The sequence below is a fragment of the Bos indicus x Bos taurus genome, chromosome 17 (assembly GCF_003369695.1).
Source record: "Bos indicus x Bos taurus breed Angus x Brahman F1 hybrid chromosome 17, Bos_hybrid_MaternalHap_v2.0, whole genome shotgun sequence".
Taxonomy (NCBI): domain Eukaryota; kingdom Metazoa; phylum Chordata; class Mammalia; order Artiodactyla; family Bovidae; genus Bos; species Bos indicus x Bos taurus.
The window spans coordinates 54,566,706-54,628,489 of NC_040092.1; the positions used below are offsets into that span (position 1 = coordinate 54,566,706).

Consider the following 61,784-nt stretch of genomic DNA (forward strand, 5'->3'; position numbering starts at 1 on the left):
TTTTAAAACGTTTTATTTTGTTTTTTATTATTTTGGCCACACTGTGCCACATGTGACAGTTTCCTGACCAGGGACTGAAACCATGCCCTTGGCAGTGAAAGTGTGGAGTCCGAACCACTGGACTGCCAGGGAATTCCCTGGTCTCACTTTAAATTTATGAACTCAAACTTCAAATGGGCTGCTATCGGTCTGGGTCTAACCAGGCAAAAAGAAACTAAGTGTTTAAAACAGTGGGAATCCGATACAGGGAATTGGTTCTGTAAGTGATGGTTGATCTAAGAAATCAAGGTCACCAGAGAGCTTAGCAGTAGCATGGAGCTCTACCAGCCTGAGGTTGGAGATAAAGATGGAGACTATGGCCAGGGCCCAGGACCAAAGTCACCGAGTGAGAGGTGAAAGCACCGTGAGCATGGCCAGAGAGGGCCAAGACGAGATGACACCACCCAAGTGGGTCAGTACTCTGCAGTGCAGGGCGGAGCAGGGAGAGGGCAAGGAGAGATTAAGGAGAAACAGGCTGGTAAAGTTCTTCCCTCTGTTACTCAGAATCAGAGAAGCAGAAACACACATACTCTCACACATACATATATATACACACATATATAGTTCTTAGTTCAGACTACTATTAATATAACAGAATATCTTATGAGTACATCATAAACAAAAGAAATTTGTTTCTCATAGCTCTTCATCTGGGAAATCCAAGATCAGTGGGCTGGCAGATTTGGTGTTCAGTGAGGGCTCGCTTCTTGGTTCATAGATGGCCCTTTTTTTAAATGTCCTCACATGGAGGAAAGAGGGAGGAAGCCCTCTGGGGCCTCTTTTAAAAGGGCACTGATGCTATTCAAGTGGGCTCCATCCTCATGACTTAATCACCCCCCACTCCCCACAAAGCTCTACCTCTTAATACCATCACACTTGGGCTTAGGATCTCAGGACATAAACTGGGGTGGGGGGTGGGACACAAACATTCAGTCATTGGCAGCACACAAACATTTTAAGGGATTTTTATAGGAGTTTGACTTGTGCAGCTGTGGGAGCTGGTTATGCCTTCCGTAGGTGGCTGTTGCTTTGGTCTCCAGGGCCTGAGGTCAGTAGGGCAGGCAGTTAGGGGGCACAGGTGGATGTGAAGGGAGGTAGCAGGTGCATATTAGAACCTCCAAGGATGGGCTGGAGCTGAGGGGAAGGACTAAAACACACGTTAGTCTCTTGTCTCTTCCCATCTCCCACATTGGTGAGGGCCAGGATCTACAGTAGAATCTGGTGCTCTTGGTCACCAGATTGAATGACACCTGGGCCGGAGTCCAAGGCACTGAGGGAGCAGGTTCAAGAGACCAGGTCTGTGGCTGCCTCACGCCAGTGCCCAAAGCCAGCACATGAGCGCCCACGGGCCTGGGTGACCACAGCACCGTGTGTTCAGTGCTGACCGTCTAGTATAAAAAGAAGACCACTGCTTCACTTCTGTCTTCCAAGTCCTACACAAAATGACTCTTGCGGCCTCCATGAGCACAGAACTTCTTAGGAAGGGGATGTATTTCTAGTTTAGCTAAGTTGACACATACAAATCCACCAGAGCCCACACTGAGATGGAGTCTGTATCCTTTTAATGATACTTAGATTTTGTTTAGCCTGGTAGGCTGCAGTCCATGGGGTCGCTAAGGGTCGGACACAACTGAGCGACTTCACTTTCACTTTTCCCTTTCATGCATTGGAGAAGGAAATGGCAACCCACTCCAGTGTTCTTGCCTGGAGAATCCCAGGGACGGGGGAGCCTGGTGGGCTGCCGTCTATGGGGTCGCACAGAGTCTGACACGACTGAAGCAACTTAGCAGTAGCAGCAGATTTTGTTTGAGGAAACTCTGGGAGACAACGAAGGACAGGGAAGGCTGGCGTGCTGCAGTCCACGGGGGTGCAAAGAGTCAGGCGTGACTTAGTGGCTGAACGACAAGATTTGCCTCCAAATTGAGAAAATAGTAAAATAATGCTTCCACTTACACAATGGAACTGTCCCTCATACAACTGAAAATATACTGTTCCTCCAAAAGAGGACCCAAATCCTTTCCCCCTCTTTGGGTGATGATTATTTGTCTTCTTAGGGCCCCAGTGTCTCTGTGAGATAGAAAGTTAAATGCTATGAGTACACATATGTTAGATGGTAGGTGAATGAAAGAGGGTAAAAGAGAAAAAAGTTAATATAGAAATAAATTCATATCAAAATAAGAAAGAAAGACTCATGATGATTATGGTTTTTGTTTTTCCACGTGATCACATGGTCTTAGCTGGTATTTGTGACTGTTTCCTTCCATTGCTGGTGGCTCAGATGGTAAAGAATCCGCTGCAATGCAGGAGACCCAGGTTCAACCCCTTGGTCAGGAAGATCCCCTGGAGAAGGGATTGACAACCCACTCCAGTATTCTTGCCTGGAGAATTCCCTGGACAGTGCAGTTTCACGGGCCACAGTCCTTGGGGTCGTGAAGAGTCGGACACGACTGAGCGACTAAGGCTTTCACACTTTCTTCCCCTACGTACCTCATACTTCCTTTGCCCTTAGCAAATTTGACTGGACAAGGTAGTGGATGCCCCAAACCTTCATTCCCGAAAGATCTGGGTGATCATCAGTCCTGATACTATAGCTTTCCACGGACTCCAATCCAGGGGTGAGGGGACTAAGAGATGCCCTGGGTGTCCTCCCCATTCAAGATACACTCCTCCAGATCCCGAGTTTCCCCTGATGGCCTATCACTTCAGCTAGTACATCACTGCCTTCTTTGTCTGTTGACTTCCCTGGCCTGAGGATCCCAAAGTGACCAGATGGCAGTCTAAACTTCCAGTTTCATCGCACCATTGCTGTATCCACTGATGGAACTAAAATGTCTAGCTTAACAGAGACTCACGTTGCAGGGATAGGAAGTGAAACTTCCCCAGAGAATGTCATCCCTCTCCAAGTCATCAGCTGGTTTCCTGGCTGTTGGTTAGTAGCTAAGTCGTGTACAACTCTGTGTGACCAAGGCACTGTAGCCCGCCAGGCTCCTCTGTCCATGGGATTCTCTAGGCCGGAATACTAGAGTTGGTTGGCATTTCCTCTTCCAGGGGAAATCTTCCTAAGCTCAGGAATCGAACTTGAGTCTCCTGCATTGCTAGGCAGGTTCTTTACTGCGGAGCCACCTGGGAAGCCCAGTCTCGTGATAGCAGGTTGATTATAAGATAGCTACACTAATGGAAGGGGGAAGAGTTGGTTCTCACTAAAATAGACACTTTTCTGGATACAGATTTGCCTTCTCTGCCCGAGATACATCTACACAAACCACAGCTGGACTACGAGGCTGGGCTCACAACTACCACATATACTCATGGCTCCTGCATCCTATAACTCCCTGGACCATGAGGCAACACACCAATACAGAAATCTGACATCTTGAAGAAGACAAGGTGCCCTTGAGAAGACTGCATTGGGGCTGGGTTGAGAAGAACTTAGGTTATCAAACCAGGGTTAGATTTCTCCCCAAGGGAACAGTGGAGCAGCCTGAAAAAAAAAGGTGCTGGAGATCCAGAGGCATCGAATGACCACTCGATCATTTCCCCAGCAGAGGGCAACCCAGTCCCCAGCCACCAGCCATGATCTCCAACAGGAGCTGCCTTCTCTACTCTCCCAGCTAGGTATTTCTCTTGTCTCTCCTCTACAATTTTACCTCCATAAAGGGACAACTGAAAAGACGCTTACTCCTTGGAAGGAAAGTTATGACCAACCTAGATAGCATATTCAAAAGCAGAGACATTACTTTGCCAACAAAGGTCTGTCTAGTCAAGGCTATGGTTTTTCCAGTGGTCATGTATGGATGTGAGAGTTGGACTGTGAAGAAAGCTGAGCGCCAAAGAATTGATGCTTTTGAACTGTGGTGTTGGAGAAGACTCTTGAGAGTCCCTTGGACTGCAAAGAGATCCAACTAGTCTATTCTGAAGGAGATCAGCCCTGGGTGTTCTTTGGAAGGAATGATGCTAAAGCTGAAACTCTAGTACTTTGGCCACCTCATGCGAAGACTTGACTCATTGGAAAAGACTCTGATGCTAGGAGGGATTGGGGGCAGGAGGAGAAGGGGACGACAGAGGATGAGATGGCTGGATGGCATCACTGACTCGATGGAAGTGAGTCTGAGTGAACTCTGGGAGTTGGTGATGGACAGGGAGGCCTGGCGAGCTGTGATTCATGGGGTCGAAAAGAGTCGGACACAACTGAGCGACTGAACTAAACCAATAGGGACGACTTCTTTGGAATTTCTTACTTCTCTATGAATTTCTTCTAAATGGGTCTCCATGGAGCCTGGCCTGGGTGCATTCCCAGATTGAACAGACCCTCTGGCCTAATCTTGCAACCTGGGACAGCCCTGCCAACCCTCCAGCCACTCAGGGTGAGGCAGGCACATCCAGGCTGCCACCCAAGAGCTGGCTTCCAGGGAGGCAGGCCCCAGAGAACGAGGGAGCTCTGTGATCTCCAGGAGCGTGCTGCAGTCGGGGCCTTCGAAGGAGAGAGATGAGGGGAAGCTGATTTTCACAGGGAATAAACAGTTACTGATGTTCTAATCAGTTCATCAGTTAGAGATCCCAAACCAGATCCATCAGGGCTACCACATGAGCCCCAGAATGGACTGGATTCTTTCAGCTATGTTTATCCTTAACATCACACAACTGAACTTCATGAGCACGTTGTGACCACGGCTTCTCCTGTGACCTCTTGGGGCCAAAATTAGGCACAAAATGCTGCCCTCTGCCCCTATCCATTAGTGACTGGATCCTGTTATGGACTGACTTGTGTCCCCACCCCTCCGAATTCGTATATTGAAGCCCTAAGCCCCAGAAGCCCAGAAGGTGACTGTATTTGGAAAGAGGAACTTTAAAGAGGCAATTAAAATAAAATGAGGTTGACTGTGGAAAACAGCATGGAAGTGCCTCAGGAAACAAACAAAAAAAATCCATATGGTCCAGCAACCCCACTCCTGAGTGGGAAGTAGATGAAAACTCTAATTTGAAAAGATACATGCACCTCAGCATTCAGAGCAGCACTATTTACAATAGCCAAGACGTGGAAGCAGCGTGCCCCGCCCCCCCACTCCCCAATAGAGTACTATTCAGCCGTACAAAAGAACGAAATAATACCATTTGCAGCAACATGAACGGACCTGGAGATTATCATACTGAGTGAAGTAAGTCAGACAGAGAAAGACAAATATTACATGACATCACTCACATGAAAAATCCAAAAAATCATATAAATGAATCAACATACAAAACAGATATAGACTCACAGACAGAAAACAAACTTGTGGTTACAAAAGAAGAAAGTGGGGGGGTGTAAATTAGGAGTATGAGGTTGACTGATATAAACTATTATACATCAAATAGATAAATAACAGGATTTACTGTATAGCACAGGGTATTATATTCAGTATCTTGTAATAATCTGTAATGGAAAGGAATTGGAAAAAAGTGTAACCCAATCACTTTGTTGAAACACTTGCCACGAATACAATATTGTAGTCAACTAGGCAATGGCACCCCACTCCAGTCCTCTTGCCTGGAAAACCCCATGGATGGAGGAGCCTGGTGGGCTGCAGTCCATGGGGTCGCTAAAAGTCAGACATGACTGAGCAACTTCACTTTCACTTTTCACTTTCATGCATTGGAGAAGGAAATGGCAACCCACTCCAGTGTTCTTGCCTGGAGAATCCCAGGGATGGGGGAGCTTGGTGGGCTGCCGTCTATGCGGTCGCACAGAGTCGGACACAACTGAAGCGACTTAGCAGCAGCAGCATACTTAAAAAAAGAATAGTAACACACCTACAAATAAAATAAAAATAAAGGAGGCTGTTTGTGTGGCCCTCATCCAGTCTGACTGGTGTCCTTATAAGAAGCGAGGGTAGGACACGCAGAGAGACCAGGGATGTGCACACAGGGAAATGGTCGCGTGAGGACACAGTGAGCCTGGAGAGAAGCCTCAGAAGTAAACAAACTGTCTTCACCTTGATCTTGGACCGCCAGCCCTCAGAACTCTGATCCTTTGTTAGGGCCGCCAGCAGACGAAGACAGGTCCTTTAGATCGGGGGCACGTTTGGGTCCTGGCAGTGCTGTGATGTACTAGCAGGTTGGGCCAGTGGGCGGGAAGGGTCTGTGGGAAACGACCCACCAGTCGCTATGGGGACCGGCTGCAGACCTGGACTCTGCGCAGCACCCCGCCTGCCTGCTGTCCTCACTCTTCAGGACACACTATTCCCTGATGTGGGTGGGACTCCTGCCCTGGTGTCAGGGGTGGAGAGAAAATAGAATCAGAGATGTGGGTTAGCAGTAGGACGGGAAAGGAAGAAAAAAAGCAAATTCATTTATAGTCTGTAAAGAGCCAAGCAAGGATCCCAGTGGGAAACGGGGCCAGGCAGAAGGCTCCGCGTTCCTAAATAGAGCTCTGTTTTGACACTCTCCCTGCAGCTGCTCTCCCCCACGCTTGTCTGTCTCGCCAAGTGAACCGATAGAAGCATTAGGACTTGCGCCTCTCACGGCGCCACCTAGTGGCGCTCAGGGAGCGGTACAGTGGTTCTTGCTCACAGACTTCTCCCCAAAACTTGGAGAAACGCCTTCTATTGTTCAAGAGTAATAAATAGAAGGGTTGGATACAGACACTCTGGGGAAGAAAGCAATAGTGCAAACAGCACTGGACTGGAGTTAAAAGTGGACTCTAGCTTTGCATCTTATTCGTTGCATCAACTTGGGCAAATTAATGAACCTCTTTGTGCCTCAGTTTCTTCATATAACAAATATGAATGACTGATACCAACAAGATCTTGTAAAGGATTCATTGCAATAAAGACCCCCAGATCAGGAAAGCCTCAGCAAATGCTTCATCCCTTCTTTTCTTCAGTCTTCCCTGTATTTTCCCTCCTCTACATGATTTTGTGAATAATCAAATGTTTTTGTTGCTGTAGGCACTGCCTTTTAAATTTTAACGGTGGAGGTGGGGAAAGGGGGTTTGGAAGGACCTGAAACTATGAGTTGGGAGAGCAGGAGGGAGTGGGTCCAGCGAGTCCCAGGTGCGACTTGGAGACCCCCAGGTTCTGCCTTTGCAGAAGTCAGACCTGGTGTCCTTAGACCTAATCTTGACTTTTCATTTCAGAAGAGGACCCTGCCTACCAATGATCAGGGACAGGAGGTGGCAGGCTCCCATCACCTCAGGCCTAGAAATATTATAAGTACATGAACTAAAGCACCATTGACAAGAAATCAGTCAAACGCACCAATGATCTAAACACACGATGCAAAAGAGACTAGCATTATGCATACATGGAGCATTTGCAATTTAGGTTAAGAGTGATAGGGAGGAGAAAGAGGAGCGTTGCATGCTGAAAAAGGATTCCAACATATCTGAAGGTAGCTAAAATATTTTCCCCACACATTCAAAAAAATAAGTAAATCTGATGGTATCTCTGCTGCTGGCACTGGGCTAGTGGGCGTGTGTTTATATATGGGGGCTCCTGCAGATGGCAGGTTCTCTCCCAGGGGCTCCTTCTGATTTCTCTAACTCATTAGCCTTGGGACCCTTGGACAAAGATCCCAAGCAAATACCTGGAAAATATTCTTTGCACAGGAAAGAAGATTCAGGAACAGGCTTTCAAGCCCTCTGGGGGCTCTGGATCAATGACCTTGACCATCTTTCGTATCCTGAGTTCGTGTGTGTGTGTGTGTGTGTATGTGTGTGTGTATGTGTGTGTGTGAATCACTCAGTCATATCCCATTCTTTGTGACCCCATGGACAGTAGCCTGCCAAGCTCCTTTGTCCATGGGATTCTCCAGGCAAGAATACAGGAGTGGATAGCCATTCCTTTCTCCAGGGGATCTTCCTGACCCAGGGATTGAACTCGGGTTTCCTGCATTGCAAGCAGATTCTCTACTGTCTGAGCCACCAGGGAAGACTGTTTTGGGCTCCTACTTCTTGCCATATCTGACGGACACACGCACTTCAAACTGAGCCCTCTCCTTTTATCCAGCTCCTCTCTCAGTAAATTGCACTAATGATTTAAATTAAAAGCATTACTCTACCTGGTTGCTTAGGTCTAAACAGAAGTGTGAGAATCCTTACCTCCTGCCTGTCCCCACCTCCCCTCTGTATCAGACACATTAGTGCACCACGCCCAATGCCCTTTGACCTCGTGTCTCTCCTGAGCCCTCAGCCCTGTGATCTACTAGATGCTGCTGTGGCTGACTGACTCCCTGCAGGGTACCTGTAATCTGCCATCTGGGGCCCCTCAGTCATACTCCTGGTGTCCCTGGCTCCTGTCTGAAGTGCCACATTGCAGGGTACGGGGTGGTATCAGAATGCCAAGTGATGCAACCTTTCCAGGTTGAGTCATGACCTTGTAACAAGTGTGTCCAGTGGCTTTGGGTATGACAAATTACCCTGAAGTTCGGGAGCTTAAAACAATCCTTTACTTATGCTCGTGGATTATGTGGGTCAGTAGGGCGCAGAAGGACTGGCTTGTCCCTGCTTTTCTGTCTGAGGCCAGAGCTGGGAGACTCATGACTGCGAGCGACTCTATGCTCGTGCGCTAGAATCATCTGGAAGTACCTTCACTCTGAGGGTGGGCAGTTCGCACTGGCTGTTGGTTGGGTCTGTGATTGGAGCTGGTGAATGGAGCCCTTCCCGCTACCCCCAGGCTCTCTGTGTGGCTTGGACTTCATTCCAGCACAGTGGCCTTACAGTCGGTCCTAACTCCAAGGGCTCCAAGCACACACAGCTGCTCCAGTGCGCAAGGCAGAAGTTGTGTCTTTTTATGACCTAGCTTCAGTTCAGTTCAGTTCAGTCGCTCAGTTGTGTCCGACTCTTTGCAACCCCATGAATCGCAGCACGCCAGGCCTCCCTGTCCATCACCAACTCCCGGAGTTCACTGAGACTCACATCCATCGAGTCGGTGATGCCATCCAGCCATCTCATCCTCTGTCGTCCCCTTCTCCTACTGCCCCCAATCCCTCCCAGCATCAGAGTCTTTTCCAGTGAGTCAACTCTTCGCATGAGGTGGCCAAAGTACTGGAGTTTCAGCTTTAGCTTAGGAAGTCCTATAGCATCACTTCTGCTGTGTTCTCTTGGCTGTGAGTGAGTTATTAAGGCCCAGATTCATGATAAAGGATGTAGTTTCCACCCTTGAGGGGAGAAATTTGCAGATATGTTTCAATGGGAGAATTTGCAGGTATGTTTCAAAACGGCCACAGGAGAAACTGACCACTGAGAGATGGGAGATAGATGATGCATTCTCTTCTCTCCCTCCAGCGGACTGTTTTGAGATGTAGTTACTCCAGCAGCCCATCCAGTGTTATCCTGGGTGGCTGGCTGGGTGCCGGTTCAATGACTAGCTGTGTCTCATCACTGCTTATCTGAAGTGATAAGATAAGGGGTTCAGGTGGAAACACTGCTTCCCATCATTCTGCCTTACTTCCCTTTCCTTCACTCTTCCTGCCCTAGTACTGTGAGGCCTAAAAGAAGCATCATCATTTAAGACTTGCCTTGGGCTCTGTTGATTTAGAGAGCACGGGCTAAGATACTCGTCGCAGCCAATCTGTCACCCAGTCCCACTGATTTATTCTTTTAAGCATCTTTCTCATCCATTCACTTTTCTCCATCCACACCGACATTCCCCAAGGCTGGGCCACACGTCTTGCCCAGATCATAATAGATCTTCCCAACAGATCCCTTTTAGATCTCCACTAGTGATTCTCCCTCACCAGTCCACACTGAAATCAGAGTGATCTTTTTGAAAGAAATCTCATCACAAAACCTCCCAGCCTAAAACCCTTGGGTGGCTCCTGATCCTCATTATAAAACAGCTTCTCCACCTCAGCATTGTTGACATCTTGAGTGGGGGAATCTTCATTGTGAGGCCACTCTGTGCCACACAGTATATTTAGCAACATCCCTGGGCTCTACCTGGGGCTTCCTAGGTAGCACTAGCGGTAAAGAATCTGCCTGCCAATGCAGGAGATGTAAGAGATGAGGGTTCGATCCCTGGGTCAGGAAGATGCAGGAGAAGGTCATGGCAACCCACTCCAATATTCTTGCAGGGAGAATCCCGTGGACAGAGGAGCCTGGCAGGCTGCAGTTGCACAGAGTCAGACATGACTGAAGTGACTTAGCATGCATGCACTGGTCTCTACTCACCAAATGCCAGTAGCAGCCTATTCCCTAGTTATGACAAGTAAAAATGTCTCTGGAGATTGCCAAATGTCCCTGGAGGGCAGGGAGGCAAAGTCTTCCCGGCCGAGAACTTCCGGTCTCAAGCAAGCATCCTTGCATGGCCCTGCCTGGCCCGGCCCTGGCTCACCAGCTGCACCCGCTCTCCAGGTCTTTGTGTAACAGCCATGCTAGACTTTTCTCAGCATCCTTTGACCATGCCATGGCCTCTCCCTCTTCAGGCCTTTTTACTGCTGTTCCTCAGCATGGAACATTCCCTTTTCTCCTGCCTGTCCATTCTTTTCACACACACCTGCACACCACTCACCTAGCTAACATTTTATTATCAGTCCTCAGCTAAAACATCGCTTTTGTGAAGGCTGTTTTGGCCTCCCAGACTAGGTGAGTACCCTGATACCTGCTCACACGGCATCAGCGACTTCTCACAGTATTCAACACAGTGACGGTGAATTAATTAGCCTTGGGAAGCCCTGTTAATGCTTGTCCTGAAGCCTCTGTGAACCACTAGAGTGGGATGCTGTTATCTTGCCCAGCCCTGCATCCATCCCAGTACTCAGCTCAGAGCTTGGCGAGCGCGAGGTGCTCAGTGCATTTGGGAATGAATGAACGGACAAATACTATTTACCTGTATTCTTTGGAAGGACTGAGGCCGAAGCGAAAGCTCCAATACTTTGACCACCTGATGCAAAGAGCCGACTCATTGGGAAAGACCCTGTTGCTGGGAAAGATTGAGGGCAAGAGGAGAAGCGGGCAACAGAGGACAAACGGTTGGATGGCATCACCGTGTCATTGGACATGAATTTGAGCAAACTCTGGGAGATAGCGAAGGGCAGGGAAGCCTGGTGTGCTGCAGTCCATGGGGCTGCAAATAGTCAGACACGACTAAGTGACTGAACAACAATAACCCTTATTCTTGAGAATCTTCAGATTCCTTCCTTTTCTTGCTTCAGATTTTTCTCTGTCACTCTGAAGTGGGACCCTCACTGCACGTGTGGGCAAAGGCCTCATTCTCTGTTTTTTTTTTTTTTTTTTTTTTTAATATTGATTTATTTGGCTGCAGCAGGTCTCAGTTGCAGCATGTGGGATCTAGTTCCCTCACCAGGGATTGAACCCAGGCCCCCTGCATTGGGGCCCTGGGGTTCTAGCCACTGGACCACCAGGGAAGTTGCCCCATCCTCTGATGTTTTATCAACCAAACTGTATGCCTGATCCTGAGACTCTTTCCAGACTCTGCCCAGCTCTTTGACCTTCTCCTTTAGAAAGAATTTATGTAAAGTATTTTGTGAAGTACTTTTTAATTTTACTAAACTACTCTAGAAGCCAGAGGTACAATGAAGGATCCAATTGAAGTTTAAGATATGGAATTTGAGCCCTCAAAATATTTACCAATAGATGGAATCTCCTCTCTTGGCTGCTGTGTCCGCTAAATGGGACTTCTTGTATCTTTTCTCACCTCTCACTGCTGACTGCCTCCTGCAGGGCTGCCCAGTTTGAATGTCATGTCCTTTTTGAACCCAAATGGCAACCCACTCCAGTACTCTTGCCTGGAAAATCCCACGGACAGAGGAGCCTGGTAGGCTACAGTCCAGAGGGTCGCAAAGAGTCGGACACGACTGAGCAATTTCACATTCATTCATTCATCCATTCAATGGAATGTAAGCCTTTAGGGCAGAGTCTGTGTTTGGCCTGTGTCTAGATTTGAGTGGGTCAGGATGAAGGGTTAAATCCTGGTCATTTTACGTCTAAGCATTGAGGAGTTTTGCTATCACAAGTTTCTTGCTGGAAATGGTCAATATTGATTTCTGAAAACCTGACATTTTTTAGGACATTGTTTGGGAATGATTCTGGCAAACAATTTCTGTTAACTGACTCGTTCTTGTTCCACTGATGTGCATGCTCATAGTGTCTGGAAGGCTGGAGGAGAAAGCTGTAACTGGGCCTGGAGACTGTCCTGTCCCTGAAGCGCCAACGTCCTTCCCGAGTTGTTGCAGCCCTGATTTCTGGTAACCCTGGGATTTACTCCCTCTAGTGGCTTGATGAAATATAACATCTCCTGATGGACAAAGTTTAAGCTACAGCTCCCTGGTCTGAATGTATGCCTGTTCAGAATCTTCAGATTGCAAATTAGGGGTGAAAAGAGGTAATAAGCTGGTGGGTCCTCTGAGAAGAGGATGTGAAACGGGCTCATGGACCTGGAGGGCACCATGAACACGAGGGCAGATGAAGCTCTTTTGTCTGGAATTCTGGTCCCAGAAAAACTGAGACTGAAATCCTGAGGATGTTTTGCTGATGGAGTTCCAGAAACATACTTGAGAACCAAACATTGTCTAAGGGGAAGCAAGAGAGAGAAATGAGAAAAAAGAAAGGAAAAGAAAAGGAAAGAGAAAACCAGGCATCAGTCTTTGAAATTCCTTATCCTCTTGCTAAGGTAGTAGAACAAAACAGTCACAGAATTTCCTGCCTAGGTTCGTGTCACATAGAGTTTTCCTGTTTGGGGACAATCCTGAAGTGGCCCTCCACTAGCATGTGGAACCTTGTGGCAGCTGACTATTATGAGAGATGTCTCTCTCTCCCCCATTATACTGGTGTTAGGCTGTTAACCTCCGTGTTTCTTTCCAGTTTAAAAGTAGCAGCTCCTTGCTTGCTGACTGCATGGGAATGACTGGTGAATACAGCCAAACACAAGGCCTGGATCATCTACAAATTGGAAACATACCCTGGGTCCAATCCACCATCCCTAAGCAATGATAGACACAGGCTTTAGAGATATTAACTCAGGGACTGGCTTGCAAATTAGATGTGGCCAGGTACCCAGATGGGTTTGGTTGGGACCTGTGGCAACAGCAAAATAATCAGAGGACCCCTGAGTTTTCTGGCTGTGGGAGGGGGCAGAATAATGATCTAGTGGGATGGAGAAACAGCTCCTGGCCATTTACAAGGAATTACAACAGATGGAGGTGGAGTTGAGGCTTGCTCTCCCATCTCTACATTTGGCCACTTTGCAGATGAATCCTCTTTGCTGCCAGCCTCGGTGTGTTGGCCTTTTGGCTTGTCCTGCATCTGGTAAAATGAACCTGGTTCCGTAACAGTTTTGGAGGGCTAACTAGGAGGGACCGGGTTCAGGCAAAAAGGGAACAGTGGAGAAACAAGGGGTTACTTGTCAGTGGCTGCCTTTACAGCAGAAAAGCCAGGACAAACTGAGGACCCCCACGAGGGGCTCAGCAAAACCACTTAATATATATATATACACACACACATATATATGTATATTAAATTTATAGTTGATTTACAATATTGTGTTAGTTTCTAGTGTATGGCAAAGTGATTCATATCTCTGTATTTTTCAGATGCTTTTCCATTGTAGATTTTTCCAAGGTGTTGAATATAGTTCCCTGTGCTACACAGTAGATGCTTGTTGTTTATTTTATATATAGTAGTGTGTCTGTTGGAGAAAGCGATGGCACCCCACTCCAGTACTCTTGCCTGGAAAATACCATGGACAGAGGAGCCTGGTGGGCTACAGTCCATGGGGTCACGAAGAGTCGGACATGACTGAGCAGCTTCACTTTCACTTTTCACTTTCATGCATTGGAGAAGGAAATGGCAACCCACTCCAGTGTTCTTGCCTGGAGAATCCCAGGGACAGGGAAGCCTGGTGGGCTGCTGTCTATGGGGTCGCACAGAGTCAGACACAACTGACGTGACTTAGCAGCAGCAGCAGCAGCAGTCTGTCTGTTAATCCGAAGCTCTTAATTTATCTTGCTATGTCTCTTCTTCTGCAGGACCTGACTGAGTCCGTGACCTGATGAGTGGGTGCTTTGTGAGTCAGGTTGGCCCAGGCTGGGCTGTGGGGCAATGGCTGTGGTTTGGTGTGCCAGCCCTATTGTGAGTTCAGCGCACATTTCAAAGTCTGAGCTGCTTTTAACTGTTTGTTCTTAAGCTGCAACCTTTCTCCTCAAGAGGGTGAAGAGTTGCCCATTCCTTTGGCCTTAACAAGCCCCAGAGAGACAGAAAGGGAAGCCACGGATCCCCTCTGCCTTACGTAGCCCAACACCCTGCATCTTCTGTGCTGGGCTTCTGTCCTGCTTGCCCTGGACGCCTAGTGGAGCAACCGGGCAACACACGAGAGATAGACTGACATTTACAGCTCAGGGACAAGCTGAAGAGAAATGCCGAATGTTTTTAGTTCAGAAGAGGTGCATCTTCCTCTCTTCGTGTGTAGAAATCTCAGTAATTTCTTGGAGGCAGTAGCTGGCCACGCTGGTGTCGCAGTGTCTGAGAGATTTCTCAGTCACATTTGTGTCTATTTCAAAAGCGCCCTTGGTGGTTCTGAGGTGAGAACTGCCAAGTCTCTGAACATCAAAACCAGTTAGCTGGCAAATACTGGTGGACCTGTGATGGCTCAGTGATAAAGAGCTCGCCTGCCAATGCGGGAGACATGGGTTCAATCCCTGGGTCTGGAAGATCCCCTGGAGGCAGAAATGGGAACCCACTCCAGTATTCTTGCCTGCAGAATCCCATGGACAGAAGAGCGCAGTGGGCTACAGTCCATGAGGGAGGTGAAAAAGAGTTGGACACGAGTTAGTGACTAAACAACAAAGCCGATGGACGTGGTGAGGAATTTGCTGAGACACAGGCTCCGGCCAGACCACTGTCTGCTGGGAGTACCCCTTCTCTGCCATCTCAGCCTTGATTTTTCTCCTGTGTCTGTCTTTCCTCCTTCCTCCACCCAGGCACCCCAGAAGTTCCTCTGGTGGAAATCTCCCTCCATTTCTCCTGGGCTACACCCTGAGGACCCCCAGATCCTGTTCTCCTATTCTCACCTCTTCCCTCTTGCCAATCCAGATCCTTCCAGTTCCTCTTCCTTCCTGGGCTCCAAGGACACTCACTTTGGCTTCCCCCAGCTGGTTTATTCCCCCAGACCCACTCCAAGAGGCTGTGTGATCATTCCTCCCTAGAAGGCAGTGAGATGGGGCGATTAGACCAGTTCTCAAAGCTCTCTGGGTGTCAGTGTCCTTATCTGTGAACTGAGAATAATTTACAACTTCGTAGCTGTATTGTGTAAAGCATATGAGGCCATGCCTGCTTAACCAACATGAAATCCTTGCTCAATAATGGATCCTGGGAGAGGCCTAGAAATCTGCATGTTCATATCACCTCAGGTGATGGTAGTGGGTGGCAAGGACCATAGTGTTTGAGACCATGGTTCTCCATCTTGGCTGTGCATTGGAATCATCTGGGGAGCTTTTGAAAAGTTCAGGCACAGGACTTCCCTGGTGGTCCATTGGCTAAGGCTCCTGCTTCCAATGCAGGGGGATCTGGGTTCAATCCCTGGTCTGGGAGCTAGATCCCACATGCTGCAACTAACATGCCCCTGGGCATGTGGGGGCTAGATCCCACATGCCCAACTGAAAGATCCTGCATGCTGCAATGAAGATTGAAGATCCCGAGTGCCACAGCTAAGACCCGGTGCAGCCAAATAAATAAATTATATAGTAAAATATATATAGATATAAAGTTCAGGTGCCCAGGGCAAACCAGAGACCAGTGAAATCAGAATCGCTGTGTGAGGGGAGAGCTAAGGGCCAGTATTTTTAATGACCCCCAGGTGATTCCAGTGTGCAGCCAAAGTGAAATGCAAAGGCTTTGGGAGCAACAGGGCTGGGTTGTACTGAGCCTGGGCAAGTTACTCACCCCTGAGCCTCAGTTTCTCCATCTGAAAAAATGGCAACAAGACATGTGCTTTGTTGCTGATTAAGCAGAGTAAGTTAAGAGTAATTAAGACACAGTTCTACACGGGGCCAGGCACCTGCTCAAAACTTCCTTTCTGTTGAGTGGAACTGGGATCTGGGACGGAGGACATCAGAGCCCCCATCACACTGAGGCCCACACCAGCCGTCTGGGCCCAGGGCCCCCCTACCTCTTGCTGCTCTGATCCCAGCAAGTTGATGAGCCCAGCTCTGAGCCCACAGGGAGCCTGACTTCTCTCCATGGGGTGGGGCAGGGAGTTTATGCCAACAGCCCTTTTTTAACGTACTTCATTTCAAATACTATTTAGGTTTTTAAGAATTAATAACTACTAAACAAAAGAGGCAAATGAACAATGTTAGTTCCTTCTGTGGCTGTTGTTCAATTGCCAGTATGCAGCACGGATTAAAATTTGGGGTTATAGGTTAAAATTTTCACTTATGGGTTAAAATTTTCTTTAACTTGCGGCCACTTGAGAATAACGCCACTTGCTGTTTTTGCGAGCATGTGTGCCCTTGGGTCCAAACATTCAGTTTACAAATCCCCTTTGGGGACATGAGGGTAGAATGTGCCTCTGTGTTAATATGCATGGGTATATATGAGTCTTTGATTATATGTGTGTGTTAGTGTGTATTTATGAGTATGTGGATGTGTAGGAGCATGAGTGTGTGTGTGTGTGTGTGTGTGTGCGCGTGAGAAGGGCTGCCTGTGCTGGGGAATGTCTGTGGGAATTTCCAATTCCCCTCCCCAATCTCTAGATTCTGCGTTACTTTATCCTTTCCCAAGCTTTATGTAAACTTAGGACAACTCAGGTTCAGACCTCCTGTTACTGTCAAAGCTATTTTTGAAGCAATTCAAGTGCTGTTCCCATTCTTCTGGGAAATTATAACAGTATTCTGTGATCATCGCTGCTTTAAACCCAAGCCTTCCTGACAAATAGATCTTGTCTCTTGTGAGTCTACCAGGCCTGAGGGTGTGGACGGGGTGCCAGAGAGACCTCATGGGCACCCTACCACGTGCCAGGTTCTAAGCTATTTGCTTCCTGCACATTATTTCGTTAAGCGGTCTGAGGGACCTGTGTGGTTGGGCCTATTGTTTCCCTTTGAGAAAACAGGCTGGGGAACCGTTAGCAACTCACCACCATACAGGGACGTGAGCCTAGATCACTAGCTCAAAGTTTGTGTTCTTTTCACTGTACTACCCTGGAGACTTCCCTAATGGCTCAGAGGGTAAAGCGTCTGTTTGCAATGCAGGAGACCCTGGTTCGATCCCTGGGTCGGGAAGATCCCCTGGAGAAGGCAATGGCAGCCCACTCCAGTACTCTTGCCTGGAGAATCCCATGGGCGGAGGAGCTACAGTCCACGGGGTCACAAAGAGTCGGACATGACTGAGTGACTTCACATCCCAGGGCAAAGGTCTCCTCGACAGGGAAATGCCGCCGCCCTCTGTAGTTTAGTTTCCACATCCAGGGCCACAGAGCAGAGTCTCCAGCTTCTGAAGCGGGAGAAAATGTTTTGCAGGACAGCCTACAGTTCCCTAGATGTTTGCAAAGTATAGGTTGGGGCATAACTTCTCAAGTGTGGTTTATCTGAGCTTTGAAGAATTGCTGAGTTGTTACGGATGTTTTCAATCGGGCAGGACTTTCAGCAAGAGAATGTAATAAACACCAAGCATGTAGAAATCCTTACCTGGGCTGGTTTTCCGTCAGGAGTATTACGGTCCTTGATAATTGTGATCGTTCTGTTTCTGGGCATCCGTGGGATGCTGGTATGTTTTCTGTCTCTGCCTCGGGCTTGTTGGTAGCAGAGAAGGCCAGCTCTAATGCCGGCAGGAGCCTACCATGTGCTGTTTTTAAGTACTTTATGAGTGAGTGAGTGAGTGAGTGAGTGAAGTTGCTCAGTCGTGTCCGACTCCTAGTGACCCCACAGACTGTAGTCTACCAGGCTCCTCCGTCCATGGGATTTTCCAGGCAAGAGTACTGGAGTGGGGTGCCATTTCCTTCTCCAAGTACTTTATAAATGTTACCTATTAATAAATCAATCCTTAAAGCAGCCCTATCTCATTTAAATTTCCCTTCAGACCTCATTAGCTCATCTTATCGAAATGAGTTTCAACTCCTGACCAAGGGTGTGTCATCCCTAAGTGTCTGGGCTGGGAGCCCGGGTGTTGGCTTCTGTGGGGCTGAGACACACCAGCTTTCCCACGGGCACTGGGCTCCCTCTAACTGAGCTGAAGCACGGGACAAGGAAGGGGCCTCATCTTTGTTTCATGGGAAGATGAATCTTATTATTATTTTTTTTTTTTTACTGTTTTTACTTTTAATTGCTTCACAATGTTGTGTTGGTTTCTGGCACACAACATGAATCAGTCATAAGTGTACATATATCCCCTCCCTCTTATTCCTCTCTCCCACCCCCTCCACCCCATCCTATCCCTCTAGGTTGTTAAAGAGCACTGGGTTGAGCTCCCTGTGTTACACAGCAACTTCCCGCTAGCTGTCTATTTTATACATGGTAATGTACATGTTTTGGCTTCTCTGGTAGCGCTAGATGGTAAAGAATCTGCCTGCCATTCAGGAGACCCAGGTTCAATCCCTGGGTCAGGGAGATCCCCTAGAGGAGGAAATGGCAACCCACTCCAGTTTCCTTGCCTGGAGAATGCCATGGACAGAGGAGCCCGGTGGGCTACAGTCCATGGGGTGGCAGAGAGCAGGACACCACTGAGCGACTGGCATTAACATTATTAATGTGTAGGTTTCAGTGCTACTCCCTCGATTTGTCCCACCCTCTTCCTTCTCCACTGTGTCCAGCAGTCTGTTTCTCTGTGTCTGTGTCTCTCTTCCTACCTTGCAAGTAGGTTTATCAGTACCATCTTCCAAGATTCCATATATATGCATTAATATCCGATACTTATTTTTCTCTTTCTGACTTACTTCACTCTGTGTAAAAAGCTCTAGGTTCATCCACCTCACTACAACTAACTCAAATGTGTTCCTTTTTATGGCCGCCTAATAGGGAAGCTGAATCTTTAAAGGGCAAAACAAGAGACTTCCCTGGCGGTCCAGTGGCTAAGACTCCATACTCCCAATGCAAGGGGCCTGGGTTCGATCTTTGGTCAACAAACTAGATTGCATATACTGTGACTAAGAGGCCATATGTGGCAACTTAATGTCCTGCATGCCACAACTAAGACCCTGCTGCTGCTAAGTCGATTCAGACTCTGTGCGACCCCATAGACAGCAGCCCACCAGGCTCCCCCGTCCCTGGGATTCTCCAGGCAAGAACACTGGAGTGGGTTGCTATTGCCTTCTCCATTGCGTGAAAGTGAAAAGTGAAAGTGAAGTCGCTCAGTTTCGTCGGACTAGTATCGACCCCATGGGCTGCAGCCCACCAGGCTCCTCCACCCATGGGATTTTCTAGGCAAGAGTACTGGAGTGGCTTGCCATTGCCTTCTCCGACAACTAAGACCCAGTGCAGCCAAATAAATAATAAATTAATATTTACAACATATTTATAAGAAGAGAATAAAGTAATTGTGTTGACAGACAGGAGGAGCTGTGGTAACTAGGTTCTGCAGAAGAAGCCACCGGTTGTGGAAGGACAGCTCTAGCGGGTGGTGTGGGGTGTTGCTCCGGCGATGGAGAGGCCCTGGATTGGTGTGGAGACCGCGTGTGCTGTGTTTACTATATAAAAATATTGACCTACTTTTCCCCTCAAGGGCCCTTTTCCTTCTCAGATTGTATATCCTAGTGGTACAAACTTCCAGTTATAAATAAGTCCTGGGGGATGTAATGGACAGAATGATGACTATAGGTAATAATTCTGTACTGTATATTTGAAAGTTGCTAAGAAAGTAGACTATAAAAGTTCTCAGCACAAGAAAAAACCGTAATTATCTGAGGTTGAAGCAGGAGGGAAGGGGGCAGGGAATAATCTTTAGAAAAACAACAGAGCCGTTGGATACGCAGAAACTGATTAGAACCCACGAGGCCCAACATGGCAGATTTGACTTCCAGTACAGTAAGTCCCTTGCATGTGAACAAGTTCCATTCTGAGAGTGCATTCATAAGTGTAATTTGTTTGTAAGTCCCACAAAGTTGGTCTAGGTACCTAACACAATCAGTTATATGATCAGATCAGATCAGATCAGTCGCTCAGTCCTGTCCAACTCTTTGCGACCCCATGAATCGCAGCACGCCAGGCCTCCCTGTCCATCACCAACCCCAGGAGTTCACTGAGACTCACGTCCATCGAGTCAGTGATGCCATCCAGCCATCTCATCCACTGTCATCCCCTTCTCCTCCTGCCCCCAATCCCTCCCAGCATCAGGGTCTTTTCCAATGAATCAACTCTTCGCATGAGGTGGCCAAAGTACTGGAGTTTCAGCTTTAGCATCATTCCTTCCAAAGAAATCCCAGGGCTGATCTCCTTATTGTGATAGGTTTATAATCCTTTTCATACAAATAATACATTAAACACACAAAAAATAAAGAAAATATTTTAAATCTTACAGTACAAACTCAAAAAGTACAATAGTGCAGGACAACAGCTGGCATACAGGGGCTGGCATCGAGTGAACAGGCAAGAAGAGTTACTGACTGGAGGAGGGAGAGGAGTTGGGAGATGGTAGAGCTGAAGGGTCATCAGTAATAGGAGATGGAGGGCAAGTGGCAATTTCATTCACACCTGATGTTGATGGCACAGGCCCTGGTTCCTTGCTGGGTTCAACGGTATCTACTCTCTTGGGAAAATGCTCCAGTGACGTCTGGGTAGTAGCTCTTTTCTCTCATCACAGATGACACAGTAGCAGCAGATTGCTTGCTGAACAGCTGCTGAAACCTTCGTGGCCTGCTCTACAGTCAGGTCTTGTGCCTCAGAAATGAACAATACCTCCTCAAACAAAAAAATTCTCCTTGCCCTTCCCTGCACCATGAATCTCTTGGGTTCTTCTGCTCCTTCTTCTTCCTCTTGTCTCTCTTCTCTCTGCCTCCAGTTCCACTGGGTCTTTATTAGTAAGCTCCATGTTCTCCTGTTTGAAAGTTCACAACTTGAAGGTTTATATGTAGGGGACTCATTATAGTCGCTGAGCCTCAATTATATGCTTATTGCAGTGCATTAGCATATGCTAATGACACACCCCCAGTGCCATGACAGGTCTGAGGCCAACCATGAAAGGCCAAAAATGGGTTCTGACCCAGTTCCTTCAAAATAGTTGGAATAATCCTCTCACTCATTAGCCTATGAAATTACCCAGCCCATGAAAACTAATCACTGTGTGTTTCAGGGCCTCTTGTCTTCTGAGATGGCCCACACTTTCACTATGGAGTGTGTTTCTCCCAAGGCCGTTCTCACCTTCTGAAATGGACTGCATACTGACCATGAGATGTCTAAATAAATCCACTTCTTACCTATCATTTTATCTCTCACTGAATTCTTTCTGCAATAAGACACAAAGAACCTGAGCTTCATTGAGTCCTCGGACCAGGTGTGTGAGCCCAGTGAAAAGACGGGATTCAAGTCTCCATCTGAGTTGTGCGGTTTCAACATAATGGATGCTAACCTCTGAAACTCCAATACTTTGGCCACCTGATGTGAAGGATGGACTCATTTGAAAAGACCCTGATGCTGGGAAGAGTGAAGGCGGGAAGAGAAGGGGATGACAGAGGATGAGATGGTTGGATGGTATCACTGACTCTATGGACATGAGTTTGAGCAAGCTCCGGGAGTAGGTGGTGGACAGGGAAGCCTGGCGTGCTGCAGTCCATGGGGTCGCAAAGAGTTGGACACGACTGAGCAGCTGAACTGAACATAAAATTTATTATGGAGATAATTTTGCAATAGACACATGTATCAAATCTATGTCCTACATCAGAAACTAATAATGCTATATGTCAATTATAACTCAATTAAAAACTTTTAAGGTCAGCATGATCACGGGAGAGTTAGGTGACAGTGGGAGGCAGCCTGGTTCAGGGCTTAGGCCACCTTTGGAAACTGCGCCTGAGTTCAAATCCTGGATCTGTTGTTTACTAGGGAATAAAGTTACAACCAGTTTAAATTACTGTGTAAATTTCAATGGGATTAAATAAAATCTCATACCTCCTCTCTTTTTCCACAGGAGGTGTGAACGATCTTAGAAAGGCCTTGGAGCCAGGGAGGGGACCAAGGGGCCCAGAGGTTGAAAGAGAGGGACTGGGAATTGTTTTTGAATTGGCCGAGAAGGTGGTTTGACTCAAGGTACTGCTGCTGCTGCTTGAGGGCTAAAGGCAGAGGTCTGAGCTCAGGGGACGAGAAACAGGTTTGGGAAGCCGCGCCGGATCCAGGTGAAGATCTTTGCTCTTTGATTGACAGCCTGGACCCGCCTGCCTTCCTAATTCCTCTTCCAGAGCAAAGGTCACGCAGCCAGTTTGAACCTCCGTTTTTTTCCCCCCCTCTTCCTTTCTCAGCTCAGATGAACCTATAAGGCAGGTCAGCGTTGCCAAATCAAAAGTCGCTCTTCCCCTAACAGGAACTATTCTGCAAATAGTTCTGTGAACCAGAACATTCCCTGGGAAAGATGGCAGGGAATTCGATATTGCTGGCTGCACTCTCTGTCCTCTCAGCCTGTCAGCAAAGTAAGCGTTCTGAAGTGGGCTGGTGTGTGTGTGTGTGTTACAGGGAGCCGGAGGGTTTGGGTTTGTAAGCGTCCTGGTGTGTGTGTGTTACAGGGACGGGGGAGGATTTGGGTTTGTAAGTGTCCTGGTGTGTGTGTGTGTTACAGTGAAGGGGAGGGTTTGGGTTTGTAAGCGTCCTGGTGTGTGTGTGTGTGTATGTGTGTTACAGGGAGGGGGGAGGGTTTGGGTTTGTAAGTGTCCTGGGGTGTGTGTGTGTGTGTGTGTGTGTTAGAGGGAGTGGGGAGGGTTTGGGTTTGTAAGTGTCCTGGGGTGTGTGTGTGTGTGTGTGTGTGTGTTACAGGGAGTGGGGAGGGTTTGGGTTTGTAAGTGTCCTGGGGTGTGTGTGTGTGTGTGTGTGTATGTGTGTTACAGGGAGGGGGGAGGGTTTGGGTTTGTAAGTGTCCTGGTGTGTGTGTGTTACAGGGGGGGTGGTTTGGGTTTGTAAGTGTCCTGGGGTGTGTGTGTGTGTGTGTGTGTGTGTGTTACAGTGAGGGGGGAGGGTTTGGGTTTGAAAGCTTCCTAGTGTGTGTTTGTGTGTATGTGTGTGCGCTACAGGGAGGGGAGAAGGTTTGGGGTTTGTAAGTGTCCTGGTGTGCATGTGTGTGCGTGTGTGTGTTTGTGTATGTGTATTACAGGGAGCGGGGAGGGTTTGGGTTTGTAAGCGTCCTGGTGTGTGTGTGTGTATGTTGTGTGTTACAGGGAGAGGGGAGGGTTTGGGTTTGTAAGTGTCCTGGGGTGTGGGTGTGTGTGTGTGTGTATGTGTGTTACAGGGAGTGGGGAGGGTTTGGGTTTGTAAGCGTCCTGGCGTGTGTGTGTGTGTGTGTTACAGGGAGTGGGGAGGGTTTGGGTTTGTAAGCTTCCTAGTGTATGTTTGTGTGTATGTGTGTGCACTACAGGGAGGGGAGAGGGTTTGGGGTTTGTAAGTGTCCTGGTGTGCATGTATGTGTGTGTGTGTGTTAGAGGGAGCGGGGAGGGTTTGGGTTTGTAAGCGTCCTGGTGTGTGTGTGTGTGTGTGTGTTACAGGGAGAGGGGAGGGTTTGGGTTTGTAAGCTTCCTAGTGTGTGTTTGTGTGTATGTGTGTGCGCTACAGGGAGGGGAGAGGGTTTGGGGTTTTTAAGTGTCCTGGTGTGCATGTGTGTGTGTGTGTGTGTGTTAGAGGGAGTGGGGAGGGTTTGCGGTTTGTACTCACTTCCTGATGGCCTGTGGGCTCTGCAGAGCACTCAGGGTCATCAGGAGACAGGCAGAGATTTAGAACATTCTAGGGGTTAGTTCTCCCTAAGTTCTCCCTCTGGGGCCATGGTGGGCCCTCCAAGCCCAGAGAGTCTGCATCATCTGTGGTTACAACCCACAGCCCTCTTTGACTGAACCTGGGCCAAATGGGCTCTAAATATTAATTAGGAGTGTTCCAAAGGGAACATTGTACCTTGCTTGCAAATCATGGCTGTGATTTCTTGAACCCTGTGTTTCCTAAATAAGCTGCCTAGGGCAGGTATGATTATCAGGTACAAAAAAAAAAAAAAAGTTCCTGCAAAAATATGAGCTTCAGATTAAGCAATTCATTCTAAATTTTAAAGCGCCTTCCCATTAGGATTATTCAGTATCCTGATCGCCTGGTTGAATAGAGGCTTTTTCTCCTCTGGGGTCACTTTTGCTCAATTCCTATTATTTTAGGCGTGTGCTTCCTTGGCATGCAAATTGGGGGAAAGTGTCTGAGCCTTGGCCGAGCAAGACTTTTTTATCAAGTGCACGTTTGTTAATTTCCCCCAGTGTGCTTGTACCAGGAAATGGGGTGGAGCTGTGGGCTGCTCCGCCCTGGGCACCAGAGGCACACTGGTTTAGGACACAGTCCAGCCTGCACGCACACTCAACGGGAAAACTTGCCAGCAAGTCTGTTTTTGTGAATTTATGAAAACATTATACCTAAGACACACAGTTTGTGGTTTGATTAACCTCTTTTCTGCAGTAAAGTAGAATGCTCATTGCCAACTAAGTATCACTTAGGTCTGAAGCTCCCTGTGCTGACCCTCTGGTTCACATAGAGCCACCCACACGTAGGCACTGTCCACCCCGCGCGTGCCCAGGTCCCAGCCCTGAAGGGGGCACAGGGGCAGGTCCACGGGTGTCCCCAGGCTGACTCAGCCTCTGCCTTCCCCACAGAGGGGCTCCGTTTGCTGGTGGGTGCCAGGGACAGTGTGAATTGCAGTGTGAAGTTCAGGCAGCTGGCTGGGAAGAGGAGACTGGGCCAGTGGTAGTTGGTGGTGGACTGGGAATGTTTAATGACGGTGGACAAGTGAGGGGTGGGAGAGAGAAAAAGGAGGAAGGGAGAGAGGGAGTTGGCATGAAGAACCAGAACTCGTTGCTTAGCAGAAGTCTGGTGTTTATGGAGATGGGACACCGCTGTGCTGTAGTAGAAGCAGCGGAAGGCTTGAAAACAGGCAGACTCACATCCTCCGGTCCAGCCACTTACAAGCTGGGTGCCCTTGGCCAGGAAATCCTGTCCTTCAGTGTCTTCAGCAAAGAGGGCTAGACAGGACACTGGTAGGGAGTGCCCACCAGGGTACTTGGCCCAGAGTTGGCACTCAGCGTGGTCGTTTCCTTGGCTGCTTCCCCACAGAGAGGAGTTTCTGCTGGATTGAGAGGCAGCAGAAGGAGTCCGGCTGTGGCCGGCAGCGCAGGACAGGAGGTCTTGATCACTTTCCCCAGCACACATGCGGCCCCCTGGAGAGAGCGAGGGAAGGGAAAAGACAGTCAAAGCCAAAGGAGCTCATTTTCAGTAGCTTTTAATCAACTCATGGGAAGGGGAAGAAACGGAGGCGCTCCAGAAAAAGGGGTGAAATAGCCTTTTCACCCTTGTCATGTTGCTCAGTGACAGCCATGGTCTCTCTGAAGGCCCTGACATGAGACCCCCTGGGACTGGAGCTGGTGCAACAGGGTCCTCCTTCCTGAGGGCGGGCGGGGTTTTTCAACCCCATGGACTGTAACCCGCCAGGCTCCTCTGTCCATGGCATTCTCCTGGCAAGAATACTGGAGTGGGTTGCCATGCTCTCCTCCAGGGGATCTTCCCAACCTAGGGATCGACTTCAGGTCTCCCATATTGCAGGCAGATTCTTTACCTTCTGAGCCATAGGGAAGCGATTGCTGATAGATAAATCTAGGAGCACACTTCTTTCCTTGTTTCCATTTTACACGTGGAAACAAAGAGCCTTGACTCCTATTTTCTCTGAGGTTTTGGACTGAGTTAAAAGCACCAGTAATAAGGTCCAGGATGGCCAAGTCTCAGTTTTCTCCTCCATAGATAGATTTCCAGCTGATGCCATGAGCCTTGGTCTCTCCAGATTTATGATAGCTTCACAAGGCTTAGCTCAGAGTCGGACACCATTAATGCCCAACCCCACTCTTATTTTTACTCTGCTCTCCTAGACTTCAATGATATGACTACAGTTTGAATGAGAAAGATACCAGTCCTAAGTGTCGACACACTTAGATGTTCAGCTATAGCTTTAAAGTCCTGATCAACCCTTTATTTGAAGGGTTGTCAGGACTTAGAAGCTATAGGGTTATTCTGAGGGGAATGAAGGGGAAGGGGAGTGGCCAGCTGTGAGAGCCTTACTTGACCAGGTCCAATACTTACTGACTTCTTGTTGGAGAGGAGATAGTACCATGTGTCAGGAGGAAACACGTGGTCCCTAAGACTGTCACACAGTGAGACACTGAAGCTGCACACTTAGTGTGGGAAAGGAAATTATTTTTAAAACATTAGCAGGTAGGAAAGGGATATTGAGGTACTGAAGTAAGGGAGGCCAGTATAGTGTTGGAGAAAACTAATGAGAAACTGAAATAATCTGGAGGAAATAATCTGAAGAGAAAAAAAGACCCCAGAAGTCAGTTCAGGGGTAAAAAGAGAGAGAGAGAGGACAAGAGGTGAGAGCTGTCGACAAGGAGGAAGTGTAGGTCTAAAGGAAAGAGGGTCACAGAACTGATCATCAGAGGCAGGTGATTCCAGGCATCAGGGCTTAATAATCTAATGCATTTTCCATGCAGCAAATGAAGGGTGAGAAAATCATAATTATTTCATAATGGGGAAACTGAGTCATTTAGGGAACCATCGTCCCCGTTTTCTTGACCCCCCTCACCTTCCGCCCTCCTCATCTCCAGGCAATTACTGATCTGCTTTATGTCACTGCAAATTCATTTGCATTCCTGAGAATTTGATACAAATAATCTTATACAGTAGTACCTTTTTTTGAGGGGGTGGGGTCTTGCCTCTTTCATTCAGCATAATTTTTTTGCTATAAAACATTTAAACATTCATTTGGGGGAATTTGATGCATTACCAGCGTATTACACTTGCGCCATCAAACTTGTAGCTTCATCGACATTAACTGGCTTGTTTTCATGACCTTGCTGAGGAATCAGCTGTTTCTGCAGAGGTTCAAGAGAAAGGCCCTTGGAGACGTGTGTGCAACTTCCTTTTGTATATCCACAAAAGTTTTATTCACTCTGTTAACTTTCTCATCATTCACAGTGTTTATCTCCTTAAGATCTTGGTAACTAGTTTTGCTTTATCTTTAACCTGAAAGCTTTTTTGGCTGACTGTGTGGAATACATGCCTGGACTCCTGCTCTCTTAGCTTGTCCTTGGCCACTCTCAGATTCTTGTGCAGCTGCTCAAGTTCCAGGTGATGCTGTCTGCACGCGCCTCATTCTGCGTAACTGTTCTGAGATTCACCCATGTTGTTTTGTTTATTACTAGTTCATTACTTTTTATTGTTGAGTGGTATCTTATTGTATGGATATACCACAAATTGTTTATCCACTCACTTGTTGATAGACATTTATGTTAGGGTTCTCCAGAGAAACAGAACCAATAGGGTACACATACACACTCTCACACATCTGTTTTAAAAGATTGGCTCTTATAAGAGTTGGGGCTAGAAAGTCTGAAATTTGCAGGGTCTGTTGCAAGACGGGATATTGCAACAAGAATTGGCGTTGCTGGGACTTCCTTTGTGATCCAGTAGTTAAGAATCCGTGCTCCAATGCAGGGGACATGGGTTTGATCCCTGGTCGAGGAATTAAGATCCCACATACCTCATGGTGTGGCAGAAAGAAAAAAGGAACTGATATTGCAGTCTTGGTCCAAAGGAAGGCAAAATTCTCTTCCACTGTGGGGGACCTCAAGCTTTTTCCTTAGGGCCTTCAACTGAATGGGTAAGGCCCATGCACAGTAGGCAGGAAAATTTGCTTTATTCAAAGTCTACGGATGTAAATGTTCATCACCTCTGAAAAATTATCTTCACAGCAGTATCTGAACTGGTGTTGACCAAACAACTGGGCACCATGGTTAGCCTTGTTGACATATAAAGTTAATTGTCAGCAAGTTGTTCCTAATTTTTAGCTATTACAAATAAAGCTATTATGAACATTTGTGTACAGGTGTTTCTATGATTTCATTTCTCTTGGGAAAATGTCGAGTCGTGGACTGACTGAATCATATGGTCAATATATGTCTAACTAAAAAATTCCAAATGGTTTTCCAAGGCGGTTGTACCATTTTACATTCCTGCCAGTGATGTATGAGAATTTCAGTTGCTTTTGCATCCTCAGCTGTCTGTCTTTTTCAGTTGGTACGATCTGACTTTTTAAATTTTAGACATTTTAATAGGTATATAGTGCATTTTACTAATAAATGATGATGTGCCACATTTTTAACGTTCATTCCTTTTTACTTGCAGGTTATTTTGCTATGCAGGTAGGAAAGGCGAGATCAAAATACAAAGTTACGCCCCCATCAGTCTCTGGGTCGCCAGATTTTGAGAGAATATTTCGTGCACAGTGAGTAATGCTTTTCCCTTCTGGAATATGGACCTGCCACATACACACAATTCCTAATTAGGGGAAAGATGCGCAGAGAAGATACGCCATTATAACAAGCTACTCTTTACGGCCAAGACCCTTCTCAGGATCCTTGAGGCTTGAAGTAATCAGTGCATGGAGTTTCCACCCACCCATAGTACAAATTCAGAGGATCCATTCATAGAAAAGGCTGGAATCTTGGAGGAGGGACTGCTGTATGTCTCTAAACATGGCAGTTTGGTCCAAGAGCCTGGAGGGGTCCCCCTGAGAGTTCAGTAGCCTCATGTTGGATTAGTTATGCTGTCCATTTTCCATCTAAAATCTTTATTTCTTCTTATCCACTTTGAAGCAGAGGCAAGTCAGTATTATCCTCTGCCAACGGACCATTTCCTGAACCCAGAAACCCGTAGTAATAAGGAAGCTATTTCATTGTATTCATAGTGTTTTTTTAAAATCATCTTGCGCTCCTTGTGTTTTCAGATCCACACAGAATGTTCCACCATGACTCTGCCTGATGCAAGATGCCAGGTCTCCCTTTATATTTAATTCCCCCAACCAAGTGCTTTTAAAACTGTTGCATATTTCACCATTTATGCACTGAGTGGCTCTTTTGTTAATACTTTGGGAATTTTCATCTTTGTTCATAACTGAGGTTGGACTATAATTTTTCTTTTTTTGTATGGTCCTTGCTTATTTTCATATCAAGATTATACTAGTTTCACAGAATGAATGAGAGAATTATTTTCTCAAAGAATTTGAATAAGATTGGAAGAGTGTATTCCTTCAAAGTTGTTAGAATTTGCCTATAAAGTGATCTAGACCTGATTTTTTTTGTGTGTGAAAAAAATTTAAACTATGAGATTTGATTTGTATAATGATAATGGAATTATTCTGGAGAAGGCAATGGCACCCCACTCCAGTACTCTTGCCTGGAAAATCCCATGGATGGCGGAGCCTGGAAGGCTGCAGTCCATGGGGTCGCTGAGGGTAGGACATGACTGAGCGACTTCACTTTCACTTTTCACTTTCATGCATTGGAGAAGGAAATGGCAACCCACTCCAGTGTTCTTGCCTGGAGAATCCCAGGGATTCGCATCTCATAGACGGCAGCACACGACTGAAGCGACTTAGCAGTAGCAGTAATGGAATTATTCAGGCTTTTTATTGTGTCTTGAATCAGTTTGGGTCAGACTAGGCCCTTGAGCTGACAACATTGGTCTCTTGTCCATCAAATTGCTCCAACGAGGATGGTACACACTATTCCCTAGGCTTAAAAATATGATGAATACCACTGGTAGTATAAGAGGTGCATAGACATGCTTACATTTTTTTTTAATCTGGTAATAATGTGTAACATGAGCTCTACCCTGTTAGCAAAACGTTGAGTATATCATACATTACTGTTGACTAAAGGTACAATGGTGTACAACTCTAGATTTCTACTGCTGCTGCTGCTAAGTCGCTTCAGTCGTGTCCCCAGACGGCAGCCCACCAGGCTCCACCGTCCCTGGGATTCTCCAGGCAAGAACACTGGAGTGGGTTGCCATTTCCTTCTCCAATGCATGAAAGGGAAAAGTGAAAGTGAAGTCGCTCAGTTGTGTCCGACCCTCAGCGACCCCATAGACTGAAGCCCACCAGGCTCCTCCGTCCATAGGATTTTCCAGGCAAGAGGAGTGGAGTGGGGTGCCATTGCCTTCTCCACTAGAGTTAGTTATTAATCTAACATGGCTGAAATTTTATACCCAAAGTATGATTTTAAATAACATTGAACCACATGATAAGGAAGTCATTTCCATTACCTTTGAATCTTTATATCAAGTGGAGAGTACGGATTTGGTGCTGATATGTCCCACATCCCAAAAGTAATATTTATTTTTTTTAGCAAGGTAATACATGTTTGTAGTCTGAAGATAAAGTGAGGTTACAAACCTTATAACAAGAAATAATTCTTCTTACCCCCAATCCATGCACAGAGACAGCCATTAGCACTTTTTTCCTTTTTTTTTTTTTACTACTTTTGGTATTTATTTCCATATTTCTGAATACTATGTGTTCACTGCTATTTATTGACTCAGAAATTTTCAGTTCAGATCAGTCGCTCAGTCGTGTCCAACCCCATGAATCGCAGCACGCCAGGCTTCCCTGTCCATCACCAACTCCCGGAGTTCACTCAGACTCACGTCCATCGAGTCAATAATGCCATCCAGCCATCTCATCCTCTGTCGTCCCCTTCTCCTCTTGCCCCCAATCCCTCCCAGCATCAGAGTCTTTTCCAATGAGTCAACTCTTCGCATGAGGTGGCCAAAGTACTGGAGTTCCAGCTTTAGCATCATTCCTTCTAAAGAAATCCCAGGAGATCTGAAGATCTCCTTCAGAATGGACTGGTTGGATCTCCTTACAGTCCAAGGGACTCTCAGGAGTCTTCTCCAACACCACAGTTCAAAAGCATCAATTCTTCGGCGCTCAGCTTTCTTCACAGTCCAACTCTCACATCCATACATGACCACAGGAAAAACCATTGCCTTGACTAGACGAACCTTTGTTGGCAAAGTAATGTCTCTGCTTTTCAATATGCTATCTAGGTTGGTCATAACTTTCCTTCCAAGGAGTAAGCATCTTTGAATTTCATGGCTGTAGTCACCATCTTTAGTGATTTTGGAGCCCAGAAAAATAAAGTCTGACACTGTTTCCACTGTTTCCCCATCTATTTCCCATGAAGTGATGGGACCGGATACCATGATCTTCGTTTTCTGAATGCTGAGCTTTAGGCCAACTTTTTCACCCTCCACTTTCACTTTTATCAAGAGGCTTTTGAGTTCCTCTTCACTTTCTGCCATAAGAGTGGTGTCATCTGCGTATCTGAGGTTACTGATATTTCTCCCGGCAATCTTGATTCCAGCTTGTGTTTCTTCCAGTCCAGTGTTTCTCATGATGTACTCTGCATATAAGTTAAATAAGCAAGGTGACAATATACAGCCTTGACGTACTCCTTTTCCTATTTGGAACCAGTCTGTTGTTCCATGTCCAGTTCTAACTGTTGCTTCCTGACCTGCATACAAATTTCTCAAGAGGCAGATCAGGTGGTCTGGTATTCCCATCTCTTTCAGAATTTTCCACAGTTTATTGTGATCCACACAGTCAAAGGCTTTGGCTTAGTCAATAAAGCAGAAATAGATGTTTTTCTGGTACTCTCTTGCTTTTTCAACGATCTGGTGGATGTTGGCAATTTGATCTCTGGTTCCTTTGCCTTTTCTAAATCCAGCTTGAACATCAGGAAGTTCCCAGTTCACGTACTACTGAAGCCTGGCTTGGAGAATTTTGAGCATTACTTTACTAGCATGTGAGATGAGTGTAATTGTGCGGTAGTTTGAGCATTCTTTGGCATTGCCTTTCTTTGGGATTGGAATAAAAACTGACCTTTTCTAGTCCTGTGGCCACTGCTGAGTTTTCCAAATTTGCTGGCATATTGAATGCAGCACTTTCACAGCATCATCTTTCAGGATTTGAAATAGCTCCACTGGAATTCCATCACCTCCACTAGCTTTGTTCGTTGTGATGCTTTCTAAGGCCCACTTGACTTCACATTCCAGGATGTCTGGCTCTAGGTCAGTGATCACACCATCGTGATTATCTTGGTCGTGAAGATCTTTTTTGTACAGTTCTTCTGTGTATTCTTGCCACCTCTTCTTAATATCTTCTGCTTCTGTTAGGTCCATACCATTTCTGTCCTTTATCAATCAAGCCCATCTTTGCATGAAATGTTCCTTTGATATCTCTGATTTTCTTGAAGAGATCCCTAGTCTTTCCCATTTGGTTGTTTTCCTCTATTTCTTTGCATTGATCACTGAAGAAGGCTTTCTTATCTCTTCTTGCTATTCTTTGGAACTCTGCATTCAGATGTTTATATCTTTCCTTTTCTCCTTTGCTTTTCGCTTCTCTTCTTTTCACCCCTATTTGTAAGGCCTCCCCAGACAGCCATTTTGCTTTTTTGCATTTCTTTTCCATGGGGATGGTCTTGATCCCTGTCTCCTGTACAATGTCACGAACCTCATTCCATAGCTCATCAGGCACTCTATCTATCAGATCTAGGCCCTTAAATCTATTTCTCACTTCCACTGTATAATCATAAGGGATTTGGTTTAGGTCATACCTGAATGGTCTAGTGGTTTTCCCTACTTTCTTCAATTTAAGTCTGAATTTGGCAATAAGGAGTTCATGGTCTGAGCCACAGTCAGCTCCTGGTCTTGTTTTTGCTGACTGTATAGAGCTTCTCCATCTCTGGCTGCAAAGAATATAATCAATCTGATTTTGATGTTGACCATCTGGTGATGTCCATGTATAGAGTCTTCTCTTGTGTTGTTGGAAGAGGGTGTTTGTTATGACCAGTACATTTTCTTGGCAAAACTCTATTAGTCTTTGTCCTGCTTCATTGCATATTCCAAGGCCAACTTTGCCTGTTACTTCAGGTGTTTCTTGACTTCCTACTTTTGCATTCCAGTCCCCTATAATGAAAAGGACATCTATTTGGGGTGTTAGTTCTAAAAGGTCTTGTAGGTCTTCATAGAACCATTCAACTTCAGCTTCTTCAGTGTTACTGGTTGGGGCATAGACTTGGATTACTGTGATATTGAATGGTTTGCCTTGGAAACGAACAGAGATCATTCTGTCGTTTTTGTCAGAAATTTTAGATATTATCAATTGACTTCCTTTTGTGGAAGAAAAAATTCCATGCTCCTCTGATTCTTCTTTTCCTCACCTCATCCTTTCTGTAAAGTTATATCACTTCATCGAGTTAAATCCATAGTCAATGTTTATGTTATTGTGATTAAGTAGATAATGTTCAAAGCTGAATCAAGTAGTTTACTATGATTACCTTTCCTTCTTGTGTAGTTTTTTGTTTATGTGGGGTTAATATTTGCCTCTTTATTTGCTTGCTTAGTTTCATCTTCATATCTTTAACAGAGCTGAAAATCCTCTAATACATTTAAATACATCAAGTAAGCTAGTAATACCTTGGAGTGGTTGGGTTTTTTTTTTGGTTTTTTTTTTGAGTCATTTGTGCTTGAATCTGTGCTTAGAGTCATTTCTGCTTGAATCTTCCATTTTTCTGCTCCAATCTGGAGGTTACACTTTAGGTCTGTTACGTAGCTGTCACCCCAGGATTTCCTGTCATTGTCCTAGGAACTTCCCTTGTACTCTACTGATTTGGGGGCTTCCCAGGTGGCACTAGTGGTAAAGAACCCGCCTGCCAATGCAAGAGACGTTAGAGACACTGGTTCTGTCCCTGGGTTGGGAAGATCCCCTGGAGGAGGGCATGGCAACCCACTCTAGTGTTCTTGCCTAGAGAATCCCACGGACACAGGAGCCTGGCGGGCTACAGTCCGTAGACTCGCAAAGAGTCAGACACGACTAAAGTGACTTAGCATGCACACTACTGATTTGGATCCCCCGTTTCCTGGATTTCCTATTAGGCTATTTATCTTTTATTTCTCATTTTGGTGGAGTATACCCTTTAGGCACTTTCTGAGAGAAGGGAAATGGTAGGTCTTGACATTTCTGAATATGCTTTTATTCTGCCTCATAGTTGATTGATGACTTTGTTAGGCATATATTTCTATGTTAAAAATCCTTACCTTAAAAAAAAAATCCTTACCCTCAGAATTTCAAAAACCTTGTTTCACTGTTATCTGATTTCCATGGCTGTTGTTGAGGTGCTCTGTGCTGTTCTGATCCTTTGTTTGGAAACTGTAGAAACTTGAAGGTCTTGACGTGATCCCTGTCCTGAGAGGTTATGGTGCTGTGCTGACTCAGCCAGAGGTATTTTTCTTCACAGTTGGTTGCTCAGTCATGTCTGACTCTTTGTGACCCCATGGACTGTAGCCCTTAAGGCTCCTCTGTCCATGGAATTCTCTAGGCAAGAATACTGAAGTGGGTTGCCATTCCCTTCTCCAGAGGATCTTCCTGAACCAGGGATCGAACCCCAGTCTCCCATGTTGCAGGCAGATAATTTACCACCTGAGCCACTAGGAAAGCCCTTATACTGAACCCTAGAGGAGACTCTTCGTAGCCTGAAAACTCATGCCCTTCTGTTCTTGAATATTCTTTAATATTATTTACCCCTAAATTTTGTCATCTTCTTTTCCCATTCTTTGATTCTTAAAATATATATAAGTTGTAAGTTGACCTCCTGGACGGTTCCTTTAGTTTTCTTTTATCTTGAGGTTGTCATCTTCTTATGCTTTTATTCTTTCTGGGAATTTCTCGAACTTCCAACTCTTAATTGATTTCAAAAAAAATTCAGATATGAATTTAATTCTTAAGGATTAATTTTTATCCTTTGACCTTTAGTTCTTGTTGTTATTGCAGTTACATCATTCCTTTCTTGTTTCATAGATGCAGTTTATTCTCTTATATCTGAGGATTTTAATGATATTGTTTAAAAAAGTTTTCCTTTATCATTACTGTTTCTTCCAAGTTCCTTCTTATTTGTCTATTTTGGCTGTTGTCTTTAATTTTTATTTGTTATTCACTCATTAAGTATCTTTCAAGCACCTCTATGTATTAGGTACTGTTTTAGTAGCTTGGGATATGATACTTAGACAAAGATCCTTGCCCTTCTGAAGTTTACCTTATAGCCAAGGAAGACAGAAAATAAACAATTAAGAGATAGTAACTTAAGAAAAGAATATATTGTGCAAGAGAGTGGTAAGTGTTAAGAAATACAAGAAAAAGCATCGCATGGACACATGGGTGTGGGTTGCTGGGGTGGGTTGCAATTTGAATAGGGTGGACAGTGTAGACCTGACTGATAAGGTGGCACTTGAGCAAAGACTTAAGCACGTGAAGGAGTTAGCCATGTTAACATGTAGGGAAGATGCTTTTGAGACAGAAGAAATAGCCAATGCAAAGCCTCTAAGTGGGAATGTGTCTGGTGGGTTAGCAAGGAAGTTAGTGCGGCTGAGAGAGGGAGGCAGCAGAGAGTGGTCAGAGGGAAAGCCAGAGAGGTGATGGATGGCCAGGCCAGGCATCCACTGAAGGCCAGGGCTAGGACTTTGGCTTTTTTAAGTGAAGTGGAAAGTCACTACAGGGTTTTAAGCAGAAGACTAACTTATATTTTAAAAGGATCTCTTTGTTTTGCCAAGACTATCTCAGGCATTGGTAGATGCAGGAAATTCAGTTAGGAAGCTACTGCAAAGATTCAGGCAAAGGGTGACAGTGACTTGAATCAGGAAGATAGAGTAGAGATGATGAGATATGACAGATGCTGGGTATATTTTGAGGGTAGAGCCAATAGGATTTCCTGAAATGACAAATATGGAGTGTGAGAAGAGTCAAGAGCAGCTTTCAGAGTTTTGGCCTGAGCATCCTAAAGGATGGACTTGTGATAAACTAAGAGAGAGAGGGCTGCAGGAGGAGCTGTTTTGGGGGAAACACCAGATGAGACTTAATGCGGCAGCCGTAGAGAGGCGTTAGACATAATGCTCTACTAAGCTGTATGGGTCATTTTTTATTGCGTCATCAACTGGCTAATACATTGTTGCTTACACATCCAAGCAGACATAGAGAGTAGATAGTTGGACATACCTATCTGCATTGTAGCAGAGAGCTGGAAATATAAATTCAGGAGTCATTGGCACATGAAGATGATTTCAAATCAGGACACTGGATGACATCTTTAAGGGAGTGGGTGTAGATAATGAAGAGGAGAGGACCAAGGACTGAACCTGGTGTGCTCTGGCCTGATGAGGCCAAGAAAACAAGGGTCCAGCCAAGTGATCCAAGCAAAAGAGATCCTAGAGGCCTTACTCAAATGTCAGGTCACTCTTGACTGGCTGTCTATGCAATTCAGTTCACTTGGGAGTGAGCTGGAGGCTCTGTGTGCATGGGCAGGGCTTACTGAGTGTGCAGCTTCACTAAAGGTTGACGGGTCACGAGGCAGCTTTCTTCTTGGGGGGAACCCCAGATGTCAGTATCTGTAGGTCATCTTTATGGGACCATTTATTTTCTCTTCGGAAGAAAACCCTTAACCTTCCTTAGGGGGAGGAGGGACTATGGGGTGACAGGGGAGGGTGGGTATAATTGGCTTGCCTGCTAGCAGTCTGACAGTGTGGCTGGTGAAGGAAGGACACTTCTTCCATGGTACAGTATATGAATTTGCACCATGATCAACACAGAGCTTCATCCCCACCTTCCGCTGTTCCTGGGAATGCCCGGAGAATCCCTGGTTCAGTTTCTCCAGGCAATAATCTTCCTGAATCCTGCAAAAGATTAAGGGCAAGAGGACAAGGGGACAACAGAGGATCAGATGGTTGGATGGCATCAGTGACTCAATGGACGTGAGTTTGAGCAAACTCCAGGAGATGGTGGAGGACAGGGAAGCCTGTTGTGCTGCAGTCCATGCGGTCACAAAGAGTCAGATGCAACTTAGCGACTGAACAACAACTCCTGTGATGGAGCAGTGGGGGTGGGTCTCAGGTGGAGGGGAACCGAAGCCCACCTTCTACAGTCTTTCAGCCAGTTCTTCTGTTTTGGCCTTTGACCTCCAAGGGACTTGGGCCCCACTTCCTGAGCCTCTGGGATCCTGGGACAAAGATTATCTCAGTCCTCGTTGGTTCTTTCTCCTGCAGGCTCTTAGTTCACTTTCTACACCAGCCCACTCAGCTGCTCTTCCCTGTGTTTGCTCCCATGCTCCCTATTCTTGAAGATTTTATATCTGTTTTTTGATTCCTTAATTGGCATGTTAGTGAGGTTTCAGGAGGGAGAAGAAATAAACATGGGTTCAGTCTGCCATTTTAGCAGGAAGTCCTCATGACGTGTTCCTGACCCCTTCTGGACAGCCATTTCCCCCACTCAGCAGAAAAAGGGTCTTATGCTCAGTCAGTCAGTTCAGTCACTCGGTCGTGTCCAACTCTTTGCGACCCCATGGACTGCAGCACGCCAGGCTTCCCTGTCCATCACCAACTCCCAGAACCTACTCAAACTCATGTCAATCATGTTGGTGATGCCATCCAACCATCTCATCCTCTGTCATCCCCTTCTCCTCCTGCCTTCAATCTTTCCCAGCATAGGGTCTTTTCCAGTGAGTTGGTTTTTCGCATCAGGTGGCCAAATTATTGGAGTTTCAGCTTTAGCTTCCAATGAATATTCAGGACTTCCAATGAATATTCAGGACTGAGTTCCTTTAGGATTGACTGGCTGGATCTCCTTGCTGTCTAAGGGACTCTCAAGGGTCTTCTCCAACACCACAGTTCAAAAGTATCAATTCTTCAGCGCTCAGCTTTCTTTATAGTCCAACTCTCACATCCATACATGACTACTGGAAAGACCATAGCTTTGACTAGATGGACCTTTGTTGGCAAAGCAATGTCTCTGCTTCTTAATCTGCTGCCTAGGTTGGTCATAGCTTTTCTTCCAAGGAGCAAGCGTCTTTTAATTTCATGGCTGCAGTCACCATCTGCGGTGATTTTGGAGGCCAAAAAACAAAGTCTGCCACTGTTTCCACTGTTTCCCCATCTATTTGCCATGAAGTGATGGGCTCGGGTGCCATGATCTTTGTTTTCTGAATGTTGAGCTTTAAGCCAACTTTTTCACTCTCCTCTTTTACTTTCATCAAGAGGCTCTTTAGTTCTTCGCTTTCTGCCATAAGGGTCGTATCATCTGAATATCTGAGGTTATCGATATTTTTCCTGGTGATCTTGATTCCAGGTTGTGCTTCATCCAGCCTGGCATTTCGCATGATGTACTCTGCATATAAGTTAAATACGCAGGGTGACAATATACAGCCTTGATGTACTGCTTTCTCTATTTGGAATCAGTCCGTTGTTCCACGTCCAGTTCTAACTGTTGCTTCTTGACCTGCGTACAGATTTCTCAGGAGGCAGGTCAGGTGGTCTGGTATTCCCATCTCTTTCAGAATTTCCCACAGTTTGTTGTGATCCACACAGTCAAAGGCTTTGGCATAGTCAATAAAGCAGAAATAGATGTTTTTCTGGAACTCTCTTGCTTTTTCGATGATCCAATGGATGTTGGCAATTTGATCTCTGGTTCCTTTGCCTTTTCTAAATCCAGCTTGAGCATCTGGAAGTTCACAGTTCACGTATTGTTGAAACCTGGCTTGGAGAATTTTGAGCATGCTTTGCTAGCATGTGAGATGAGTGCAATTATGCAGTAGTCTGAACATTCTTTGGCATTGCCTTTCTTTGGGATTGGAATGAAAACTGACCTTTTCCAGTCCTGTGGCCACTGCTGAGTTTTCCAGATTTGCTGGCCTATTGAGTGCAGCACTTTCACAGCATCATCTTTCAGGATTTGATATAGCTCAACTGGAATTCCATCACCTCCACTAGCTTTGTTTGTAGTGATGCTTCCTAAGGCCCACTTGACTTTGCATTCCAGGATGTCTGGCTCTAGGTGAGTGATCACAGCACTGTGGTTATCTGGGTCATGAAGATCTTTTTTGTACACTTCTTCTGTGTATTTTGGCAATCCACTCCAGCACTCTTGCCAGGAAAATCCCAAGGACGGAGGAGCCTGGTAGGCTGCAGTCCATGGGGTCGCAAAGAGTCGGACACGACTGAGCGACTTCACTTTCACTTTCACTTTCTGTGTATTCTTGCCACCTCTTCTTAGTATCTTCTGCTTCTGTTAGGTCCATACCATTTCCATTCTTTATTGTGCTTATCTTTGCATGAAATGTTCCCTTGGTATCTCTCAGTTTCTTGAAGAGATCTCCAGTCTTTCCCATTCTATTGTTTTCCTCTGTTTCTTTGCATCGATTGCTGAGGAAGGCTTTCTTATCTCTCCTTGCAATTCTTTGGAACTCTGCATTCAGATGCTTATATCTTTCCTTTTCTCCTTTGCCTTTAGCTTCTCTTCTTTTCTCGGCTATTTGTAAGGTCTCGTCAGACAACTGTTTTGCCTTTTTGCATTTCTTTTTCTTGGGGATGGTCTTGATCGCTGCCTCCTGTACAGTGTTACAAATCTCCATCCATAGTTCATCAGGCACTCTGTCTATCAGACCTAATCCCTTGAATCTATTTCTCACTTCCACTGTATAATCGTAAGGGGTTTGATTTAGGTCATACCTGAATGGTCTAGTGGTTTTCCCTACTTTCTTCAATTTGTCTGAATTTTGCAATAAGGATTTCATGATCTGAGCCACAGTGAGCTCGTGGTCTTGTTTTTGCTGACTGTATAGAGCTTCTCCATCTTTGGTTGCAAAGAATATAATCAATCTGATTTGGGGATTGACCATCTGGTGATGTCCATGTGTAGAGTCTTCTCTTGTGTTGTGTCTTCTCTTGTGTGAAGAGGATGTTTGCTATGACCAGTGCATTCTCTTGGCAAAACTCTGTTAGCTTCTGACCTGCTTCATTTTGTACTCCAAGGCCAAATTTTCCTGTTACTCCAGGAAGCTCTTGACTTCCTACTTTTGCATTCCAGTCCCCTATAATGAAGTGGATATCTTTTTTGGGTGTTAGTTCTAGAAGGCCTTGTAGGTCTTCATAGACCTACCTTCATAGACATTCATAGCTGAACATAGGTGTTCAGCTTCAGCTTCTTCGTCATTACTCGTCGCGGCCTAGACTTGGATTACTGTGATATTGAATGGTTTGCCCTGGACATGGATAGAGATCATCCTGTCATTTTTGAGACTGCATTCAAGTACTGTATTTTGGACTCTTTTGTTGACTATGATGGCTACTCCATTTCTTCGAAGGGATTCTTGCCTACTACTACAGTAGTAGATATAATGGTCATCTGAGTCAAATTCACCCATTCCAGTCCATTTTAGTTCACTGATTCCTAAAATGTCAATGTTCACTCGTGCCATCTCCTGTTTGACTACTTCCAATTTGCCTTGATTCATGGACCTAACATTCCAGGTTCCTGTGCAGTATTGCTCTTTACAGCATCAGACTTTACTTTCATCACTCATCACATCCACAACTGGGTGTTGTTTTTGCTTTGGTTCTGTCTCTTCATTCTTTCTGGAGTTATTTTCCACTCTTCTCCAGTAGCATATTGGGTACCTACCAACCTGGGGAGTTCATCTTTCAGTGTCATATCTTTTTGCCTTTTCATACTGTTCATGGGGTTCTCAAGCAGTTAACAGCATCTAATGAGAATCTGACAACTTTTAATTTTCATACAATTACTTATTATTTCATACTTAATTTGTTTTTATACTTATCTTTTATTTATAAAGTGGTATTCTTACATCACTATCACAAATGGGAACGATTTAATTTTTTCCTCATTTGTTTGAGTAAAAATGTTGAGAAGTATGGCAGAAACCAACATATTGTAAAGCAGTTTTCCTTCAATTAAAAATAAATAAATTTTTAAAAGTTGATTCATAGAAAAATAGTGAGTATAGTAGTAGTGGTTTAGTCGCTCAGTCATGTTCAGTTCTTGCAACCCCATGGACTGTAGCCCACCAGGCTCCTCTGTCCATGGGATTCTCCAGGCAAGAATACTGCAGAGGGGTGCCATTTCCTTCTCCGGGGGATCTTCCCAACCCAGGGATCAAACCCAGGTCTCCTGCATTGCAGCCAGTCTCTTGCATTACAGGTGGATTCTTTACCAACTGAGCCACCAGGGAAGCTGGTAAGAGAATATGGATAGGCTAAATTTTTGACAGTAATATATTAATGTTTGAATTTTGGGAGATACTATTTATAAAATGATCAAGGGAGGAAATTCTGCATCTTCCCACTTTGTCTTTCATGATCTGAGAACTTCCTGTTGGTGTTGGATTTTCAGCAGGTTAAATTCTTGGGCCAATTCTGGTTCTATGTTTGTTCACACAGTTTTCACAAATTTGATTTTCTCCCTTGAAGGTCTCATGGCCTCGTCAGTAACAGAAATGCTGCCTTTCTCCCACTCTTCCTCTTGCTGCTTTGCCCTAAGTGTAGCCAAGAAGAATTATGACTAAGTCTTTCTTTGAGTGGACCTTGACAACATCTCATAGCAACTACTCTGACTACCCCTGAAGTGCCTGTTTCCTGTCCGAGGGTCACCTCAGATTGAATATTTGTCAAGTAGAGATGATTCTTATGGAGCCAGTTTACCCGAGTCGCTCGGCCAGTTACTAACCCCTTCTCTAGAGACCCCCTTCATTTCCTCTTCCCTTCCTCTAGGGAGGGCCTTCGGGGTGACTCTAGAGTTTTGCAGCCTTTTGCCAGAATACATTCTTTGAAACTGTGAAAATAGCAACTATAATTTCACCAAGGGCCATTTCTTCATGTTATTGCTAAGCTTAGAAAAGTCTTTCTAGTCTAATTTGAGCACCTTGATCCCTTTAGATTAAAGGCTTTTCTAAATCTAAAAAGTAGATCCAAATAATAAATTAATCTTGTAATTTAAATATATTTCCTCTGATTCTATCCTCACTGGAAGAGAAGAACAGCTGCTGATGACCTCATTCTTTTTCATACACTCAAGGATCATTATTAAATGTCTTTCATCTTCTATATTTTGAAGCTAAGTAGCACAAATTCAGCTTTTTTTCAATCATTAAAAAATTTGGTTGTTCTCTTTAGACTGAAAAAATTTTCAGTTTCTAAACCTGGAGCCTAGGAACGTATGTAGTATTCCAGCAATGATTCCATCAGTTCAGCATAAGGTGGAAGAATTACCTCTTACTTCCATCTTATATATACCACTATTTGCTTAAATGCTGAATTATTCAGTTCCTATTCCCAGATTAACTGGCCATAAGACAAGAGTAAACCCAATCATCATGAACCTGAGAATTCTTTAGAAATATTATTCTTTTTATACTCGGTTACAGTTCTGTCTTTTTTTTTTTTTTTGCCATTTTATTAACTTCTTGTAGTCACTTTGAATTCTAATCCTGAAATTTAGAAACTAAAATTATTGACTATAATGCTTGTCTAAAAACCATGGGAAAAAGGAAAATCACAAAATAGTAATTTTTCAAATATTCTGTAACAATAAGATTTTAGTAATGAGTCAGCTCTTTGGTAGGAATGACAAAAATGATACATAATAGGCAATAAACACACTTCCATCCTCCTTAGAAGTGTACTGATCTTAGACATTAGCTGAAAGCACAAGCTGTACTTATCCACTGAGTTAGAAAGGGCTCGAGATCTCCGAGATGAGAGAATGACTACATGAGGAGCTTTTCAAACTCCATCCTCCTCTAAAGCCTACCTGTATTTGTCACCAGGGGCCATGGTAAAACAAAATGCCACAGCCTGGGTGGCTTCAGTAACAGGTATTTATTTTTTACAGTGATGGAGGCTGCACGTCTAAGATTGAGGTTCTGGCTGCTGCTGTTTCTGCTGAGAGCTTTCTTCTCTTGGCTTGATGTGTCCTCACATGGCCTTTCTTTATTAGAGAGAGCGAGCGAGAGGGAGAGAGTCTGCTGGTGTCAGAGAGCTCTCTGGTGTTTCTTCTTATAAGGACAGCAATCCCATTGAATCAGGATGCCCCCTTTTGGACCTCATTTAACTTTAATTACTTTCTTACTTCAAATACAGCACCCTAGGGGTTTAGAGCTTCAGCATGTAATCTTTGGAAAGACACAAACATTTAGTCCATACTACCAGCAGACAAACAGCTTCTGTCCCACAAGCTGGGTGATTCTCAGGCAGTCAGAGGAAGAGAAAGTGAAAGCTGCTCAGTCATGTCCGACTCTTTGTGACCCCATGGATTATACAGTCCATGGAATTTTCCAGGCCAGAATACTGTGGGTAGCCTTTCCCTTCTCCAGGGGATCTTCCCAACCCAGGGATCAAACCCTTGTCTCCCTCATAGCAGGCCGATTCTTTACCAGCTGAGCCACAAGGGAAGCCCCAAGGGATAAGCGGCAGCTAGAGTTTGGTTGAAATGCAAGCCTCACCTCCGCATCTCCCCATGCTGTTCCTTGGCAGCAGCAGCACTGAAGGGATGGTAGGATTCATGCCCTGCTTCCATCAGCAACAGTCTCCCTCTGGGGTCCCCGTATCAACAGTTACTTGACAAGGGACAATTTAGATAGTTATAGGTCTAGATAAAAAGATATCTCTGACAACCTCTCATTCCCAAATCTTTTCTGAGCATATTGACCTGTTGCTGTGGTCAAAAGCCAGCAGATCAAGGCTGCTGCTGCTGCTCAGTCGCTTCAGTCGTGTCTGACTCTGTGCAACCCCATAGATGGCAGCCCACCAGGCTCCCCTGTCCCTGGGATTCTCCAGGCAAGAACACTGGAGTGGGTTGCCATTTCCTTCTCCAATGCATGAAAGTGAAAAGTGAAAGTGAAGTCGCTCAGTCATGTCCGACTCTTAGCGACCCCATGGACTGTAGCCCACCAGGCTCCTCCATCCATGGGATTTTCCAGGCAAGAGTACTGGAGTGGGGTGCCATTGCCAGGCTGGATCATCTATTAATAGCGCAAGTAGCTTATGGCAGTGTGCAACCTACTGAAGTTTCAGAACAAGTCATCAAAACGAAAGAAGGATAAAGAGGAGCAGCAAAAATCTTGAACGAGGGAAGCCGCCTTTAAGTTGCCTTGTCTGCCTTTTATTTTTTAAAATAAAAATACTTTAAGCATAAGGGCTTCCCTTGTGACTCAGATGGTAAAGAATCTGCCCACAATGTGGGAGACCTGGGTTTGCTCCCTGGGTTGGGAAGATCCCCTAGAGAAGGGCATGGCAACCCCCTCCAGTATGCTTGTCTGGACAATCCCACGGATAGAGGAGCCTGGTGGGCTACAGTCCACAGGGTTGCAGAGTCAGGCACGACTGAGTGACTAAGACACACACATTGTAAGCATGGAATTAGAAGTGTTCTCTTGACTGTTCAAGTTTTCCCCTTTGCAAATGGTTCAGATTTTTCTAGGAACAAGTTTGTCATAGGCAAAGATTCACATTGAGTGTTCATGAGAAATCTCTCAAACAGCAGAAATATTCAGAAGTGTTTGAGGCCAGAGATTTCCCAAGTAATGTATATACACTGAGGGGGCGCAGTAAGGGATCTGCTGTGGGAGTGAGGAAAATATTGGAGCTCCTATTTATATTTGCTCTTAAAATACCATCTTTTAATTTCTATGTGTTTTATAATATGTGTGATACTCTTTTCCAGTCGAATGTATTAGCTGTGCTGGTGGATCAGTCCCATATTCCCAGTGGTTTAATACAATGGAACTTTATGTCTTGCTCACTGTCAAAGCCTCCATGGGTGTTCCTGGTTGGGTGGCTTTGCACATGGTCATTTAGGGGCCAAGGCTTCTTCCATCCAAGGGTTTTGTCTCTGTCCAGGTGCTCAAGAGTTCTCTCTCTTCAACCAGTGTGTGGGGCAAGGGGGCTTGGCATACCATCTACTTGGCCATCTGGCTCAGGAGTGATATATTTTATTTTAATTTCTTTCCATTGGCAAGAAGTGGCCCCATCAAAATCCCAGGAAGCTGGAAAGTGTATCCTTGACCAGGCAGCTACCACATAGCACCAACGTTGTACCATCCTTGTTGTCAGCCAGCGCTCTCTGCTCTTGCAGGACATGTGGATATTTTTATTTGATCAGGGTTGTGCAGTTTGAAAAAGTCAGAGACTGGGGTTTTAGGCACTGTGCCAGAACCAAATATGTGGTGAGCTTTGTAGTAACTACACATGATGATGGAGACAGGGCCCAAACAGTCCTTACTTCAGATCTATGTTCATTGTTCCCAGCCCTTGGGTCCAGGCAGCAATCTGCAGTGGTCATGTGTCCTGAGGTCCCAGGTCCAGAACCCCTTGGAGCTGGGGATGGACCATGAGAACTTGCAGTGGCTTTGACCATTCAATCTCCACAGACTCCATCAGCCCATCCTCTAGGGTGACCAACTCTTTCCAGTTTGCCCGGGACTTCCCCAATTTTATCACTCCTGTTTCTGTGTCCCAGGAAATCCCTTAGTTCCAGGCAAACCAGGACAATTTAGCTGGGATTGTCCTGGTTTTTAAATCAAAGACCTGTGTTCTAAAAACTTCTTCGGTGGGGGGCACACCAGGATGGCTGGTCACCCTACTGTCCTTCTAGCAAAGACTCTTTCTGTTATTACCCCAGGTGGGATCTGAGGCTTAGGGTGACATCTGCCTGGAACCTCGTCCCTCATCTTTCTGTGGGATGCTTAAATATCAAGCTCAACATTCAGAAAACTAAAATCATGGCATCTGGTCCCATCACTTCATGGCAAGTAGATGGGGAAACAATGGAAACAGTGTCAGACTTTATTTTTTGGGGTTCCAAAATCACTGAAGATGGTGATTGCAGCCATGAAATTAAAAGACACTTACTCCTTGGAAGGAAAGTTATGACCAACCTAGACAGCATATTAAAAAGCAGAGACATTACTTTGCCAACAAAGGTCCATCTAGTCAAGGCTATGGTTTTTCCAGTGGTCATGTATGGATGTGAGAATTGGACTATAAAGAAAGCTGAGCGATGAAGAATTGATGCTTTTGAACTGTGGTGTAGGAGAAGACTCTTGAGGGTTCCTTGGACTTCAAGGAGATCCAACCAGTCCATCCTAAAGGAGATCAGTCCTGGGTGTTCATTGGGGGGACTGATGTTGAAGCCGAAACTCCAGTACTTTGGCCACCTGATGCAGAGAGCTGACTCATTGGAAAAGACCCTGATGCTGGGAAAGGTTGAGGGCCAGAGGAGAAGGGGACAACAGAGGATGAGATGGTTGGATGGCATCACCAACACAATGGACATGGGTTTGGGTGAACTCTGGGAGTTGGTGATGGACAGGGAAGCCTGGCATGCTGTGGTTCATGGGGTCACAAAGACTGAGCAACTGAACTAAACTGAACTAAATATCAAAGCACACAGGATTATAGTGCAAAAAGGACTCTCAGCAGGGAATATAGTGGACACATGTGTCTTCCCGTAGAGTGGACGCGCAGGAAGCGGGGCAGCCCGGGAGCGGTCAGAACCACTCTGCTCCCGTGCAAAGGGAAACTGACACAGCTGCTGCCAGCCGATTTCTGCCCCATTTCTGTCCATAAGGAGTTTTTCCTGAGAATCTCCTGTAATAATAGATCTGGCTTCATGTCCAAAAAGAGACCATCAATTATTTTCATTTTGGTTTTCCTGTCAATGTGACTGTAATTAGTCACCGATAGGATTGCGAAGAACACATTTTCAGAGCTTGGTCCCCCTGAGTTAAACAACGTCTGTGGATGGCTCACTGTGAATGAGCTGTCCCGGCACACATCCAGGCACGGACCACTTAACCTAGCTGTGGGGTCTGCGGAGGCCCGAACGTCCTGGTGGTAAAGGATGTGGTCACATGGTGAAGGGGATGCGAGAAGTCAGACCGAGCAGCTAGAATGGGATTCCAGTTATTTTAGGGCCAAGAAGTACTTGGTGTCTCCAGCAGGCAGCAACTGTTAGAAATAGTGGGCTCCCAGGCTGGCTATCAAACGTGGCGCTAGTGGTCAAGAATCTGCCTGCCAATGCAGGAGACACAGGGGAGTCGAGCTGGATCCGTGGGTCAGGAAGATCCCCTGGAGAAGGAAATGGCAACCTACTCCAGTATTCTTGCCTGGGGAATCCCATGGACAGAGGAGCCTGGAGGGCTACAGTCCATGGGGTCGCACAGAGTCGGATATGACTGCGTGCACACAGCTCAGGCTGGCTGGCAGAAGGTGATAGTGGACGTGGACAAAGCCTCGGGGCTTAGGGCAGGTCAGAAAGGAGGGACCAGGAGAAAAGTACAATGAGCGCACCTGGGACACGGGTCAGGGCGAGCCCAGCAGTGATTCACTGCCGAGTCTCATTCCTTAGGAGAGGAGGGTGCAGGGATAAGGTGCCCCAGCGCTCCAGGCTCTGCCCTCCGGGAGCACTGATGCAGTGACTCTCACATCCCTGCCCGTTGCCCCTGCTCCTCTGGGCCTCAGCACCCCTTTCCCCATCTTCTCGGTTGCTCTCTGGAGCTCCAGGGCTGTGGGCGGGGACAGCCCTGCTGGCTGGTGTTTGACGGGAGGGGCCGTGCCACTGCCGTGTCCCAGGCCCCCCGTCCTGTGAGGGCGGGACCCCTCCCAGGCTCTAGAGCCTTCCGCGACTGCTCTTGGGTGCTCTGTGGTCTGGGGCGGGGAGGGTGGGGGCGGCGGCTCTCCCCGGCTCTTTGCCGCTTCTGTCATCTGCGGCACAGCACTGCCCGCACCTGGAATCTCAGCCGTCCTTCATGAAGACCGTCCTTCAGCTTTCAGCCTGGTCTCCACTCAGGGGTGAAAGTGGTTCCCTGGCTTGGGTGGGTGTGCGGGAGACCCTTGAACATATGTTCGTTTTCCTCTTTGCTCACCCCTTCTTGCTCAGAGGCCCTCTTCTTCTTGTAGATGAGATATGAAAGTGCTGGTACATCTCAGCACGTCTGGAAGGATGCCCACAGGGGCCACAGACCCGAGAGGATCCGTCTCTACAGAGTAGCCTGGGCTTGGCTGGGATGCTTTTATATAACACCATTGCTCTACCTCACGTGCCCAGCCAGGACCACTAGTGCAGCGGGGAAAAAAAAAAAACCCTTCTAAATAGTTGAGATTTTTATGAAGAATAAGATGGACTGCTTTCAAGGGTGATTTAAAAAAAAAAATTTCATTGCGGCTAATTTTGAGTTGTGTTGTGGAAAAACTTAACCATTAAATTTGGAATATCGTAAGGTGTTTTACTCCCTTGGAGGAGGGCATGGCAACCCACTCCAGTATTCTTGCCTGGAGAATCCTATGGACAGAGAAGCCTGGCAGGCTATAGTCCATGGGGCCACAGAGAGTTGGACACTACTGAGCGACTCAGCACAGCACAGCAAGGTGTTTTACAAGACTAGATAGAAGAACTATAAAAGCACTGTAACCCACCAGGCTCTTCTGTCCATAGGATTTTCCACGCAGGAATGCTGGAGTGGGTTGCCATTTCCTTCTCCAGGGGATCTTCCCAACCCAGGGATTGAACTTGGATCTGTATTGCAGGTAGATTCTTTACCGACTGAGCCACCAGGGAAGGTTCTAGATAAAAGGACCATTGTGTTTTGTTTCCAAAAAGGATCACAGAAACATCCAATGAGTGTGGAAAATAGAGCAATCTTCTACTATTATTCTCTTCTGCTTCACGGAGACAGGTCCATGCATTTAGCTGAGGAAAAGGAAGTGACTTTTAACATAGTTGTAATTATTCTGACCATTCATATTTATAAAGTGTCTTCTTGTTTAAACTACTGCAATGACCTACATTAGTGAAAAAGCAATCATCACAAGCAAAATAGTGCCAGGGAGGGGAAAGGGCATAAAGGCAAATCTCTGTTTTTCCCCGAGTGTGAGAAAGTTGTGGCAATGATTTGTGAGGGTGTCAGTGTCAGAGTCTGGACGAGACATTCCTTAGGTCATTCTACTGGTCTTTCGAGACTTTAAAGGCAGCAGTAGACAATGAAGAGGAAAGCTTTTGACATTTGTATTCTGCATTTCTGATGTGCCAGGGGTCTGATGATTGCTCCCCTGGCTTTGAGAGTTGAGTGGGTGACTTCACTGTCGTCATTGCCGGTGAGGGGTTAGAAAGGTTCACTCATGCTTCTGACTCTGCACCAGCCATGGGCTTTATATGAGCACTGAGTTATGCAGTTAATTATGCAGCTTTCTTACCCAGCTTTAGTAGATGGTTGAATGATTATCAGGGAGTTTTTTCTCATGTAGTTGAGTCAAAAACTAATAAGGTTGAGTTGACCCATCTGCAATTTCCTGTAGATTTCATGGAGAATGAGGAAAGAATTACACTTTATAATTATGCTTTGTTCTTTTTTTTGTTAGAGGTTTTCTTTTCAGATTTATTGAGGTATAACTGACAAATTAAAATTCTACGATATTTGAAGTACACAATGTGATGATTTGACACACACATAATTTGTGAAAGAATTTCCCCCATTGAGTTAATTAACACATCTCTTACCCTTTACATATTTACTCTTTTTGTGAAAACACTGAAATTTTACTTTCTTTCGTGGTTGTTCAGTCACTCAGTCGTGTCCGACTCTTTGCGACCCCATGGACTGCAGCACACCAGGCTTCCCTGTCCTTCACCATCTCCTGGAGCTTGCTCAAACTCATGTGCATTGAGTCAGTGATGCCATCCCACCATCTCCTCCTCTGTGGTCCCCTTCTCCTCCTGCCTTCAATCTTTCCCAGCATCAGGGTCTTTTCTAGTGAGTTGGCTGTTTGCATCAGGTGGCCAAAGTTTTACTTTCTTAGCAGACTTCAATGATACAATAAAATGTTATCAGCTAGAGTCACCGTGTTACATATTAGATCCTCAGTTCAGTTCAGTTCAATTCAGTCGCTCAGTCATGTCCGACTCTTTGCGACCCCATGAATCGCAGCACGCCAGGCCTCCCTGTCCATCACCAACTCCCAGAGTTCACTCAGACTCACGTCCATCGAGTCAGTGATGCCATCCAGCCATCTCATCCTCTGTCGTCCCCTTCTCCTCCTGCCCCCAATCCCTCCCAGCATCAGAGTCTTTTCCAATGAGTCAACTCTTCGCATGAGGTGGCCAAAGTACTGGAGTTTCAGCTTTAGCATCATTCCTTCCAAAGAACACCCAGGGCTGATCTCCTTCAGAATGGACTGGTTGGATCTCCTTGCAGTCCAAGGGACTCTCAAGAGTCTTCTCCAACACCACAGTTCAAAAGCATCAATTCTTCGGCACTCAGCTTTCTTCACAGTCCAACTCTCACATCCATGTATGACCACTGGAAAAACCATAGCCTTGACTAGACGGATCTTTGTTGGCAAAGTAATGTCTCTGCTTTTGAATATGCTATCTAGGTTGGTCATAACTTTCCTTCCAAGGAGTAAGCGTCTTTTAATTTCATGGCTGCAGTCACCATCTGCAGTGATTTTGGGGCCCCCCAAAAATAAAGTCTGACACTGTTTCCATTGTTTCCCCATCTATTTGCCATGAAGTGATGGGACCAGATGCCATGATCTTAATTTTCTGAATGTTGAGTTTTAAGCCAACTTTTTCAGTCTCCTCTTTCACTCTGACCTTAATAACTGAAAGTTTGTACCCTTTTATTAGACTCTCCCTATTTTGCCCACCCTCAGGCCTTGGCACTCACCATTCTGTTTCTGTGAGATCACCTTTTTTTTTTTTTTTTTTAAGATTCCACATGTAAGTGTTACCGGGGACTATTTGTCTTTCTCTGTCTGGGTTATTGCACTTAGCATAATGCCCTGCTGGTTTGCCTAGGTTGTGGCAAATGGCAGGATTTCCTTCTTTTTAAAGATTGAATAATATTCCATTGTGTGTAAATATATCATATTTCTTTGTCCATTCATCCACTGCTGGACACTTAGATTGTTTCCATATTGGCTACTGTGAGTAACACTGTAATCAAGATGAGAATACTGATATCTTTTCAAGATAGTGATTTCATTTCCTTTGGATATTTGCCTGGCAGTGGGATTGCTGGATTATATGGCAGTTCTAGTTTTAATTTTTTGAGGAATCTCCATGCTGTTTTCCATAGTGGTCGCATCAATTTACGTTCTCACTAACAGTGTATAAGGGTTCTCTTTCCTCCGAGTTCTTGCCAGCACTTGTTCCTTGTCTTTCTGATAATAGCCAGTTAAAGAAGTGTGAGGTGATATCTCATTATGGTTTTGACTTGCATTTTGCTGATGATTAGCAATGTTGAGCACTTTTTCATGTACCTGTTGGTCATTTATGTCTTTGGACAAATGTCTGTTCAGGTTCTCTGCCCATTTGTAAACTGGGTTGTTTGGTTTTCTCTGCTATTGAGTTGTATGTGTTCTTTCTATATTTTGGGTTGTAACCCCTTATCGAATTTGTGGTTTGCATGTATTTTTTTCCCATTGTACAGATTGCCTTTTCATTTTGTTGGTGACATCCTTGCTGTGAAGAAGCTTTTTAGTTTGATTTAGTCCCACTTGTTTATTTTTGTTGCCTTTACTTCTAGTGCCAAATCCAAAAACATAATTACCAAGGCTGATGTCAAGGATATTTTCCCCTAAGTCTTCTTATATGAGTTCTATGGTTTTTGTTGTTGTTGTTATATTCACTGGTTTGTTGTACTTTTTTAGATTCCACCCATAAGTGATATCATATAGTATTTGTTTTTTTCTGAAGACCTCCCTTTAACATCTCTTACATGTCTAGTGGTGATGAACTCCCTCAGATTTTATTTCTAAAATTCTTTATCTCTGCCTCAATTTTGAAGAACATCTTTGCAGGGTAGAGTTTTCTTAGTTGGCAGTTTTTTTTTTTTTTTTTTTCCAACACTTTGAATATATCTTCCCACCCGCTTCTGGCCCACCAAGTTTAAAACTGTTTCATTGCTTGTGATGGTCCTGTAGGACCTGTGAATGCAAGCCTCATTGGCTATCAGAGCTGAGTAGTTTGGGGGCCTGTCCCTTAGGGAGCAACAGCAAAAGCTGGGGTGCCAGATGTGTGTGCAAACTCCTTCTGGACAGATGCTGGCAATCTCATTTTATCAATGGAGTGAATTGAAGGCAGTAGGTAAGGGAAGTGCCCATCGGCTTCCATGGGCACCAGGGAGGATCTCATCTAGCCCTTGGATACGTGCTAAACTAGAAGCAGGGTCTCCAGGCATCAGCTTGTAAGTCTGGAGGAAGACTGGAGACAGGACTTTTTGCCTGCTTCCTCTGCACTGAGCCCCAGATGGTTAGCTGTACTGAGTGTTCATGCACTCTGTTAAGAAATGCTTCTTTGCTTGCTACAGTCCTGTGGGTCTCATGGATGCAAACCCTGTGGGGTTGCATTTTGAGGAAACCAGCCCTCAGGCGGAAGTCTTTAAACTTGGAGTGCGAGATGTGCAGTCTAACCCCTTTGCTCCTCAGGGAGAAGCTTGGGGTTGAGGATTTCCTCCTGAATGTATGATGCTGTGATAGGGGTGAGGAGAGTGTGTCTCAGCTTCTCTTGCTTGTTTCAGTGTGGCCTTTTTTTGGCCACACCAAAACTGAGATCCTGCAAGATCAGCTTGCAGGATCTCAGTTCCCTGATGAGGCCCTGAACCTGGGCCACAGCAGTGAAAGCCTGGAATCCTAACCACTAGGCCACCGGGGAACTCCCACTATGGCTGCTTTTATATTTGCCTGATGTGTAGGAGTCATTCAGCTGGTTTCAGGATTTCTCGCAGAGGGAGTTGCTCTGTGTGTGTCTACACATTCATTGCACCTGCAGAAGGAGGGAAGTTTAAGAGCCTCCCATGTTAGCATCTTGGTCACAAAAGAAAACAAACTAAAACAAAACACGACCCCCCCCCCCCTGCCCACATTGAGGAAAGAAGAGGGAAAAAAGAGAAAGAGAGAGAAAAGAATCATTCAAGGTGACCTGGGTTAGAAGACTCAGCCTTTAAGAACAAGGATCAACTGTTTCTTGGTTGTTTGCCTCGTAACCTTACATATTCAAGCTTTAAGGCTTAAGGATCCTGCATCCATCCTTAAAGGAAGGATGTAGGATCATTTCTAATCCTGTAGACTAAGACTCTTCCACCAGGATCAACTCAAGACCTTATTACACATTACATTAAAGTTTTCTTTTACTCGTTGTGATATTGTCAGCAGAGAGCACAGCCAACCTAACCAAGATCACTTGGGGGCATAGCACAGGAAGGAAGATGAATATAATTCATCTTTTTTCCTTTTGCTAGGTGCAGACGAATTAATTATAGTTCCCAGATAATGATTCCCTTTTGCTTAAAATAGTATCAAAATTTCCACCCAAGTCTTCTATGAATAGAAGCAATTTGACTTGACATTAGACAGAGCTTTGGGGTCTGGAGATGACACAGACTTCCTCTGATTCTCTGGGAGGCATCGTCAGCTTGGGTTCTCAGTCTTTAGTTTTTTCCTCCATAAAATGGGAATGAAATGTGCTTCATTCATTTCAGGAGGTTTTAGGGGATTTCTTTGAAAACCATTTAATACGATGAGCAACTCAAATGGAAGGCACTGGATGTAAGAGAATTCTGGGCAAGAAATCCATTTAATATGAATGAGCTATTTACTGGGTTCTTTAGACAAGATACAGAATGATCTTTAGGCTCAGAATTGGAACCATCTGTAGGCCTGTCTTTTGGAAAAGAGCTATAATTCTACTGCTGGCAACTTACATGTAGAAGAGTGATTCTTGGCCCCGCTCTGAGGTTTGAAAAATGTTTGAGTCTCACCTTGAAACACTAGAGGTGCAGATGATAAAGAATCTGCTGGTAATGCAGGAGAGCTGGGTTTGATCCCTGGGTCAGGAAGATATCCTGGAGAAGGGAATGGCTACCTACTCCAGTATTCTTCTCTGGAGAATTCCATGGACAGAGGAGGCTGGCGGGCTACAGTCCATGGATTCCAAAGAATCGGTTACGATTAAGTGACTCACTCATTCACTTGAAAGACTAATTTTACCTATAAGGACACTTATGCTCTTTAGGTTAATTCTTGTATTATTTTTGTAAGAAGAGGCTGGACATTTACCTCTAGGTGAAAACTCACTGCTTTGGTGTATAGTTTTCTCATAGAATAACCTACATCTTTATTTTTTTCCTGCAGGCAAAACTGTGTGGAGTTTTACCCAATATTCATAATCACATTGTGGATGGCTGGATGGTATTTCAACCAAGGTAAGTTTAAAAGACAACTCTGTTCTCATGATGCCTGTGGTCCTTACAGCCATTAAGTAGCAAATATTCACCTACACATCTACGGATCCTAGAAATTGTTTTAAGCAAAATAAGCACTGTCTGTTTGCATCAAAGAGCAGTGTGCTACAGATAGGCTAACTTTGGCTTCATTCAATTTAATTCAGTGATTTTTTTTTTTTTTTAATAATAACTTGGAACAAACCAGATGTGGGGGACTCCAGAATGAAGATGACATGTGATTTTGGCTTCAAGTCTAATACTCTATAAATTCTAATTTATCTGCAGGAACAGAACACAGAATTAACAGTTCACCCTAGTTATTATCGGAGAAGGCAATGGCACCCCACTCCAGTAATTTTGCCTGGAAAATCCCATGGACAGAGGAGTCTGGTAGGCTGCAGTCCATGGGGTCGCTAGGAGTCGGACACGACTGAGGGACTTCACTTTGACTTTTCACTTTCATGCATTGGAGAAGGAAATGGCAACCCACTCCAGTGTTCTTGCCTGGAGAATCCCAGGGACGGGGGAGCCTGGTGGGCTGCCGTCTGTGGGGTCGCACAGAGTCGGACACAACTGAAGCGACTTAGCAGTAGCTAAGCAGCTAGTTATTATAGCTAATGTTTATTGAGTACTTACTTCATGCCAGGTACTTTTTTTTTAATTAATTGGCTACTCGGGGTCTCAGTTGTGGCACGTGGGCTTCTCTTGTTGTGGAGCACAGGCTCTTGAGTAGTCGCAGGCTTGAGTAGTTGCGGCATGCAGGCTCAGAAGTCTTGATGTAATGTGGAATCTTAGTTCCCCAGGGATCAAACCCATGTCCCCTGCATGGAAGGCACATTTTTAACCACTGAACCACCAAGGAAGTCCCTGCCAAGCTTTGTTTTTAGATGTCACACATATATTATCTCTTATGTAGCACTTATAGGATTAAAAACCTCTTATGAGGTAGGTTCCATAATTTCTGCTTTATAGGTGAGGAAACTGAAGTACAGAGTGGTTAAGTGTTTTGTCCACCTTAGCTTTCACCAGTATAGAAGAAAATTAGCTTTCAAGTTCAGAGCAGGGTTTATAGGTATTTGACCAACGACCCATGTGCTTTTTCTTAGGAGTTTCCAAGAATGTGGTCTACTGGATGTAGAAACTTTGTAAATATCCGTTTTCTATTTGAATGGGGGATCCTTGGGGAGCTGAGGGCTTTACTGAAACTCTGCCTAGCCCTTTCACAGGTCAGATTAGCACCAACTACCTTTTTGGAGAAATTCAATCTCTTTTTTGTCTGATAACTCTCATGGCCTTATTTGCACTTGACATTTGATTGTTAAGATTTAAATCAACCAAAATTCAACTGCTTTTCAAAGGCAAGGTAAAGTCGATCAGTTGTGTCCGACTCTTTGCGACCTCGTGGACTGCAGCCCACCAGGCTCCTCCGTCCGTGGGATTCTTCAGGCAAGAATACTGGAATGGGTTGCCATTTCCTTCTCCAGGGGATCTTCCCGACCCAGGGATCAAACCCAGGTCTCCCGCATTGCAGGCAGACATTTTAACCTCTGAGCCACCAACCCTGTCACAATTTTTTTTTACTGTCAACTGAGAAATTTCAGATAAAATATCCTGCAGAGAAAGACTTAACTCTATTCCAATTCACCTTTTTTTTTAAAACCCCTGAAAGGCAAGAAGGGTCGTTTCCTGTCAGGTGAGACCGCATTCACAACTAATGAGAAAAGAGCCTTTGGCGGTGGCCCTCGGCCTGTGACATTTGACCCTTTGGATTTCACTGCCATGGGCTGAATGAGGCTGCCTGCCTGTCAGGGGAGGGTTTCTTGGGTATCTCGTTGTAATTTTCATTCTTTCTCATCCAGAGTTAGGTGGCCTATTACTGCCTTGACCAGTTCTCATTGACTTTGTGGGAGCAGTTGCTTGGAAAGGGAGTTTCAAGAACCACGGTGCGCTCAGGATCTCCCCTTCCTCACAGGCCAGGTGGCCCTGCCAGCCCTTCTCCTCCAGCTCTTTGCTGGACCCTGTCCTTCTCATCCTTCAGGGCCCAGCACAAACAGCACCCCTCAGAGGGGCCCTCCCTGACCCCTTCCTAAAGGTGAGCCCCCAGTTCCCCCTGGCCCAGCCCCCTTTGTTTCCTTCACAGCATATTCAAGCCTGCACTTCTTTTCTCTTCAGCATATTCCAGTCTGTACTTCTCCCTTTGTCTTTGCTGATAAACCCATAAGGGCAGGGAGCTTATGTCTTTTTTACTGCAAACCTCAAACCTTACAATAAGGATACTTGGTACAGTATGTAGTAGAAACAAACAAAAAAAAGTTTGTGACCTAATAAAATTATGAATTTAATTTTATCCATCATACCAGAGTCCCACAAACAGACTTCTAGTGTTTTCAAGAGGGCTCTGGCAATTTGCATCTGTGACTTGCTGAGGAAAAGAGAGGGTCCCTAGTACAAGAAAGATACCAAGATTGTTTTTTATTGGACAAGATGGCAGAATATCACCCTGCATTCCACATTTCTTTTAGGTAAAATGTGTATTTGGTTAAACGCACAAATCTCAAGGGTACCATTTAATGAGTTTTGACAAATGTGTAAACCTGTCTCACTCAGATCCCTATCAAGATGTGGAACGTGACTACCACTCAGAGAGTTTCCTCAGGTTCTTCCCCATCCCTTCCAGAGGCAAACAGTGCTCTGATGCTTTTCGTCATAGTTTAGTTTTGCCCATTTTAGAACTGTCCATAATTGGAATCATATAGTATGTACTCTTATATAACGCTTCATTCACTCAGCAAAACGTTTTTTGGATTCTCCATGCTGTTGCAAGTTGTCCATTTCTTTTCATCGACAGTGGGGTTCCATATTGTATGCTTATCACGGTTCGGCTATCCATTCTCCTGTGTATGGATTCCCAGCTGTTTCCAGTGTTTGGCTGTGATGAATAAAGCTGCACTGAATATTCTGAACAGGTCTTTTTATGGATATGTGCTTTCATTTCTCTTGGGTAAATACACAGGAAAGGAAGGACTTGCTGGGTCAAAAAGTAATGTTTGGTGTTTTAAGAAACTACCAGATCTTTTCCCAGAGCGGCTGTACTGTTTTGCTTTCCTACCAATAATGTATGAGGATTCTAACATCCCCAACATTTTGTGCTGTCCATCTTCTGAAACTTTTACCACCCTGGTAGGTGTGCAGTGGTATCATTTCCTTATGGCTTTATTTTTAAATGAGAGGGAACATTTTTTTAAGTTTTTTTTTTTTTTGCTGCTCTGGGTCTTAGTTGCAGCACGCAGGATCTAGTTCTTGAGCAGGGATCGAACACTGGACCCTTGTATTGGGAGCATGGAGTCTTAGCTGGTTACTGGATCACCAGAGAAGTCCCCTCATTGTGGTTTTAAATTGCAGTTTTGCTGATATCAAATGATGTTGAATAATGTTGAAACATTTTCATGTGCTTATTGGTACACTTGCTTATATTGCTATGTGAATTTTCTATTCAAGTATTTTACCCATTAAAAAATGGTTTTTCTTTCATTATTGAATTGTCTGAGTTCTCTATACATTCCACACACAAGCCTTTGTCAGATACATGTTTCGTGAGTGTTGCCTCAGTTTTCACACCACATTTTGAGAGTCTGCCATCATGTTCTGTGTCTTTGCTTTTTTTTTTTTTTCTCTCTAGTTTTTGCTACTTGTCTGGGTCTGGTGTACATCTATTCCCGTCATCAGTATTTCTGGGGATACGCAGAAGCTGCTAAAAAAAGGTAAGGAGCACCCAAGGATTGTGTATTTGGACAGAAGGTAGCAGGATGGTCTGTGTTAGCTTCCTGTTCCTGTAGTGTAGCACCGATGGCTGTGATGACAAAAATGACGCACGCTGCCGGCCCACGGCCAAGTCTCACCAGGCCTCCACACTTAGGTGTGAGGCAGAAAACTGAAGGGATAAAACTGTGCTCTAAGTGTGCACCCTTTGACCACTGCACTTTAAATCCTTGCAAACATTTTGCCCTATCTCCCAAAAGTTGCCAAGGAAATAATCCTGCCCAGCCTTGATGATTCTTTGAATGTTCAAAGGAGCTAGGCATCTTCTCTAATTTATTTGATGAATCAAAATGTTCAAGTGCAACAGCACACAAGTTCTGGGCAGTGTTCATAGGAGAGGTCTGCTCCAGGCTCCCCGGCTTCCTCCCTGTAACCCCATTTATTCATCACCTTTGTCTCTCTCATATCTGCCCACAGGGTCACTGGTTTCCGGCTGAGTCTGGGGGTTTTGGCCTTATTGACTGTCCTAGGTGCCGTGGGGATTTTGAACAGCTTTCTGGATGAATACCTGGACATCGATATTGCCAAGAAACTGAGGCACTTCTAACATTTCACCTTCCTTTGTGCAGATGCTTATAGATGCTTCCACTCTCAAGGTTAGATGGTGCCACTTGTTCCATTAAAAGAAATAAAATTCTCTCTCTTTTTTGAAATGGCTTTATAGAAACATACCTTTTAGATTTCCTGAAATTTGCTCTGAGGGCAAGTGTCCTAACACCAGTGGATGTGTGCTGAGCCCTGGTTTTAGAAGCACATTCTGAAGTCATGACTCCTCATGTGGGTAGAAAGCAACCTGACCTGTGTCTGGGGCTTTCCATCTACCACCTCCATCACTTGCCTCTAAGACTGCTTCTCCCGTGATGGGGAGTTCCAGACAGGTGCTGAAAAGGCTCTGAGCCCATTTCATTGGTTGCAGGAATGCCACAGATGGTGGAGGAAGTCAGCAAACACATAAAGTAGCCAGAGAAGAGAGTCATCAACTAATTGCACAAGACCCAGCTGGCTGTGAAAATGGACTTTACAAAGTAAAAAGAAAAAAAATCTGTCATTTCAAGAAACCACCCAGAGATGAGTGCCTGGGGAATACCTTGCCCCTGGATAGGGGAGAGAGAGGTCGTGGTCATGACTGGAGAACCTAGGCTGGGTTCCACTGCACACCCGCTGTCGTGCGGGCTGGGGGCCTGCTGCTGTTGGATCCTGACGTACAGTCACGGTCTACCACAAGGCTGATGACCTTCACTTTCTTCATCTGGAAAATGGGCATGAGTCTTCAGGAACCTTAGGGAAATGGAATTGTGAGCATATATAACACTGTTTTAGTATCAGGAGAAGGACTCTCTGTAATTTCTCTAAAGAAAGTGACAGCCTGAATCTTCAAGCAGCTTTTTATTGGGACTTTTTTGGTGTGTGGGTACAAAGGCAGTTACAGAGACCATGAGTAATAGAGAAAAATAAAGGTATTAAAACACTAGTGTTTCCAGAATAGAAGGGGAGAAGACACGAGCACCTCTTGCATCCCAGAGGGCAGTGTGAATAGCCCAGAGCACGTTGAGAACCATCAGCCTGGGATCCCTAGCTCTCTGACTCTGGCTAAGGCAGCTTGCAGTGGAGGTCGTGTAGCAAAGAATTGAAGACACCAGAGCCAGTCAACGCTAATCCTGTTCCACCACTCGCTGGCTATCCTACCGCAGCCCTGGTAGCTCTCTGCCTCAGTTTTTTTCCTCGGGTATAATGGGATTGATATCTTACAATGCCGTGATTCTATGGTCTTTTTACTTTTTAGTATTCTGATCATTTATAGTGACTCGTATTGTGACATTTTAATTGTTTGGTGCATTGAAGACAATAAAGGAAGAGAGTGCAAAAATTTTTGACCTGAAAGCACAATTTCTGCAGACTCATATCCTTTGGAAGTGAGAAAAAACCCACAACTTTTCCACATCTTACTCTCCAGGCTTTGTAAACACTTTGAATTTTGCATTTAAATTGGAACTGTTTAAATATGTAAACTGAAAACATACACACACAGACACACACACACAGTTTGGTTAAACCACACGTGTAGAAAATGAAGATGGGCCCACCAGCATATCAAAACTTTGTATCTCTACAGTATCTGAACTAGAACTTATTCCCTTTGTTCTAATTCTGTTGTCACCAAGGCAACCACTTGATGATTTTAATTCATATAAATTTGGCTACAGGGAGTAAATGTGCTGGCCAGAGAGATGTAAGTTTTTGAGATGTTTGACATACGTATTTTTTGTGTATTAGTAAGTTGACTGGTTTTATTTCCCTTTGTTTTGGCCATGTGGTGTATGTGGGATCTTAGTTCCCTAACCAGGGATCGAACCTGTGCCCTCTGCGTTGGAAGTGCAGAACCTTAACCATTGGACCGCCACGGAAGTCCCTGTTTTGTTTTGTTTTTTGATTTTATTTTTAGCAATCAGATTCCTTGTCTCAAAAAGTCAATGTTATAAACAAAGGGAGAAGAAATTTTCTCTATTAATAGAGCCTTCAAAAGCATAAAACCCAACTGGTAATGTGGGGTTCTTGATCAAAGCCTAGTTAGGAAAAAAAAAAGCTATGGGAGACATTTGGCAGAATTTGAATACGGAATAAGAATTCAGTATTAGGGAATTGTGTGTTCAGGGCAATAATGTTGTTGTGGCTAGGGAAGAAAATGCCCTAATTCTTTGGCGTTGTACGCTGGGAGGTTGTGGGGTGAAGTAACCAGCTGTGTATAGCTTTGAAATAGTCCCACAGAATATATATGTGAAGCATATATGGTGAGGTGTAATAAGCTTCAAATTGAGTTGGTAAGTGTATAGCTCTTCATTGCAGTATTCTATTTTTCTGACTGTTGGAAAAGGTTAATAACAGAAAAGTTAAAAAATCTGAAGCAAGGTTAAAAGCTAAAGGAAGGTTCTTTGTAGCTCTGTAGATTTTTTTTTTTTATGTTGAGAGCTGTATGCTTGACTTGGGATCAGTGTTAGGAACAGGGCCATAGCATAAGTTGTAGCTCGGCAGCTGTCCTGGACATGGCTCAAGTGTGTGAGTGCTGTGGGCTAAGTCACTTCATTCGTGTCTGATTCTGTGGGACCCTGTGGACTGTAGCCTGCCAGGCTCCTCTGTCCATGGGATTCTCCAGGGAATAATACCAGAGTGGGTTGCCATGCTCTCCTCCAGGGGATCTTCCCAACCCAGGGATCAAACCCATGTCTGTTTCCTGCATTGGCAGGTGGGTTCTTGACCACGAGCACCACCTGGGAAGCCCCAAGAGTGTGAATGATGCCCTAATTACCTCTGCTTGTTATGCAATGAGACACGTGTCTGTGGTACCTTGTCCAGAGGACAGCAGCATGAAATCTAATGTCCTCACAACTTAAAAAGAAGTTAGATAAAGGACTAGTTCCACGAACAAGTAGCCCTGCTCTCTTCCAAGGTATTTTTCCTCCCCTTCTTTTCTTTGCAGGCTTGGTGGAAGATGAGGTGTGGCTAAAATGTCATTATAAGGAAAAACATCAAGTCTTTGTTTTCTTTAACCCCATTTCTCTAGATATTAATAGAACCTTCCTTGAAAAGATGGATTAAAGGCAGAAATAGCTCCTTTAATGCTTCTGAATGTTCCTTAACTTTCAGCAATAAAATACCTCCTCACGGGGCCAGATGCCCAGTGACTTCTTGGAAAAATGTTTATTCTCTCCCTCCTTCTTTCCCTGTTACCCACTTGCTGTACTGAGATTTTACAAAGGTCAACATGAGTACAAATAAGGAATCATTTTAAAGGAGAAAGGTATTCCATCCATCCAGGGCAGTAAGTAAAAACATGTGGTTTTA

At 45.2% G+C, this 61,784-nt stretch overlaps 1 protein-coding gene and 1 pseudogene across 3 annotated transcripts; one reads left to right on the forward strand and one right to left on the reverse strand.

Annotated features, from left to right (window-relative positions):
- Nucleotides 1-22,378: 22,378 nt before the first annotated feature.
- Nucleotides 22,379-59,825, forward strand: MGST2 (microsomal glutathione S-transferase 2). Of its 3 annotated transcripts, XM_027567391.1 has the most exons (6): nt 22,385-22,580; nt 28,354-28,453; nt 54,034-54,104; nt 57,805-57,886; nt 58,362-58,540; nt 58,861-59,825. In XM_027567391.1, the coding sequence occupies exons 1-5, from the start codon at nt 22,523-22,525 to the stop codon at nt 58,489-58,491; spliced, it is 441 nt and encodes a 146-aa protein (XP_027423192.1). In that variant the 5' UTR covers nt 22,385-22,522; the 3' UTR covers nt 58,492-58,540; nt 58,861-59,825. The 3 variants fall into 3 exon arrangements, with proteins under 3 accessions (XP_027423194.1, XP_027423192.1, XP_027423191.1); XM_027567390.1 differs by having other exon boundaries at nt 58,362-59,825; XM_027567393.1 differs by lacking the exons at nt 54,034-54,104; nt 58,362-58,540; nt 58,861-59,825 and having other exon boundaries at nt 22,379-22,580; nt 57,805-57,880.
- On the reverse strand, nt 26,961-27,960 carry LOC113875145 (annotated as a pseudogene).
- Nucleotides 59,826-61,784: the final 1,959 nt, after the last annotated feature.

Coding starts and splice junctions, on each gene's coding strand:
- MGST2 (XM_027567390.1), top strand. CDS start 22,523: ATGGCAGGGAATTCGATATTGCTGGCTGCACTCTCTGTCCTCTCAGCC. Junction 28,454..54,033: donor GAGAGAATATTTCGTGCACA/GTGAGTAATGCT, acceptor TTTTTCCTGCAG/GCAAAACTGTGTGGAGTTTT. Junction 54,105..57,804: donor TGGATGGTATTTCAACCAAG/GTAAGTTTAAAA, acceptor TTTTCTCTCTAG/TTTTTGCTACTTGTCTGGGT.